Source organism: Coregonus lavaretus (genome assembly GCF_964263955.1).
Source record: "Coregonus lavaretus genome assembly, chromosome: 3".
Taxonomy (NCBI): domain Eukaryota; kingdom Metazoa; phylum Chordata; class Actinopteri; order Salmoniformes; family Salmonidae; genus Coregonus; species Coregonus lavaretus.
Window position 1 is genome coordinate 60,006,559 of NC_139990.1, and position 72,089 is coordinate 60,078,647.

Sequence of the window (72,089 nt, forward strand, 5' to 3'; positions counted from 1 at the left end):
TTGTTCTCACACTGTGCCATCACCAGAAAATCAAGCATTTCCAGATCTTACCGGTAAGTGAGCTTAACCTTGCCTCTGGGCTTCTTCTCTCTTTGACCTCCCCCTCTCTCTCACGTCTACAGGCACACTAGAAAACCAAGTGAAGCAGCTAACAATTTTATGGAGTAAAGTAACTTTAGTTGTTCATTACTTCCTCTTGTTCTCACCTGACTGTTGTCTCTATGGTCCGTCCTGCAGTGTGAAGAGGACGGCCAGATCTTCTTCAGCCTTGACGACGGGTCCACCAAATTCACCGACCTGATCCAGCTGGTGGAGTTCTACCAGCTCAACAGAGGAGTACTGCCTTGTAAACTCAAGCACCCCTGCACCCTCGTAGCCTTATGACCCCTGACCTATGACTTGACCGGACTCTGCCTAAAAACAAACTCAATACTTTTTCTTTAGGAAAGGCTGATGTGATGAACTCATGTTGTTGTTGTTGTGTCATGAGCTGTCGGCGACTGCGGACGGAACGGGACGGAGTGGTTGTTGGGTTAGGATGGACGCTAGTGTACTTCAGTGACCTCTGTGTTCCGGAAGGAAGGAGGAGATAAAGAAGCAAAAAGATGCACCACGTTGTTATTAACTCTTATAAAAAAACAAAAACATTTTCAAGTTTATATTCATAGTCACCAATAAGCTCTGATCCACTGACACAGTTTAGTGACAGTTTATGAGATCAAAGTAGTTTTTATTTTCCTTGTACAATCATCAGGACTTTGTTTAGTCTGGGCCACTTTTTTACATAATGAAAGTATTTTTTTGTTACAAATCATCTATACTACAACCTCTTTTTGAAAAGCTGATTGTTTCCTAGTTTGGCACTTGTGAAACTGGAAACAGGCCTTTCCACACTGACTGAAGAAGAATTCCTCTACTCTCTCATTCTTCTCATTACCAACAATGGCAAATCCCTCCTGTGTTGGAGGGTTGGATGGACAATCTGATATTCGGAAAAAGAACATCACGAGACAGATCACGAGGCCAGCTGTCTCTGTCAAGCTGTAGGAAGGAAAGGCTGGAGCTGGTAATTTAGGATGGAGCTGAAGGATACTCAAGGACTACACAGGATCCATTCATTCCACTCTCATAGGACTTTTCTTAATTTCTTTCTTTCTTTCTTTCTTTCTTTCTTTCTTTCTTTCTTTCTTTCTTTCTTTCTTTCTTTCTTTCTTTCTTTCTTTCTTTCTTTCTTTCTTTCTTTCTTTCTTTCTTTCTTTCTTTCTTTCTTTGGTGACCTCACAGGCTTTTGTATTCATGCCATTTTAGTACAGCATCATCTTACTCCACTTTAGTTTCTTATCAGTAGTCTGGAGCATTTTGATTTCTAACAGTCACACAACAACAACACTACATCCAGTTCAGTGTTAAATCACTCCGTCTCCACCATACAGTGTTCCACATGAACCTCCCCCCAACATATTCACTACTACAGGGATTCATTCACGCCCCATCTCATCCACTCATTTAAGTCCACATAGTAGATAGCTGTTGAGGTCCACGCTGCGAGCCTAGTCCTATACTGTGTGCTATAACCAACCCTTCTATTGTTGGCTACAGTACGTATTCAGTATGGCACCAGGCTACCATGCTGCTCCTCAGGTGATAACAAGCAACATAACGGTTAAGGAAGGCTCTGGTCTTGGGTCTCTCTTGGTGTCAACGCAATAATAAAGCTACAGTGAGGGGAAAAAGTATTTGATCCCCTGCTGATTTTGTACGTTTGCCCACTGACAAAGACATGATCAGTCTATAATTTTAATGGTAGGTTTATTTGAACAGTGAGAGACAGAATAACAACAAAAAAATCCAGAAAAACGCATGTCAACAATGTTATAAATTGATTTGCATTTTAATGAGGGAAATAAGTATTTGACCCCTCTGCAAAACATGACTTAGTACTTGGTGGCAAAACACTTGTTGGCAATCACAGAGGTCAGACGTTTCTTGTAGTTGGCCACCATGTTTACACACATCTCAGGAGGGATTTTGTCCCACTCCTCATTGCAGATCTTCTCCAAGTCATTTAGGTTTCAAGCCTGACGTTTGGCAACTCGAACCTTCAGCTCCCTCCACAGATTTTCTATGGGATTAAGGTCTGGAGACTGGCTAGGCCACTCCAGGACCTTAATGTGCTTCTTCTTGAGCCACTCCTTTGTTGCCTTGGCCGTGTGTTTTGGGTCATTGTCATGCTGGAATACCCATCCACGACCCATTTTCAATGCCCTGACTGAGGGAAGGAGGTTCTCACCCAAGATTTGACGGTACATGGCCCCGTCCATCGTCCCTTTGTTGCGGTGAAGTTGTCCTGTCTCCTTAGCAGAAAAACACCCCCAAAGCATAATGTTTCCACCTCCATGTTTGACGGTGGGGATGGTGTTCTTGGGGTCATAGGCAGCATTCCTCCTCCTCCAAACACAGCGAGTTGAATTGATGCCAAAGAGCTCAATTTTGGTCTCATCTGACCACAACACTTTCACCCAGTTCTCCTCTGAATCATTCTGATGTTCATTGGCAAACTTCAGACGGGCATGTATATGTGCTTTCTTGAGCAGGGGGACCTTGCGGGCGCTGCAGGATTTCAGTCCTTCACGGCGTAGTGTGTTACCAATTGTTTTCTTGGTGACTATGGTCGCAGCTGCCTTGAGATCATTGACAAGATCCTCCCATGTAGTTCTGGGCTGATTCCTCACCGTTCTCATGATCATTGCAACTCCACGAGGTGAGATCTTGCATGGAGCCCCAGGCCGAGAGAGATTGACCGTTCTTTTGTGTTTCTTCCATTTGCGAATAATCGCACCAACTGTTGTCACCTTCTCACCAAGCTGCTTGGCGATGGTCTTGTATCCCATTCCAGCCTTGTGTAGGTCTACAATCTTGTCCCTGACATCCTTGGAGAGCTCTTTGGTCTTGGCCATGGTGGAGAGTTTGGAATCTGATTGATTGATTGCTTCTGTGGACAGGTGTCTTTTATACAGGTAACAAACTGAGATTAGGAGCACTCCCTTTAAGAGTGTGCTCCTAATCTCAGCTCGTTACATGTATAAAAGACACCTGGGAGCCAGAAATCTTTCTGATTGAGAGGGGGTCAAATACTTATTTCCCTCATTAAAATGCAAATCAATTTATACAATTTTTGACATGCGTTTTTCTTGATTTTTTTGTTGTTATTCTGTCTCTCACTGTTCAAATAAACCTACCATTAAAATTATAGACTGATAATTTCTTTGTCAGTGGGCAAACGTACAAAGTCAGCAGGGGATCAAATACTTTATTCCCTCACTGTATATGTAAAACATTGGAAAGCATGCGGCCATCTTGTGGACTGTAATTCGATGTTGTAAGCTCTCTAAAGACATGCTTATAATTATATGACCAGAACTAAAACCTAACTTAGGCCACTGGGGAGGGAGGGTGCCACAGTTTTCTTTTAAACCTAGCTGTTTGCATTCCCTCCATCATAACACAGGGAAATATAACCACTACACCAACCTCTTTTGATTCACTAGAGTGATCTGACTAGCTCAGAGTTGATGTGTACAGTCCAGTGTCAGTCTGTCTGTTGTGCTGTCTGTAGAATGAAACTGGAATCAATCGACTCATCTGCTGCGAGGACCCATCTCCTTAATCCAAGGATGCGTCCCAAATGGCACTATATTCCCTACATAGTGCATTACTTTTGACTAGGGCCCATAAGGCTTTGGTCAAAAGTAGTGCACTATATCGGGAATAGGGTGCCATTTGGGACTCAGCCCGAGTCTTCTCTTTTCCATTATGTGATTGAATGATTGTTTTTAGAACAGACACTGTGAAGCCCTAGTAATGGATGATGCCCTGAAGTGGAAGGGTGTTTACTATCTAGCCTTGTCCAAGGTTGCAGTGAACACAGATTTGTAAAGATGTTTTTACCTGTAATGCAACATTAAGAAAGAGCCATCTTTTTATTTTATTTATGGTGTCTTAAGCTAGATAGATTCAGATACAGAATATTAGCCACACTATCTACAAGTTCTGCACAATGACATTTTTAAATATAAGATGCAATGACTCAATCATTTCAAGTATTGTTTCGCAAATGTATTTATTTATCTGGATGTGAGTGATTACTTGAAATGTAACTCTTTTCTCAGCGCTGTTCGGTACTGTTTTATCATTACCGTGGAATGATTGAACCGCATAATTATTACATATCCTATATTTCACTTCTTGCTTTTTATGTTTGAACACTCAAACTATTTTATCACCAACACTTACTATGAAATAACGTTGAAAGCAAGGGGTGTTCCCTAATGTCATGGTTTTCATTCCAAATTGGTGTCAGTAGAAAAAGTGTGGGGAATAAAAGTCACTAATATTTCAGTCACAATGCGTTTCACATCGATATTCAGTTTAATGCCTTTCTCTCACATATTCTTCTACATTTAGGAAATCTTTTCACGTGAACCCTTCAAGAATATTTCAAACACACAGGTTGAATTAGATTACATATTTTTTACATATTTAAAAATTAGACATCTTCTTAAGTGTGACTTTCATTGATACTGTCGATCGATTTGAATTTCTTATCTGGATATTTAATTCATGCGTTGTCAGTTCAGTTGCTCTGTCCCTTTCATTACAGTTAGTTGTCTTCCATTTTACAGAACTTTCACTCTTTAAACTTTGTGTTAATCAGAACTTTGTTTCTTATGTCAGAAGTGAAGCTATACATTCACAATACTTGAGCCACACTTGCAAAAAACAAATTGGGGTACAGTACATTAAATAGCCAAGCCTTTTCCACAACATAGTGTGCTATGCGTATTATCCAATTAGAAAGCCTTTTAATGGCTTGGATGTGATAGCACCACTAGATGCCCATTTCAGTATCTTTTCCATGGAATTTTGAGAGTAACTTCAGAGCTACACTTTACTGTTTTGTTGGGTGTGACCAGAGCCATATATATATAATATATATGTTAATATAAGGCTCTGGGTGTGGCATCATCATGACATTACGATGAGCAGGTTAGGTGCCAAAGCTGTTTAGTACTCCTTTGCTAAATTAGGTCAAAATGTGGGACAATATATCTTCCCATTGGTCATAATGATTTCAGTAGAAATCAGTTAGGATTGCCTCCTCCGATGGTAATCTTAGCTGTACAATGTTATATGCAACTCATGTAAAAATTGTGTACTGAATCAATGTACCATATTAGCATATGAAACCATGTAGATGCAACACTGTATTTAGGTTACAGATCACTATTATTACCGCATTGGCTTACTCTTAACTACTTAGGAAATGAAGAAACTTGATTTATTTTAGTGGTTTTTATAATTTGGTTTAATGTGCATATCGAGTTTATTTCTTATATGTTTGTCATGTAAAAAGCTCTTCACAAATGTCTGTAATATTGAAATGTTGCTGGCATGGAACTGGACTAGGCTTGGGCATACATCTTTTCATAGTTCCTGCAAGTCATCTTAAGCTACTCAGACCACTGACTTCTCAACACTAACTGTTTAGGCCTGTTAGATACAGATAGGTGTTTTTCATATTCAGAAACACTCATATCAGAGGCGAGTTCTCTCACATAGTGTCTTGCTATGAACTAGTAGAATGTTACGAGTGACATTGAGTCACCTGCAAAGTAGTGAAGTAAATGTACTTTTTTATATTTCAGAGAAATGAATGTAACTGGGTTGCTCAGGGTTGACATGGAGCCTGTTGAAAACTGATCATATCGTCAGACCAGTGAGATTTTGTATGTGCGACGAATACATTGTGTAGTTCTTTTGATCAACTTGGGGTTAATAGTATTTCACCAAACAGTTTTTTCTTTAGTAAGTAGTTTGGCCTTTATGATATTATTTCAGCATACCAGTAGTTTCTCCCAAACAGTAGTACAGCACAGTTGATTTAAGGTGTCCTCTTTTCTCTTGTGTAAGTCTGTTTGTCTCAAGAAGCCTAAAACGCAGCAGGTGCCTCTGATGACCTTTTTCTCTGCACTAAACTAGAGCTGACTTTGGACCGTTCATGGGAACCTTTTCCAGTGATCGATAATGACTCTTGTGCTTTGCATATATTGTCACAATGCAAGATACAGTGACTGTACAAAGGAGTAAAGCAAATATATATATATATATATATAAATATAAACGATTATGTATTTCAGGGAATGCAACAAAAAAAAAGAACGTGTATCTCTTTTTAAGAGAAAGATCCTGTATTCATACTGTGCTTTGCTTCAATCTGTAAATAGATGAATGGCTTATATATCTTAATTGTAACCTTTTCAGGTATTTTTGTACAAATAAGGGACTGATATGTTCTGTGTATTGTAATTAGAATAAAACATTAATACATTGCTATTAATTTAAGCTGTGTTGGTATTGTCTTGGTAGGGAAGTTTTAAGTTTTTCCTCATTACTCAATTACCTTGAGTCCTCATCAAGGTAATTACAAATGCATTTAAATCACTGCATTCTATTTGCAAATCATACTCTTTCTTTTTAATACTATTGCAAATGCTAATTATTCTAGATGGCATTACAATTCCACTGCATCTTACCATGAGTTTAGTTATATATTTTCATCTAGCCATCATAAATGTAATCAATGTTCAACTGTACATGGGGTTGTACTTCACCCTGTTTGCCCATTAGATGGCAGACAACCACTACGAATAGCGAATCAAATACTCTACTTAAATGGGCCATCATCCATTGAAACAATAACAAAGCATCCCTGCACTGTTTCGGTAAAAAGCTGAGGGATGGGGCTGGAGTAACTACTCTCAAATTCATAGACAGAGCTATGGATGCAAGGACTGACCATCCATGATATCAAAATGATGATAGTTTTAATCATGTTTTGAGGCCATGTTTACATTTTCTTTGTTTCCAAACATTGGAGTAAAACAAGCTTATATTTTGGGGTATGATGGGGGTACAGCAGTTAAACTAAGATCATGAGGCATTTATAAGCTATATTCTTCAAGAATCAGTGTGAAGCTACATATCATTAATTTGTAAGTCCAAAAATGGATGTAGAAACTGCAGATTGTCCATTTAAGGGACAGATGTCATGAACTAACACATTTCACATTTTAAGGATTGTTCACATGTCCCAACAATCAATATTCATTCAAAAGCATCACAGATGTTGGCACAAAACTGTTAAGAGCTGAGAGACACAGAATTTGACTTGGACAGTTTACTCGATACAGATCTAATGCTGCGTTAATAACATATTGTAAATTCGTAAATACAAGCATACAACTGTGAAAAATCCACTTGACCGCCCCTCCAACTGGTAATTACTAGTGGGAAACTGTTCTATTATCCCTGAGCGCCGACTTCTCCCATGCTGAACTCTGACGTAACCCACTAAGGAAATGACCTCTATAACAGCATTTTCGGCAGTTGAATGAAACAAAACATTTATAAAAAGCAATCTATTAATATTGTTTGTGAACACTATAATTTGTTTGCGAGCACTAGCTGTACTTTTAGTTTATGGTTGATGCAGCTTTTTTGCCATTAGCCAAACAACGTTTCTCAAGTTTAAGGGACGTGAATGCATCTAACTCGTATTTACAACTTCACAATTGGTAATTACCACCTTGCCCCTTGGTTATGAATGCAGCATAAGAATGGAGCAATCATCCAGGCCCCATAAGAGGATGTAGATAAACCAACAGCCTGGTTATGCAGATGAGAATTGAGATGTACTCTGATTTTCAGATGACAAGAGGTATCAGTTTATCTTGCTTAAGGTCTTTCATCAGATTGACATCTGTCCAGTCTGTATAAACTCAAATGTGTATTTAAGCATTAAGATATCCACAGACCCTAGAGGATGCATAACCATATTTTGGAACTAGTTTAACTTGTTGACAATGGGTTAAGTCTCAAATATTAACCCTGGAGCCAAAAATGTCAACATAGTTCGCACATTTGAGTTTGAGTTTGGTTTACTGATTTAACTCTATCAAATATCAACCAAAATGGTATACCTAAAATTAGTCATAACAGGGTTTATAAGTAGTTTGTAAGCTTTAAATTAGTAGTTTAGAGAGAGTTTATAAGTCTGTAATAAACAGTTATACCACATTGGTTGAAATTATGTTTGCTAGTTAGCTGCTTGTCAAAACCCAAGATTATAAGGCTTTACTGGTAACTGGTAATACTAACAGTAATATCAATAAACAGTAGTAGTTATAACAGTACGGTGCAACAGGTAGCTGTGTGCTAAGCCTCTGTGTCGATCAGGCTGTGTGGAAAGTGAGTAGGATCTCATTAACTCCTTGTGAATCAGCCCTTCCTGCCTGTGCACACTGCCTTGGCCAGGAGCCACACTCCCATTGGCTGGTTGAGGGGGGCCACGGCAGATAAAAGAGCTGTGCGTGTCTCTCCTGCTGTACACCACTCCACCACTCACTGCTGCTGTGTGTGAAGACTGAAGGAGAGGAGGACCCGACCACGCTGTGCCCGACAATGTGAGTACACCCACCGCCAACCGCCTACTACCACCCACCATCTACCCACCCACCGCTCTAATATTGTTAGGGTTGATCAGGACTGCAGGTCTCCACTGGGCTGCAGAATACATGCAGAATACATGTACAGTATGTACAGTATGCAGCCTCTCAGAGAAGGAGTGCTGATCTAGGATCAGGTCCCTCCGGTGTATATATAATCTTAGTCGTTACGATCCAAAGGGCAAAACTGTTCCTAGATCAGCACTCCTTATCTTGATACTCACAGCTCTGGCACGGAGGATTTATAGAAATAACAACACCTGTTGAATGACTATGTTGGGTTGTACACTCTTACATAAAAGCATTCCAAAAGGGTTATTCGGCTGTCCCCATAGGAGAACCATTTGTGGTTCGAAGTAGAACTCTTTTGGGTTCCATGTAGAACCCTCTCTGTAAAGGGTTCTAACTGGAACAAAAAGGGTTCTACCTGGAACCAAAAATAGTTATTCAAAGTGTTCTCCTATGGGGACAGCTGAAGAACCCTTTCAGGTTCTAGATAGCACCTTTTTTCTAAGAGAAGAGGGCAATGTTCGTATGTCTCTGTTGAGTGTTGCATGCATGGGTGGCATTCAGAATGATATGCTTCTGTAGATGTACTGTGGTGTTTCATAACAGACTTGATAGACTATAGTGCAATTGCTTTTGTGTTTTTTTCTCTCTTGCTTCTCTTTTGCTCTTGAAATTCCCTCTGAACTGTGTTATTTGCATCAGAGCATTTGTTCTATTACAGTTAGCTTTATGTATTTCATTTTGTAGACTGTCTTTCCCCATTTTGATAAATCTTCAATGTGTAAGAAAGAAACTTGCTGACATGCCTTAAGTATTTAGCCTGCATGGGTTATTTATCACTAGTTTCAGATTAGGCCACCACGGAAACAGATTATAAACCTCTATTAGAAACGTTGTTTCCGTGGTGCTGCATGGGAAATCCTGCACTAAACTACTTTCTTAATGCTAGTTTAGAGATGCAGATTTTGGAGTCTGGATAGGGCATAATGAACCAGCAAGTGTATCAGCAAGGTGATTAGGTTTATCACCACTAATATAATTTTCTGTCAAGCAATCAAATAGAGCAGTAGACTGAGTGGGTCACACACACACACACACACACACACACACACACACACACACACACCTGCATTAGAGCGGATTACAGGAGATTATGAGTAGCAGTGTTTACTGTGGTCAGTCAGGGGAAGAACACCTCTCTGTACTATATTAGCCCCACTATGTTATCTATCTAATCAATAGATAAGAAATTACATCAACTCACAATATAAGTCTGTAGTATTTGTCATGCTGTTCTTGTGTTCAAACCTAATTGTATTGGTCGCGTACACAGTTTAGCGGTGTTATGGCGGTTGCAGCGAAAGGCTTATGTTCCTAGTTCATATCAATAAATGCAGTAAATGTCAAACAAGCACACAATAATCCAAAATAAAAATAAATTATAAAACATTTAGTGCAGTAGATACAGTACCAGTGAAAAGGTTGGACACACCTACTCATTCATGGGTTTTTCTTTATTTTTACTATTTTCTATATTGTAGAATAATAGTGAAGACATCAAAACTATGAAATAACACATATGGAATCATGTAGTAACCAAAAAAGTGTTAAACAAATCAAAATATATTTTATATTTGAGATTCTTCAAAGTAGCCACCCTTTGCCTTGATGACATCTTTGCACACTATTGGCATTCTCTCAACCAGATTCATGAGGTAGTCACCTGGAATACCTTGTGTGCCTTGTTAAAAGTTAATTTATGGAATTGATTTCCTTCTTAATGCGTTTGAGCCAATCAGTTGTGTTGTGACAAGGTAGGGGTGGTATACAGAAGATAGCCCTATTTGGTAAAAGACCAAGTCCATATTATGGCAAGAACAGCTCAAATAATCAAAGAGAAACGACAGTCCATCATTACTTTAAGACATGAAGGTCAGTCAATTCGGAAAATGTGAAGAACTTCTAACGTTTCTTCAAGTGCAGTCGCAAAAGTACCCGGTGGTAGCCGGCTAGTGACCGTGACTAAGGGGCAAAGTAGGGTACTGGGCAGAGGGCAGGATACTGGGTGGAGGCTGTCTAGTGGTGGCTGTTTAGCAGTCTGATGGCCTGCGGACAGAAGCTGTTTAGCAGTCTGATGGCCTGCGGACAGAAGCTGTTTAGCAGTCTGATGGCCTGGGGATAGAAGCTGTTTATCAGTCTCTTGGTCCCAGCTTTGATGCACCTGTATTGTCTCTGCCTTGTAGATGGAGGACCAGTACAAAAAAGTATGAAAATGTATGTACTCACTACTGTAAGTCGCTCTGGATAAGAGTGTCTGCTAAATGACTAAAATTTAAAGAATGTTTAAAAAAATGCTGGTGTGGTCAACAAGCCGTGTCTCGGGTGGTTGGGGTCCTTGATGATCTTCTTGGGCTTCCTGTGACACCGGGTGCTCTCTTTGCTGTCTCCTGTAGTCCACGATCAGATCCTCTGTTTTGTTGACGTTGAGGGAGAGGTTATTTTCCTGGCACCAGTCTGCCAAGGTACTCACCTCCTCCCTGTTGGCTGTCTTGCCGTTGTTGCTAATCAGGCCTACCACTGTTATGACGTCAGCAAACTTGAGTTGGAGACGTGCGTGGCCGCGCAGTCATGGGTGAACAGGGAGTACAGGAGGGGGCTGAGCGCACACCCCTGTGGGGCCCACGTGTTGAGGATCAGCGTGGCGGAGGTGTTGTAGCCTACCTTCACCACCTGGGGTTGGCCCGTCAGGATATCCAGGACCCAATTTCTACACAAAGGGGTTCAGACCCAGGGCCCTGAGCTTAGTGATGAGCTTGGAGGGCATTATGGTGTTGAAGGCTGAGCTGTAGTCGATGAACAGCATTCTTACATAGGTGTTCCTCTTGTCCAGGTGGGATAGGGCAGTGTGCAGTGCAATGGCGATTGCGTCATCTGTGGATCTGTTGGGGCAGTATACAAATTGTAGTGGGTCTAGGTTGTCAGGTAAGATGGAGGTGATATGGTCCTTAACTAGCCTTTCAAAGCACTTTAATGATTACAGAAGTGAGTGCTACAGGGCGATAGTCATTTAGTTCAGTTACCTTCGCTTTCTTGGGTACAGTAACAATGGTGGACATCTTGAAGCAAGTGGGGACAACAGACTGGGATAGTAAGAGATTGAATATGTCCGTAAACACTTCAGCCAGCTGGTCTGTGCATGCTTTGAGGACATGGCTTGGGATGCCGTATGGGCCGGAAGCCTTGCGAGGGTTAAAATGCTTAAATGTCTTACTCGCTTTAGCCACGGAGATTGGAAGCACACAGTCCTCGTGAGTGGCGGGGGCCCACGTCGGCGGCTCAGTGTTGTTTTCCTCAAAACAGGGCGAAGTTTTTAGTTTGTCTGGAAGCTAGGCGTCGGTGTCCGCAACGTGGCTGGCTTTCCCTTTATAATCCGTTATGCTAAATTGTGTGTGTGTGTGTGTGTGTGTGCACGTGCATGTAATCAGGTTCTTACCAGTGATTTGAGTTGGTGGGGATTAAGTGTATGGGACTGTTACTGAAGGTTGGGACAATAAAGTGGGACATTTGTCTGTTCCAGTTGTAAAATGGACGCTACAGAGTTCCGGAGGAGAGGGAAGGAGATGGTAGACCTGATAGCAGATTACCTGGAAAACATAGAGCAGAGGCCGGTGTACCCCGACGTGGAGCCTGGGTACCTGCGGTCCCTCATCCCTGAGGAGGCCCCTGAGGAGCCTGACACCTACGAAGACGTGGTCAAAGACATTGAGAGGGTCATCATGCCTGGGGTAGGTGGCTTAGATTATTATATTATCATAGATGAGGTGACTATTGATTGAAGGGTGATAACAGCTATAAGATGACGGTGACACTTTACTTGAAGGTGGCATACATACTGTAAGGCATTCATAACTTGCTCTAGGTCAGGTACTCTTATTGGAGATCCGCTATCTCCCAGATTTCGTCAGTGAAAAGTTCATAATTAAATATGATAATATTGATGATACCAATGGGCTGTTTACCCAGTGGCATCCGGCTGCATTGAACAATCACGAGAACATACACAACACTCAATGCACACAGTCACCCAACCGCTAACCCTGTGCTGCTCCCAACCTCTTACATTTTCACTGTACAATGGATAAATTAAGATTTCAAGAGATTATTAAATATATTGAGTAAATGTGTTATAAAGGTTGTTATTAATCATACTGCAATACTCATTAAGGTGTTATGACAGGTTTCATAAAGGTGTTGTCAATCTTATGCATACTTCCTTATGAATAGGTGGTGCATATGGAATGAAATATTTTTCTAGGAAAAAGGAGGGGAGGCATCTGTTGACTGTTGTTTAGTAATCATTCAGAAGATGTATAGTAAGGAGCTTCGTTGTTGAAAGTTTTGTCAAAGACAAAGTGTTCCGTTGTACTTTGTTGTTTGTACTGAGCAATCAGTTAATGAAAGCTCACATTAACTGTATATGACACGTATCAGCCAAATGGTTGTAAAATGCTTTCACATGGCAGAGTTCAAAGACTTTAAATGAATGATTAACTTCACAACAATAATCTCACCACCAGTTTCAATCTATCTGCCCCCTACTCCCAACCCAAACCCTTTCCTTAGCTGTAACATGAAAGCCGTTATTCCATTATCAATCTGACCCTCTAAAACATGTTTTTTTCCTCTACCACCTCTGCTTTTAACAGTGTGGAATAAGCCCAGTTAGTCTAATGAATGACTCACCATGGGGAAAGCATGTAAGGGAGACAGACAGGGACACTGGCAGCCTCTTGCTTGGTGCTCCACACACGCACAAGACTGGAATTCGGCCTGGAGCAGTTTATCGGGTTAACTGCCTTGCTCAAGGGCTAGAGCAGTTTAGGGGTTAAGTACCTTGCTCAAGGGCTCAGTGGCACCATGGCAATACATGGTAGAGGAAGGCCCTAAACATTGCCAAAGACTCCAGCCACCCTAGTCATAAACTGTTCTCTCTACTACCGCACGGCAAGCGGTAGCGGAGTGCCAAGTCTAGGTCCAAAAGGCTTCTTAACAGCTTCTACCCCCAAGCCATAAGACTCCTGAACAGCTAATCAAAAGGCTACCCGGACTATTTGCTATTCTCTGTTTATTATCTACAGTGGGGGACAAAAGTATTTAGTCAGCCACCAATTGTGCAAGTTCTCCCACTTAAAAAGATGAGAGAGGCCTGTACTTTTCATCATAGGTACACATCAACTATGACAGACAAATTGAGAAAAAAAAATCCAGAAAATCACATGGTAGGATTTTTAATGAATTTATTTGCAAATTTTGGTGGAAAATAAGTATTTGGTCACCTACAAACAAGCAAGATTTCTGGCTCTCACAGACCTGTAACTTATTCTTTAAGAGGCTCCTCTGTCCTCCACTCGTTACCTGTATTAATGGCACCGGTTTGAATGGCACCGGTTTGAATCAGTATAAAAGACACCTGTCCACAACCTCAAACAGTCACACTCCAAACTCCACTATGGCCAAGACCAAAGAGCTGTCAAAGGACACCAGAAACTAAATTGTAGACCTGCACCAGTCTGGGAAGACTGAATCTGCAATAGGTAAGCAGCTTGGTTTGAAGAAATCAACTGTGGGAGCAATTATTAGGAAATGGAAGACATACAAGACCACTGATAATCTCCCTCGATCTGGGGCTCCACGCAAGATCTCACCCCGTGGGGTCAAAACGATCACAAGAACGGTGAGCAAAAATCCCAGAACCACACGGGGGGACCTAGTGAATGACCTGCAGAGAGCTGGGACCAAAGTAACAAAGCCTACCATCAGTAACACACTACGCCGCCAGGGACTAAAATCCTGCAGTGCCAGACGTGTCCCCCTGCTTACGCCACTACATGTCCAGGCCCGTCTGAAGTTTGCTAGAGTGCATTTGGATGATCCAGAAGAGGATTGGGAGAATGTCATATGGTCAGATGAAACCAAAATATAACCTTTTGGTAAAAACTCAACTCGTCGTGTTTGGAGGACAAAGAATGCTGAGTTGCATCCAAAGAACACCATACCTACTGTGAAGCATGGGGGTGGAAACATCATGCTTTGTGGCTGTTTTTCTGCAAAGGGACCAGGACGACTGATCCGTGTAAAGGAAAGAATGAATGGGGCCATGTATCGTAAGATTTTGAGTGAAAACCTCCTTCCATCAGCAAGGGCATTGAAGATGAAACGTGGCTGGGTCTTTCAGCATGACAATGATCCCAAACACACCGCCCGGGCAACGAAGGAGTGGCTTCGTAAGAAGCATTTCAAGGTCCTGGAGTGGCCTAGCCAGTCTCCAGATCTCAACCCCATAGAAAATCTTTGGAGGGAGTTGAAAGTCCGTGTTGCCCAGCGACAGCCCCAAAACATCACTGCTCTAGAGGAGATCTGCATGGAGGAATGGGCCAAAATACCAGCAACAGTGTGTGAAAACCTTGTGAAGACTTACAGAAAACGTTTGACCTGTGTCATTGCCAACAAAGGGTATATAACAAAGTATTGAGAAACTTTAGTTATTGACCAAATATTTATTTTCCACCATAATTTGCAAATAAATTCATTAAAAATCCTACAATGTGATTTTCTGGAGAAAAAAAATCTCATTTTGTCTGTCATAGTTGACGTGTACAGGCCTCTCTCATCTTTTTAAGTGGGAGAACATGCACAATTGGTGGCTGACTAAATACTTTTTCCCCCACTGTATATCATAGTCACTTTACCTCTACCCACATGTACATATTACCTCAATTACTTTGGCTAACCTGTGCCCCCGCACATTGGCTCTGTACCGGTACCCAGTGGCGTAAAGTACTTAAGTAAAAATATTTGAAAGTACTACTTAAGTAGTATTTTTTGGGGTATCTTTACTTTACTTTACTATTGACATTTTTGACTACTTTTACTTTTACTTCACTACATTCCTAAAGGAAATTATGTACTTTTTACTCCATACATTTCCCTGAAACCCAAAAGTACTCATTACATTTTGAATGCTTAGCAGGACAGGAAAATATTCTAATTCACACACTTATCAAGAGAACATCCCTGGTCATCCCTACTGCCTCTGATCTGGCAGACTCACTAAACACATACTTCGTTTGTAAATGATGTCTGAGTGTTGGAGTGTGCCCCTGGCTATCCGTAAATAAAATAAAAACAAGAAAATGGTGCCGTCTGGTTTGCTTAATATAAGGAATTTGAAATTATTTATACTTTGACTTTAACTTTTGATACTTAAGTATATTTGAGCAATTACATTTACTTTTGATACTTAAGTATATAAAAAAAAATACTTTTAGACTTTTACTCAAGTAGTATTTTACTGGGTGACTTTCACTTTTACTTGAGTCATTTTCTATTAAGGTATCTTTACTTTTATTCAAGTATGACAATTGGGTACTTTTTCCACCGCTGCCGGTACCCCTCAATAGCCTCGCTACTGTTATTTTACTGCTGCTCTTTAATTATTTGTTATTTTTCTATTTTTCTTCTTTATTTAGTTTTACCCACCTATTTTTTACTTAACACTTATTTTTCTTAAAACTGCATTGTTGGTTAAGGGCTTGTAAGTAAGCATTTCACTGTAAGGTCTACACCTGTTGTATTCAGCGCATGTAACGTCTAGGCTACCTGACACGACTCTTCCTCTGTGTTTAGGTGACCCACTGGCACAGCCCGTACTTCTATGACTCTTCCTCTGTGTTTAGGTGACCCACTGGCACAGCCCGTACTTCTATGACTCTTCCTCTGTGTTTAGGTGACCCACTGGCACAGCCCGTACTTCTATGCCTCTTCCTCTGTGTTTAGGTGACCCACTGGCACAGCCCGTACTTCTATGCCTCTTCCTCTGTGTTTAGGTGACCCACTGGCACAGCCCGTACTTCTATGCCTCTTCCTCTGTGTTTAGGTGACCCACTGGCACAGCCCGTACTTCTATGCCTCTTCCTCTGTGTTTAGGTGACCCACTGGCACAGCCCGTACTTCTATGCCTCTTCCTCTGTGTTTAGGTGACCCACTGGCACAGCCCGTACTTCTATGCCTCTTCCTCTGTGTTTAGGTGACCCACTGGCACAGCCCGTACTTCTATGACTCTTCCTCTGTGTTTAGGTGACCCACTGGCACAGCCCGTACTTCTATGACTCTTCCTCTGTGTTTAGGTGACCCACTGGCACAGCCCGTACTTCTATGCCTACTTCCCCACGGCTAACTCCTTCCCGGCCATGCTGGCAGACATGCTGTCTGGAGCAATTGGTTGCATCGGATTCTCCTGGGTATGTATGACCTTGTCATCTGTTTCTGTCACCCTCTCTCTTTCTTTTGGATGTGATTTTTATATTTTATTTTATATATTTTATTTTACCTTTATTTAACTAGGCAAGTCAGTTAAGAACAAATTCTTATTTACAATGACGGCCTACACCGGTCAAACCCGGACGACGCTGGGCCAATTGTGCGCCGCCCTATAGGACTCCCAATCACGGCCGGTTGTGATACAGCCTGGAATCCAACCAGGGGGTCTGTAGTGACACCTCAAGCACTGAGATGCAGTGCCTTAGACCGCTGCGCCACTCGGGAGCAGTATCACAGTATCACAGTGTTTCTATTGAACAGTATCACTATTTTAAGACATTAAAGGGTTAGTTCAACCAAATTACAAAATGACACATCGGCTTCCTTACCCTGTAAGCAAATTATGGACAAGGTATGACAGAAATCCATGCTTTGGTTTAGATTCCATGGCACTGTTTCCAAATATTAACGTTATAGCATTTGTGGCACAAATCCCATTCAATTCATTGGACCGATATTAGCATTTTTCGCGCATCATGTCCAAATGGTGTGGTAACTCCACGGTACTGTAGGCTGCCAGTCCGGCATGTACAGAGCTGCGTGTTGACCCTGTCTCTAACCCCATGTTACTATAGGCTGCCAGCCCGGCGTGTACAGAGCTGGAGACAGTCATGATGGACTGGCTTGGGAAGATGCTCAAGCTGCCAGAGGACTTCATTGCCGGGACACATGGACAGGGAGGAGGTGTCATCCAGGTATGGTAAAACTACCCACCATTTCTTTGGGGTTAGACAATGCATTGGTTTTATTTACACAGTTGTATTGCTGCATTGCCACAGCATACTTTAAAATACATGTAATTACTCAATTAATGAATTTAAATGAAACATTTAATGGGATATTTGTCATAGTCATATTTCAAGTAAGGATAGCCAAGTCAATATAATTCAAATATTTGTACAAAACACATGGCATTCACAATAGGGTCAATACCATATTTACATTACATTTTAGTCATTTAGCAGACGCTCTTATCCAGAGCGACTTACAGTTAGTGAATACATTTTTTTATTTATTTTTTATACTGGCCCCCCATGGGAATCGAACCCACAACCCTGGCGTTGCAAACGCCATGCTCTATCAACTGAGCTACATCCCTGCCGGCCATTCCCTCCCCTACCCTGGACGACGCTGGGCCAATTGTGCGCCGCCCATGAGTCTCCCGGTCGCGGCCGGCTGCGACAGAGCCTGGATTCGAACCAGGATCTCTAGTGACACAGTTAGCACTGCGATGCAGTGCCTTAGACCACTGCGCCACTGAGGAGTACATATTTACCCACAGTCTGTGCCACTTTGCCTTTGAAAACAATGCAGTTGTTAGGAAAATAGAAGAAGCAATTGACTGCTCCCAATTCTGTCGCTGCCAGCAATTTGTCTGTCATATTATTTTTTGTTCTTTTTCGCCTCACAACACCAGATAAACAGCAGGAAATTGCCTTTTAATATTTCAGGCAAAGATGGGCTAGTGTGTGTTTGTTGGGGGTGTGGGTACTTATTTTGTGTGGTGAAGCGTTCATTTATTGTTGTGGATACAGCAGAGCAGCTGAGGTGAATGTCTCAGCCAGGGATGAGATAGGAGAGGTGGTTGAGAGAGAGAGATCATTTCATGGCCCTTTATTGAAGCCATCGAGGAGCATGGCTCATCCTAGGGGTGTTTTGTTTGTGGCTGTGGTTTTAAGTGCCCTTCACTATGGCAACAAATAGGCCTCCTCTCACTTGTTGCCAGCCTAATGAGAGCTGTGACAAGTTGCAGGCATCTCACATGATGTACCATGTTCAGATGAGCATTTGAGTATGAGATGCATTTAGGAGCAGTTTTATTTTGCATTTACATTTTAGTAATTTAGCAGACGCTCTTATCCAGAGCGACACTACAGTTAGTGAGTGCATACATTTTCATACTGGCCCCCCGTGGGAAACGAACCCACAACCCTGGCATTGCAAGCGCCATGCTCTACCAACTGAGCTACAGGGGACTGTAGCTAATGAGTGAGATTTGCGTTTATGATTGCGATTTAAATGATAATACTGTCAAATCAAATTGTATTCGTTACATGCTTCGTAAACAACGTGTGGACTAAAAGTGGAATGCTTACTTACGGGCCCTTCCCAACAATGCAGAGTGAAAGAAAATAGAGAAATAATTGACAAATAAAGCATGTAATAATAAAAGTAATAACAGATACACAATGAGAAACAATAACTTGGCTATATACTGTACACGGGTATGTCAGTAATGCTGTAGGTGGGTGTAGTGGTGGAATCAAGCGCAGGACACCGAAGTATAGTCCAAAAGACTTTAGTGCAATTTCCAACAAGGAAAAATCGAACAAACTTGCCCGAAGGCGAAACTACGCACGAAGGCGACAAAACAAAAGGCGCACTACACAGTGGAGTAAAGCTCAACCGAGCGAATAAGTAATTATACAAGCACAACACACGACAGAAATAAATCAATCACACACAACACTAGACAAACACAACGAGAAACTTATAGGACACTAATTACACTAAACGAGAACAGGTGTCACAACAAACAGACAAAAGCAAACGAACATAGAAACATGCAACGGTGGCAGCTAGTATTCCGGAGACAACGAACGCCGAAGCCTGCCCGAACAAGGAAGAGAGGCAGCCTCGGCCGAAACCGTGACAGGGTACCAGTAGTGAGTGGATGTGCAGGGGTACAAGGTAATTAAAGTAGATATATACATATAACTAGGAATAAAGTGACAGATAGTAAACAGTAGAAGTAGTGTATGTGATGAGTCAAAGAAGTTAGTGCAGAAAGGGTCAATGCAGATAGTCCGGGTAGCTGTTTTGTTAACTATTTAACTAATTATTTAGCAGTCTTATGGCTTGGGGGTAGAAGCTGTTCAGGGTCCTGTTGGTTCCAGACTTGGTGCATCGGTACCGCTTGCCATGTGGTAGCAGAGACAACAGTCATTAACTTGGGTGGCTGGAGTCTTTGACAATTCTTAGGGCCTTCCTCTGACACCAACTGGTATAGAGGTCTTGGATGGCAGAAAGCTCGGCCCCAGTGATGTACTGGGCCGTACGCACTACCCTCTGTAGCATCTTGCGGTCGGATGCCAAGCAGTTGCCATACCAAGCGGTGATGCAGCCAGTCAAGATGCTCTCAATGGTGTAGCTGTATAACTTTTTGAGGATATGAGGACCTATGACAAATCTTTCAACAACATTATTTGGGTATGAGTTAACAGAATGTGGACAGTTACTTTAATCCTTGTATTTGAAGAGATTAATTGTTTGTTCCATTGGCCATGCTCAGGTAGGGTGTGTGTCAATCAAGCTGCGTTCGGGAGTGCCAATTATCCTGTGGTGTTGGGTAATGCAATGTTGCTAAATCCCTTCGGGGAGAGAAATGTGTATCCTGGCTTTTAATGCTTAAGGCATGGTTCTACAATATTATTTAAAAGTGTATAGGCTAATTATGTAATGTCAAATATATTACCTCAAGATGGTCATGATGATTTGTAGCCTACGTTCATGTAAGCTCTATTTATTAAACATGTTGATTTATGATTGCTATCCTATTTAATACCTGTCATTAATCTACTAGACAGGCAGACAGGGTTAAGGTTGGAATACTGTCTGCTGCCATGCAGGCATGATCGAGGCCTGGTTTAGGCTGTTTGAGAGTGCAGCGTTAAGTTTAGGTATATTGTCTGTTTATCCCCACTTTCTGTTCCTCTCTTCATCGACCTGTTTGTTATTTTTGTTGTACATATTTTGTAGGCCTGCATAGTGTACCGTTTTGCCGGCTTTATTTTGTACTCCCTGTAAATGAACTAAACACGCTCATCCTGAGTTTTACACCGTATCCACTTGTCTGCCGCCTCCTTCCTGAAGCCTCCACGGCCAGAGCGCCACTTCACACCGGTGTAAATATCAGGATGGATTGATTTACGTCATCAAACTTGATATCTCCAATAGTTCAGGAGTCATGCTCAATATTTATAATCTGAACATTTGTTTTGCCGCATACAATTTCCTAAATAATAGTTGTACAATGACTTGCTGCCGTCTGTGACATATCAGTTATTTTCAGTCATTAAGGTGTGGACATTATAGTCAACAGGCAGGCTAGCAGATAGGATCAAAGGAGATTCTAACAGCACAACAAGCTGACTCAATAGGCATTGATGATGCTTAGAGTGGCTGTGCATATGAATAGCCTCAGCAAAGAACAAGAGTTCTTTGAAAACCATCAGGTTTGTATGGAGCAGATTTTACATGTAAAGTACGTTTTTTATCAAACATTTTGCACTGAGTAGCTGATCTAACCAGACTTCCCGAGACAGTTTCTCTGGGCCCTCCCTATGACACCAGAGGAGGTACATGTTGCAAGGCCTACTGGTTTGACTGAAGTCATCGAAAGTCACCCCACTTACTTTCTTCTGTCTTTCTGTAGGGTACGGCCAGTGAGGCGACTCTGGTGGCTCTCCTAGCTGCCCGCTCCAGGGCGGTCAGAATGATCCTGGCCAGTGACCCACAGCGTCCAGAGACTGACATCACCTCCAAATTGGTGGCCTACTCCTCCGACCAGGTCAGGCTTCTACTCTTAGTCCTGCTAATCCTACTCCTACCCTGAACAGGTCAGGCCACAAAACCAGATGAGCACATTAGAGCACTTTAACCCAATGAGTCCCACCGTAATGCCGGTGCGTTTTGGACTTCTAATTTATCTATTGGTTAACAATGTTAACCAATAGATAAAGAGGAAATAATTCCCAAAATAATTACAAGAAAAAACAAACATACTGGCGCCAGTAAATGTTTGTTTTTTCTCTTTATAATTTTGGGTATTAGTTCCTCTTTATCTATTGTTTAAGATAATATACTGTATATCACCTCCCCTTTAATTTCTGGTCATTCATTTCACCTGTCACTGCTGTGCACCTGTGCACCCTGAAGAAGGCCTGTGAGCCGCAACACGTTGGTGCTTCAGCAAACAAAGGAAAGGAGGGGTGCTCAACAACAATGACAAAAATCATGAGAAGGGCTTACCAAGAAAAACTTCCAAAAGGACTAATTCAAAGCAGAAAGGAGTTGGAGCACGCAACAAAAAAAGCAGAGATTTATTTATTTTAGCTCACGTTAATCCATTGTACAGAATGCGAACAGGTGACTGACGTTTCAATGTCAAGCTGACATCTTCCTCAGAGTGACCTGGCCATTGCACTATTTATAGCCTAGAGGCCCATTGAGACACAACAATATAAAACAATTATAATGATAATATGTTTCAAGGTAAATGGTCAATTATAGCATAAAATAATACTAATGATAAGATAAATAATGTCTCGTTAATCAATGCGTCATTAATTTTACCACTACAAATGTAATATACTGTACATGCTCAATTTCACATTATTTATCTTATTATTAGTATTATTTTGTGCTATAATTTGCCATTTACCTTGAAACATATTATCATTATTATTTTCCTACCTTGTGTCTCAATGGGCCACTAGGCTATAAATAGTGCAATGGTCAGGTCACTCTGAGGAAGACGTCAGCTTGACGTCGAAACGTCAGTCACCTGTTCGCATCCTGTTCAATGGATTAACGTGAGCTAAAATAAATACATCTCTGCTTTTTTTGTTGCGTGCTTCAACTCCTTTCTGCCTTGAATTAGTCCTTTTGGACGTTTTTCTTGGTAAGCCCTTCTCATGATATGGGTCTGTTTGTCAGGCAGCACCGTCATGCTAGCTCTGCTCTGTTGACCTGAGCAGGATGAGATTAGGTTATGGATCTGCCCAGAGGACAACACTGCCCTTTATGGGGAAGAGGGTAACAGCCCTTTTCTCTAGAAGTGACGTTACACAGTACAACTGGTCCTTTAACGTCTTACTTGATGGACGGACTACATACATTATTTCATCTTTGGGTGAATGTACAGTACTATATGCTGAGATAGAATGATAATTTAGAATGGTGTAAAATAACCTGATCTGGCTTAGGTCTGGTGGCCGTGATGATGTTGGCTATCTTTAAGTCACCAAAATCATTATCTCTCTTTGGGCTGTGATCAAATCAAATCAAATTGTATTTGTCACATGCGCTGAATACAACAGGTGTAGACCTTACCATGAAATGCTTACTTACAAGCCCTTAAACAACAATGCAGTTCAAGAAATAGAGTTAAGAAAATATTTGCTAAATAAAATAAAGTAAAAAATAAAATAACAATAACGAGGCTATTTACAGGGGGTATCGGTACCGAGTCAACGTGCAGGGGTACAGATTAGTCGAGGTAATTTGTATATGTAGGTAGGGGTAAAGTGACTATGCATAGATAATAAACAGCGAGTAGCAGCAGTGTAAAAACAAAGGGGGGGGGGGGGTTGTCAATGGAAATAGTCTGGGTGGCCATTTGATTAATTGTTCAGCAGTCTTATGGCTTGGGGGTAGAAGCTTTTAAGGAGCCTTTTGTACCTAGACTAGGCGCTCCGGTACTGCTTGCTGTGCGGTAGCAGAGAGAACAGTCTATGACTTGGGTGACTTGAGAGAAAATGTTGGGCCTTACTCTGACACCGCCTAGTATATAGGTCCTCGATGGCAGGAAGCTTGGCCCCAGTGATGAACTGGGCTGTACGCACTACCCTCTGTAGCGCCTTACGGTCAGATGCCAAGCAGTTGCCATACCAGGTGGTGATGCAACCGGTCAGGATGCTCTCGATGGTGCAGCTGTAGAACTTTTTGAGGATCTGGGGACCCATGCCAAATCTTTTCATTCTCCTGAGGGGAAAAATGTGTTGTCGTGCCCTCACTTTTTTGGTATGTTTGAACCATGATAGTTTGTTGGTGATGTGGACACCAAGGAACTTGAAACTCTCGACCCGCTCCACTACAGCCCCATTGATGTGAATGGTGGCATGTTCGGCCCTCCTTTTCCTGTAGTCCACGATCATCTCCTTTGTCTTGCTCACGTTGAGGGAGAGGTTGTTGTCCTGGCATGATGTTGTTGGCTATCTTGGGAGCTCTACTCTCTTGAAGTGACCTACATGTATATAATCTACTCTCTTTGGGTTGGGACATAGTTGGCTATCTTGAAGTCACCTGTGTTAACTCTACTCTACTCTCTTTGAACAGGCTCATTGCTCGGTGGAACGAGCAGGAATGATTGCCGGAGTGAGGATGAAGAAGATTCCAACGGAGCAGTCAGACAAGTATGCTGTCCAGGGAGAGACCCTCCGGAGAATGATACAGGAAGACAAGGCTGCAGGACTCATCCCCTTCTACGTAAGAACAGAACACACTCATCCCCTTCTATGTAAGAACAGAAAACTCATTCCCTTCTATGGAAGAACTTTACACTCATCCCCTTCTATGGAAGAACAGAACACTCATTCCCTTCTATGGAAGAACAGAACTCATTCCCTTCTATGGAAGAACAGAACACTAATTCCCTTCTATGGAAGAACAGAACACTCATCCCCTTCTATGGAAGAACAGAACACTCATCCATTTACATGGACAAGCTTCGAGGCAGCAGATTGGCAGTTAGAATAGACACATTCATTCTCCCCTCATTATAAAGAATATGCCACAGTCAATAGTCAATCAGAAATAACCAATAGTCCAATACAGTCCACAAACACACGCTTATGAATATAATGTAAAGTACTGTATGTTTCCAGAAAGAACGTAGAGTGGCAACAATTGAACGGTGAATTACATCTTTCCCCCATCTTCCTCTCCCTGTCCAATGCTGTTTGTGTGTACCAAATAAAATAAAATAAAATTGTCACATAATTACTTACAAGCCCTTAACCAACAATGCAGTTTTAAGAAAGAATACCACAAAAAAAATCACAAAAAAATACAATATAAAATAATACCATGCCCTGAGGCCTCAAAAGCAGCTAATGTTATTTGTAACAAACCAAATGAAACTGGATCTTGTTAACCCATTATAAAAGCCAGGAGATCAGTATCTGTAAATGATTACTATACTGTCCTAGTCTGTCTCCCAACATACAAAGATATCCTAATCACAGTGTTTATCTGAATGGACAAATCTCTTTCTACGGCTGTCTTTAGAGGAGGAAATTACCGGCATGAGAACTAAATGAGTATTATGGTGTTATATTTTCAGTTATCCAAGAGCCCTTTGTTAGACCATGATAATACACCTCACTCATTGTTATCATAATGATGATACTTTATGAGTTGTTGATTTTTGTTCTTTCATTTAGTTCTGTGCTACTCTTGGGACCACTCCCTCATGTGCATTTGATCACATCACTGAACTTGGGCCCATATGTAAGTACGATTCTCAAATCATTATTAACATATTCCTAAAGGCTGTCTATTAGCACTGACACATGGTTGTAGACTGCTAACGCCATAGGAATCTACTGCACAGCCATGTCTCAGGACCAGCTCTATATGTTTCTATACTACTGTTTCTATGTATTTGTATTTTTGTCTCAGGTAATGCAGAGAAAGTCTGGATGCACATTGATGCTGCATATGCTGGGAGTTCCTTTATCTGTCCTGAATTCAGACCCCTGTTGAACGGCATTGAGGTTAGTAAACCACACACACACACAGTCTTGTACAACTAACCACACACACACACAGACACACGTTTGTCTTTGCTTAACTTCCAGTTAAATTGCAGGTGAACATACTTGTTTACACAAGTAGCTAAGTGCAATATATTTATTTCATCATAGGATTTACACCCATTATGATTTGTGTTTGATAATAACTTAATTTCACTGTCAAGAGGGAAGTGTGCTAGAATGAGTAATATGCCAAAAAATCAGTAGGAAATTAGAAAAGCATCAGTTGGCCTTTTGAATAGCATGCGTCTCTCCAACCGAGCGGAGCCGAGTGGAGCGCCACACTGAGAGCACAGATAAGGCTAAAGTAATTTCCTCAGGCATCATCAGACCTTTAGATAAAACCCTGCTGCTCTCCTCGTCAAAGAAATATCACTGTTTATTAGCGACACAAGTTCAAATAATGTTGGAGAGAGGGGGTGGGGGTGGGGGGCAGGGATGTAGTAGAGGAGCCGGTCACACACACACACACACACACACACACACACACACACACACACACACACACACACACACATGCCTGAATGACAGGCAGTCAGGCACACCGGCTCCCTCTGCAGCTGAGGCTGGTTGCTAGGATATCAGTGATAGGCAGGCTCCTGCATCTGTCAGCATGGTAACAACTGGGCACGAGCCCCTCTGATTGATATTGTCTCCTATTGCTGCCTGCTTTTATTGGATCTGTGAAGGCAGATGGGAAGGATATTAGAAAAGCAGTGATAGAGAGCAAATAGATGAGACTGGAGATCTCTCTCTTTGAGGAACCAAGATGGTGACAATAGAGTTATTGTGCAGGATGCTCTATTTAGCATTTCAAATTAAGGTTGCCTAGGTGTTAGATATGCTGCATACGCCATATATTTGGAGCCATTCTATTGAAATATTGTTATCTGTTGTGGTAGTAGGCCAGCTGCAGTCAACGCAAACCTAGTGATGGCAGGAAGGGGCTTTGACAAGTCAAATATATTCTAAGACCACTGTTTTCCTACAATTAAATGAAGGGAAAAATGGTTTGTGTATTAACAGGGTGACCTGTACATTTGGGTCAATATCAGCTGATTGAAAGGCTTGAACTCTTTTATCTCTTTCAGTTTGCAGACTCTTTCAATTTCAACCCACACAAATGGCTGTTAGTCAACTTTGACTGCTCTACAATGTGGTAAGTTATCAAGTGATTGACAGTCGGCCTTTGTATAAACATTGTTTTATTATTGAACAAGTTGTTTTATCTGACCAGGGGGACAGTCTGTAAGAATCCCTGCTGGTCATTTAAATAAAAACGTAAAACTACCTTAAGTAAAATCTAAATTTTTATCATATATATTTTTTTACATTGTTTTTGTATGACCCTTTAGTTTATTTTCTGTTCTATGGGGGAGAGGGGAGCGACTTCACCATGGTTTTTAATTTAGCAAAAAAGTACAAACATTTTAAAAATCTAAACTGCCTTATGAGCTCAGCACAACACTGTGCAACTGTATACATGTCTATAACCTAAAAGCTAAGGTTGTACTATTCTCCCCATCCTTAGTTACACTGTTGCTTAATGTGGCTATTGACTACACCACTCTACAATAGGCCGTCATAACAAAGTCACTTCCAGAGGCGCTATCTGTACACCTAAAGCATTCCTTAAACAGAGTGGGTGGGAATAGACATCCCATCTGCCCTCTCGCTCATCACCCCACAAACAACTCCAACATTTATTGTTGATAGAACGCTCAATGCCCTCTTCCATCCCCGGTGGGTTGCCATGACAAAGTCAGTTAACAAAGGAAATGACTTATGTAAAGAGAGACTTATGTAGTCTGCTCAGAAATAGCTGTCTGCTTCTTTTTTATGACGCTATAGTGTATTTTAGTAACTGGAACAAAGTTACAATTACTTGTAGCTGTCACGCCCTGGCTCTGGGGACTCTTATATGTTGAGCCAGGGTGTGTAGGTTTCTATGTTATAGTTTTCTATGTTGTGTTCTAGATCGTTTAGTTTCTATGTTGGCCAGGGTGGTTCCCAATCAGAGACAGCTGTAGCTTGTTGTCTCTGATTGGGGACCATACTTAGGCAGCCTGTTGGCACATGTTTATTGTGGGATCTTGTTCCGAAAGGTTTGTGTTGTAACCTAGGACTTCACGTATCGTTTGGTTTATTGTTTTGGTTCGTGTGTGTACAAAATAAAGAATGTACGCTTATCACGCTGCGCCTTGGTCCGCTTCATCAGTCAGCGATCGTGACAGAAGCATCTCAGTTTATGAATGGTAGTATGGTATTCAAAAAGAAAGGAGGACCAAGCCACTCTTCATCAAATTAATTCAAATGCCTTTATTTGTATGTCATGTTCAATGGAAACAACGTTTAAAAGCTCTGACGAGTTTCGGCTGCATGGCCTTTTTTTTCTGGTAGTATGGTATTATTGGTTTATAACAATTTGTAACAATACGTCAGGTGAATGTGTTACTGAGAAACCCTGGTATCACTTATGATCTTACTTCCTTATTTCATGCTCAACTGATTGTGAAAACAGAATTCTTTCAACTCATTCTCAGAGACTAAATCTAGAGCACAAGTTGTGCCAAGTCATTGTTTACAAAAACATTATTTCTGCTGCCTGCTGCAATGTCATCCCTGTAGGGTGTCCCCTTAGACCATTGTCACTTTATAATACAATACAACTTTATTGTTCAATATGAAGTTAACAAAAAGAGAATATACTTCAATAAAATAGAGATTATTCTTTTGTAAGACTTAATGTAACACTGAACAACTACTGTATGTGGGGGAGCCCGTTTTCTGTGCTTTTCTTTAAAAAGCCTTGCCCTTTAGCCTACCCTTCTGTATTCTGTGGGAGCTCTCCGAGGGTAACAGTGTTTAAGTGTTTCAATGTCTGTCCATAGGGTGAGGAAAAGATCTGATCTCATTGGGGCCTTCAAGATGGATCCTCTATACCTGAAACATGATCATCAAGAGTCAGGTAGATATGTTTACATTGACAATAGTCTATATTGACATAACTTTTTTGTGTTATTCCCAATCTATTAGGTTTAAATGTGGTAAATCTAGCAATAGTCTCATCAGTCTATGTACAGTATAGTGGTTTAATTTGATGAAGTGCAGATGATTCCTGGAGTCCCTGTAATGTTATGTGATGTGAATGGTGTTAATGTGAGAGCCCAGTACGTCACATTAAGGATCTGAGGGTCTGTCGGGTTACTCACCTCACAATCCTGCTGGCTTTAAGCTTGATAATAAACCCAAGGTGGATAAACTAATACTCACCACCAAAGCCCCATGTTTTATGTGGTTAGGAAGTTTGTGCGTGTGTGTGTGTACGCGTGGAAACGTGTGTGCGTACGCTTGTGTGTGTATGCAAACATGGGTGTGTGCGTGTGTGCATGTGTTCATGTAGTTGTACCGTTTGTGTGTACTTGTGTTAGAGAGCTAATACAATAAGGCGTCCAAACGCTCACCTAATAACACGCCTTACACAATATGTGTCACTCTAAAACAATCCAATTCAATTACCGATGTCCCTCACGTCCTCCCAACAAAACATTTGCACTGTAATAGTCCAGTAATGGTCCTGTTGCATCGCTGCCTGCCAGTGTTAGCCAGCGACTGAGTGTCACTCATCTTAGATGCAAATGTAGTCTGTGTTCCGATTGGAACCCTATTCCTTGAATAGTGCACTACTTTGACCAGGGCCCATAGGACTCGGGTCAAAAGTAGTGCACTATGTAGGGAATAGGATGCCATTTGGAATGCAACTGTACACAACACAAGTGTCTGCCTCTGCCAGGCTGCAGCTGTGCCTGAAGCCTCCTTAATTGGACTGACAGAAAGACAAAAGACTCGCCGACCTCTCCTCACAGAGGGAAGCTGCTCAATCTGAACAGCTCCAGCTCAATGAAATTACAGGTTATTACCACTGCAACAGGGCTTTTCTACTTTTTGTGGAGGCAATGAGAGAGAGAGAGAGAGAGAGAGAGAGAGAGAGAGAGAGAGAGAGAGAGAGAGAGAGAGAGAGAGAGAGAGAGAGAGAGAGAGAGAGAGAGAGAGAGAGAGAGAGAGAGAGAGAGAGAGAGAGAGAGAGAGAGAGAGAGAGAGAGAGAGAGAGAGAGAGAGAGAGAGAGAGAGAGAGAGAGAGAGAGAGAGAGAGAGAGAGAGAGAGAGAGAGAGAGAGAGGTGTAATGATTTGGTATAAAGGTCAGCGATGGTAACAACATTCCATAAAATGCTAATATTTATGGTATAGACACACAATACAAGTGATGGACTACATTGAATTAAAATGTTGGCTGTGAATTGCTAATAGTATAATTACTCATCTGTTTATTTACAGGGCTGGTCACAGATTACAGGGTAAGCTGAATGGTTATCTATTATCATTATATTCTGTCTATGTGTAAGAGTGGCACTGGATGTCATATCAGATGAATTCACTCTGTTTGCTCCACTAACCCTAACCCACTCATCCCCCTCTGCCTCACCCTATCTCCCCCACTACCTCACCCTTTGCCTCACAGCACTGGCAGATTCCACTGGGCCGAAGGTTCCGCTCTCTCAAGATGTGGTTTGTGTTCCGGATGTATGGGCTCAAAGGCCTTCAGGACTACATCCGTAAGGTAACAGCAAAGCACAGAAACAGCTTTGGTTCCCTTCCCTTCCTCTGTCTCTGTCTGTCAATCAAATCAGCCTGGTCTGTGTCTGTCTAGCTCTACCAGTAGATGAAGCACAAGCAGCAGCAACACATAAGGCCTCCAGCCATACACTGAGCCATACTGCATTAATCTACTGTCTATATTAGATAGAAAAACTCCAGTAAAGCAGAGACATGTTTGTAATCAATTATATGTAGGCTACAGTTGTCTTTTTACAAAACAGTGCTATTCAACAAGTTGACCATTGATTACTGTAGCTCAGATGACAAAAAAACGGAAATGTCTCTGTATGGGGATTTTCCTATCATCTTGGTACAACAGCATACAGTTTCTGAATAGACATACGAATAGTAAGTTAATTATAGTGGACACACACGGACCATTAAACCTCATAGTGGTGGTGACCTACTGGCTGGGAATGAGGAAGTGGAGTGGTCAGCTAATAATCATAGTTAGGACCAGAGTTTTGGCCTCATTAATGAGTGAGTTGGCATTGGAGTTATTACTAATAGTCCTGTCCTGGCTGTTCTCACTCAGCCTTTGGTTACAAATACTGTACATCATCATGTACTACTGTGTAATTGTGATTAGATGCAATGATACACGTTTCGATTCATAGTTTCAGCATTTGCTGAAAAAAAAAAGGTTTATTACAACAGCACCAACAGCCAGCTAGCTACCTGCTGTAAGGACAACAACCTCCAGGAAAAATGATTCAGTCAAATTAAGTTACTGGGGTGCCACCTAGTGTCCATATCAAGAAGTTCACCTTAACTCATTTCCATCAGCAGCACCTCAGACTTGAGCGGAAGGCTGTCTGAGTATGAATGAATGAATGACTGTCTCTCTGCTTTCACAGCATGTGGAGTTGGCCAAAGAGTTTGAGAGCCTGGTTCGCGCTGACCATCGCTTTGAGATCAGCGCAGACGTCGTCTTGGGGCTGGTCTGCTTTAGACTAAAGGTAAGACAATTCAGCCAACTTTGAATGTTAGTTCAACACATGATCATCGAATGTTCAACAGACCGTCGTAAACTATCGTTGGACTTGGGAAGACTAAAACTATTTATCTTTAGGTCTATGGTATATCTTTTTAGTTGACGTTTTTGCACCTATGCTTATTATGCATTGTTCACACTGCCGGCATCCATTTCTTTTAGTAAAAAAAAAAAAGTATTCGACTATTGTACATCCCAAATGGCACACTATTCCCTATATAGTGCACTACTTTTGACCAGAACCCTAAAGGCTATATAGGTAACAGGGTGGTATTTGGGACAAAATCTATCAGACCTTTCCTCCTAAAAGGGCTCCAACGAGGTGAACGAGACCTTGCTGAAGAGGATCAACAACAGCAGGAAGATCCACCTGGTGCCGTGCCAGCTGTCTGGCCAGTTTGTGCTGCGTTTCGCCATCTGCGCCCGCACCACCGAGTCACGCCACGTCCGCGAGGCCTGGCGACTCATCACACAGCTGGCCAAAGAGGTGATGCAGGAGCTGCCTCATTGACCATCCACACTGACTAGACAGGCTGGGTTGGACCAGGAGCTGTATGTATCAAGCAGTATTTCAGAGTAACAGTTCAGGTCTAGGATCAGGTCCCCCCCTGTCCATTCATTATAATCTAAAAGGCAAAATTGATCCTAGAAACTGATCTTAGATCAGCACTCCTACTCTGAGGCGCTTGATGAATATGGGCCCTAACCCGACCTGTCCATGGCCGGTATTCAAAAAGCGTCTCAGAGTAGGAGTGTACATGTTATCTTATTCCTTATGAAGTAAAAGGCTAAAATTATCCTAGTTCAGCACTCCTACTCTGAGATGCTGTATGAATACAGGCCTGGATCTCACTCAGTGGAGGCTGCTGAGGGGAGGACGGCTTATAATAATGGCTGAAATGTGTTTGATGTATTTGATACCATTCCACCGATTCCGCTCCAGTCATTACCACGAGCCCATCCTCCTCAATTAAGGTGCCACCAACCTCCTGTGATCTCACTGTGTTTACATCATCAGCATACTGTAACTGCAGCCCTTTCTATCTGCTGTCTCGTCCCATGTGTGTTTTGTGTGGCTGTATGTGAATCAGTGAATTTGTGTGGATGAGTGTGAATAAATTAAAGGTGCGTATGTGGGTAAAGCAAATCATATCCAGATGTTAAGGTTTTGTTTGATAGGTTACTGTAGTGTAGGGTTTACTGACAATACACAAGCATGTGTTCTATGTAAAACCAGACTGACTCTGTTCTGCTGTGGAGCCCAAGAGTTCTGCTCTGACTCCACACCTGTGTGCTAAATGAGAGAGGACAGGCCAGGCTAGAGACGGGCAGCATCCCCCTCAGGGCTCTGTGTATGCCCCGCCTGCTCCTCCAACCCCTCTCCCCCTCACCCACCCTGCCCTGTCCCCTCTCAACCTTAATACTACTGTTCATCCGAATCACTTTAGAGAAGGCCAGCGTGCTAAAAATACAGGCAAGGACTTAGTATGAGTGGGCCTTTATCCTGCCTGAGGTTTATCCAGGCTCTGATCACTCAGCTGTGTTTACCTGCTCTAGTGGAGTGATTAGTAGAGGTATTCAATTCAGTCCAACATTATTTATCCCCTTAACAGCAATTAAGAAAGGCACATATTGATTAAAACATTGGGGTAGTCTAGGTCCCTAAAACAAGATCGCACATTATACATGTTCACAATTCAAAAATGTTTACAATAGGGCTGAATTTAAGAGTCAGAAAACATTGTATGGTTTGGCACCATTATACAGTATGTAGAGATATAAAAAGTTAGTGTCCTACTTGCTGTTTGTCTGAAGTATTGCCTTCCAAGGTTTGAGCTGTTAACTGTTTTCATGAAGCCAAAAAAATAAGTACAAAAATGAACAGCAGGTTGAGAAAATGCCAAAGAGAGAAACAGGTGTCTTATACCAGAGAAACAGGTAGCTTATACCAGAGAAACAGGTATTGTATACCAGAGAAACAGGTATCTTATACCAGAGAAACAGGTATCGTACACCAGAGAAACCGGTATCTTATACCAGAGAAACAGGTAGCTTATACCAGAGTTGGGGCCATTCCCATTTCAATTCAGTCAATTCTGAAAGTAAACTAAAATTCAAATTCCATAATGTTCTCATAGAGAAGCATTGAGAAATAAACGTTTTGTTCCATAATGGACTGAATTGAAAAGGAATTGACCCCAACCCTGGTTCATACCCAGCTTTGTCCTGAACATCATAATAACCCATGAGACACATGATGAGACAAATAAGAGCTCTTATAGGAGCAACCATTAAACCACTTACAGTAGGCCTTTGCACTGAAGTACATGAATAAAATATTCAGACAAGACAACAGCTAATGTCTCAGTTGATTTGAAGAGACACAAATACAATATGTCCCTAGCTTTAATTAAGTTACTGGGCATAGCCTAAGAGGAATTGACTTGAGAGGAGTCTCACCTTAAGAAGGTAATATGAATGTGTTTCAAATGTGATGTTATTGTTGGGTGGTTGGATAAACAAACCAGTTTAATTTGATTAGACCTTTAAGCTGTGAATCCCAGCATGTAATAGAGTCCCTCGAAATAAATTAACTAAGTAATCTTAAGAGATAAAATATCCCTGTCCCTGGTTTGATTCGCAAGTCAAGTGTGCCTTTTGAATGAAGGATGGAGGTGTTTGTGTGTGTGTGTGTGTAGAATATGTGTAGGGGTCTCTATTTGTCTCTTTTATATCTGTGTTTACTTGATATAACCAGCACTTGGCTGACTTCTTCAGTCTCAGTAAACTTGATCAGCTTGTACATGGCAATAAGGTGGTAGTGCAATCCTATGTTTTTTGAAGGAGGAAAAACTTAAGTGTAGCTGTAGTCTTTTATATGCTTTGAGTGGCTTTGTGGCTTCCTACTACCTATCTGCCTCGTGACATCATTGTACGTTCCTCTTTACACAACAAAATAAATGTGTTGCAATGTGTGTTTGAGTATCTCATACTTTTACATTGGATTGGAAAGGTCTATTGGTACCCACAACTGATTATTTATGATTAGCCTATTTAAAACTCAATCAGCAATTTCAAATTAATTTTCTTTAGGAGTTTTGGTGCGACGCCCTTGTAAACCGTTAGATGGCAGCATTGTCAAAATCCAGGTAGGGTTGGGGCAGTAAAACCACAGATAGAACAATGAGACAGATATTTCACCGGATGTATAAATGTGAAGCAACAGCTTGGCGTTTCCACTCACTACCAAATATGATAGTGAGGGGAAGCCCACTGGCCGGCAGTGGGAGAAGATGGAACGAGATGGATTTTGGCCAACATTCTTCACATTTTCTCATCGATTAATCGCGCCAATAGGATCTCACTAGCTCGTGCTTGGCTCTGCCCACCTCCTTGCTTGTTCTGCCCAATATGACTCATTTGTTCCCATTGGAAACGACAGGCTTTGATTGATTGATTGAATTTATTTAACAATTTTAAAATACACACATAAGAGCGCTCCAGCTGGTGACACCTCCACATACAATTTCAGAAAATCATGAAGGATAACACAATAAAGCTTAAAAGCTCATTTCCATTGTGGTCCTTTTGAAGAGGGAAGGGGGAAGGGGGAATGCAGCAGGGTTAGGCGGCAACAGACAATGACAGACAAAATCGTTGTTCGTTTCATAACATGAGATAATTAGTACAATTCCCTTTCCTAATAAACAACTATGGACAGGTACATCTTCCTTGTCTCACATACCCTTAATATATAAAACAATCAATCCCTAATATATACAAGACAATCACAATATGATAAACACTAGGCACCAAAAGGCAGACCATATTCTATCCCAGGCTTTTCCTTCTCAGCCATGTACTACAATCTTACCACTCACTTTTGAGACACTTTTAGCCATTTTTTCAGTGAGAACTTGAAACTACCTATGGAGGTTATGCGTTTCAAATTCTTCGGAAGACTATTCCAAAGAATGGCAGCTGAGTATAAAAAAGTTTATTTCCCCATACCACATTTAAATCTAAAAGGAACAACGTCAGTTTCACTCCTAGTGGAATAGTTATGGTTATCCCGTACCAAGTTAAAGTAGTTGCATAGGTACCTGGGGACCATACCGTGGACAATCTTATGTACAAGACACAATTTAAACTGAGAGACTCTCTCCTCCACTTTGAGCCATCTAAGGCTTTCAAAGTGGGAGTAGTCAAGATGCGTAAGGGCTGGAAGTTTAAGAATAATCCTGACTAATTTGTTATTATCTTGGGGGCACTATTGTACCAGGAAGAGCATGCATAGGCCTCCTGTAGTTCAGTTGGTAGAGCATGGCGCTTGCAACGCCAGGGTTGTGGGATCGATTCCCACGGGGGGGCAGTATGAAAAATGTATGCACTCACTAACTGTATGTCGCTCTGGATAAGAGTGTCTGCTAAATGACTAAAATGTAAATAGTCTAAGTGGCACTGAACAAGTGCCCCTGCCAATGCCCCCATTGCATTCTTGATTTAGTTATAACAAATATTTAGTAAAACCTTCAGATAAAAACCGTCACATACCCAGTCTACATCCTAAATGCCACCCTATTCCCTGTATAGTATTGCACTAAATAGGGAATGGGGTGTAATTTGGGACGGACACCCATGTTCCAAGCAGGCCCACCAGGGGAGCCCAACAACCAGATCTGGTCTGTATTGAAAGTTCAAGTTTTAAGTTTCAACGTTTTTTCTCCACGTACATAGGATACAACCGGTGTAAAATTCAATTCTTACTTCAGAGCTCTTTCCCAACCCTGCAGTGATAATAAAATATGAATAATAATAGAAAATAAAAAAAATACATAAAAAAAAAACACAAAAAGTATGATATAAGTGGAAGAAACATGAGAATGCAAGTATATACAGGTCAGTGCCAGCACCTTATTCAATGTGCAGGGGTACTGGAGTGGTTGATGTAGGTTTATACATAAAAAGTGACTGGTAGTAGGATATACATGTAAACAGGGCTGAAAAATGACTGGTAGCAGGAATAGATAAATACTTATGGTAATATACTATAATAATATGCCATTTAGCAGACGCTTTTATCCAAAGCAATTTACAGTCATGTGTGCATACATTTTTACTTATGGTAATATGTACAAATGGTAATATAAACAGGAGTAGTATTGACCTGTAGCAGGATAAATACTAATGGTAATGGCAATCAATAATCAATGAACAGCAGTATAATGCTGGTAATAAATCTAATCAATAATAATATTAGGAACAGCGTAGGTGTGAGGGGGTGTAAGTGTGTGTCGTCAGTTATGAGTGAGGGTGTATGTGAGTGTGTGTGTGTGCGTGTGAGGAGTGACAGTGAAGGTGTGTGTTTGAGTGGGTAGAGACCTGTGGATGGGCATAGAGTCAGTGTGGATAGTCTGTGGGAGAGGGAGAGCAGTAATTGTTAGCCATTTAACAGGCTTATGGCCAGGGGATAGAAGCTGTTTAGGAGTCTGTTGGTCTGAGCCTTGATGCACCGTTACCGCCTGCCGGACGGGAGCATGGAGAACAGTCCATGTCTCAGGAGGCTGGAGTCTTTTGCAATTTTTCGGGCCTTTCTCAGACACTGCCTGGCATATATGTCCTGGATGGCTGGGAGCTCGCCCCCACTGATGCTCTGGGATGGCCGCACCACCCTCTGTAGGGCCTTTCGGTCGAGGGCGGTGCAGTTTCCATACCAGACGGTGATACAACCAGTCAGGAAGCTCTTTCCTGTAGTCCATGATCAGCTCCTTGGTCTTAATGACGTTGAGAGAGAGTTTGTTGTGCTGGCACCACACTGCCAGGTCTATGACCTCCTCCCTTAGTGAAACAGAAAGCCCATGTGTGTGTGCAGGAAGTTAAACTACAAGTGATTGATGCAGATGTAAGCTACACACAGCCTTCCAGCATCCACAAAGTTGTATTAAAAACTATTCCCAATCCCAAATTTTCCTGTAATCCAGCGCGGCCATTTCCCTATTAGACATTGTTAATTGGGAGTAGACTAGATAGATAATGTGTTTTGACACTGTCACAGACCCGAATGGGAAATCACTGCAAGTCATAAGAAGCAAATCTAATTTACAGTCATAGCTATATCCGAGAACTAGCGTATCCTGTTTCAGAGCTTGCGTGTAATGCTTGTGTTGAACTGTGCTTTGATTGGTGTAGTACCACATTGAAATGAAATTAGCACAAAGTGCCCCAGTAATTTAATGCTAATGAAGGTTAGTATTTCACAACTTTACATGCAAAGCCTATTACCTATTGTATTGTGTAACATCCTTTAAGGAGAAGCTGCTTCAGTAATATAGTAGAAGTAAGGCTGAAATATATAATGCATTATGATGCTGTTATAAAAATAATAATGATCTTGCATAAATAATTATGATAACATGTAATAAAACAGGCTTCTCCCCAGGTTTTTAAATGCATCATCTACACATGGGGGACATTAGCAACATACTTTCAGACGACTGATTGTATATAACAGGAGAAAACGGTTAAAATGGGGGTAGATGTCTAGTGGATATCAGATCTAGGTTCAAATAGTATTTGAAATCTTTAAAATACTTAAACTGTGCTCGACTGATCTTTCCTGGCGTAATGGAATCATTAAAATCATTGGAATAGTCCTGAATTCGCAAACATCTCCTATCTGGCACTCTAGGCAGGCTCAAGCAAACTATCAAAGTATGTGAAATATTTCAAATATTATTTGAACCCATGTCTGGTGGATATCATGGTTGGAATGTCGGCCTACTCCAAACAAACGGTCTTTTCTGAGTAATTCCACATTTCTGAGTAGTTGGGTATTTCATGGAATATACAGTGTCCTTTTCTTGTGATACATTGAACTGCTGGCTATCCAATGCTCCTCTAATAACACTGTCTTTGTATTGGGAGACACAAGTACACACAACAGAAATGTATCTAACAGTAGCATTTGCCTTACATCATTACATAATTTTCAGGAGTTAGTAGGATACAATGTTAAGATAATGTTGGTAAGGTAACCTAACTTAGATAGATTTGAATTCAGGAATTCTGTCCCATAGCCTGTTATTGTATAGTGTTCCACTGTTTCAATATCTCATAATGTCATTATGAGAAAATTGCATTTTCAGAAAGACTAATTTGACACCTTAAACGTTGTTCTATACTGAATTAACTCAGTTTGTAGAGGCCATTTTAATGGCATTTGCCTCATAATTGATTGATTGTTGATTCATAGTGCTGCTGGCCGCAGAGAGACCATATATGATCTGTCTCCTCTCTAATGATCCTCTTTGATTAGCTTGTCCTTCTGTTGGACTTGGACGTCATTTTCTTTTGTGGCTGCTGACAGTCACCCAACCGAGGATCAAAAGAGCTTTCTGTTCTAATTGATCTGGCCACAAGCAAGACCACATATTATTCCCGCCAGTGTCATCTCCGAGTGGGGAGTTTAGTGCACTCTGAGAACATTGGGTTCAATGTCATTAATTTTTGGGTCTATTCCTCTGGGGATTTCAGATGTCGTAATGCAGTCGTTAATGTAGCAAGGTTGATGCTGATGAACAGAGACAGAAGTGATACAGAATGTTAATGCAAAGGGAAACGGAAAGACCTGTTATGAAAACAATGCATGGAGCTTTTTTAAATTGCAATGCGATAAAAACAGTTCTGTTCCAAAACGTCAATCACAGATGTTCTCAATAGATATTGTTGCAATATACTTTGCATTTCTGTGTGCCACGTTTTTATACTCGCATTGCATGCATTGTTTACTGCAGGCATTCCGTAGGTAGAGCTTGTATTCAAATTCTAAGACAGCCGCGTAACTCCTCTTGAACTAAGACAACACTTAAGATTGGGTTTACATTTTGAATAACTATGATAAAACAATTGCAAAAAATGTCTTTACTGTCACAGTGAAAGATACACACACACACACCATCAATTTGCATCCCTAACTGAATTAAAGTTCACAATCTAAAAGACTGATGATCGCAGGAGCTGTTGTTTGTGTGCAGAGCTATGAAGACAGAGAGCTTCAGTCAGTGTAGGAGATAGTGGAGCCTTGCTAGCTTTCTTGCATCTTCCTCCTAAATCTAATTGTAAGGGGCTGCCTTTCCGCTTTCCTAAGACAAGCGGGTGTCAGATCACACTCCCAGTAGCTAAAAATACCCCCCTGCGTGATGAATCACAAATCAAATTCAGTTGGATCATTGCCCCTTGCTTTGTATTGTATTCAGCCTTGGACCACACACGAGTCTAGTGGATTTCAATGCAGGCAGCAGTAGTCTAGTTAGCTGTCTTTGTGTGGTACTTTCGACACTGCATGCTGTTACTGTAGGCTGTCAAAGGAAGCCTGTCCAGCCTGCTCTTCTGAGTGCTGGCCGTCAAAGGAAGCATGTCCAGCTTGCCCTTCTGAGTGCTGTTTGAGGTTTATTTGTCCATTGATCTGGACAGCAGACTACAGCAGCATATGCAGTCTCCCTAATGACAGTTCCCTTCTCATGTGGTCTGTGCATTTCCCAGAAGATAAGCCCACACATCATAACGCAGCAAAGCTTCTCGGTTTTCCACAGAGTGCTTCAAAATACACTATTAAAGGTTCATATTCAACTGTTTCCGTGTGTGGGTGTTTGTGTGTGTGTGTGTGTGTGTGTGTGTGTGTGTGTGTGTGTGTGTGTGTGTGTGTGTGTGTGTGTGTGTGTAGGGTGTGTGTGTGTTTGTGTGATGGTGTGTGTGTGTGTGCATGTGTGTGTGAAGCATGCCAAACATATTTGAGTGTCAGATTAGTTAACTGTAGCTTCTGACAGCCCCATGTTGAGGCATGTTCATGTCACCCATAAAATTATCATTCACCTTGGTTAGAATGGTTACTGTAAAGAGACCGCCCGGCTGGAATGGTGTTAAGGTGCCAAAATACTGTAGACAGTTGCAATTAGTTTTAGTTTATTTTCAAGTAAAATGGGAAGACTTTTTACAGTGCCAGAGCCCCAAAAATAAGAATAAAGTAGAAAACATTTATAAACTTGAAATACCTCGTCCAACATCAAACAACTAAGGAAGAAACTCAATCCTTGCACAGGCATGTTAGCATTAGCATGACTGGGAGGCAGTCCAGACTGCTCTCATTCCTGTGTTTTTTGTGTGGTAATTTGGTGGCACCACATTTTAATGTTAATGTTTGTGGTAATGGTACATTTTGCGGTAGCTGTATACCACTGGAATCCAGGTTTATATGGTAATCATGTGGTCCTAGCTGTACCATAGGTTTTTTGACTGGGACTATATGGTCCTATGGTACATTTTGGTTAACTACTTGTCCAGTGGTAACTGAAACAATAAAAATGAGTTTAAACCAATAAAACCTATTGACATACTGTCATTAAAATCAGATGGAAAAACAACATGGCTGTAAAGTATTAATTACAACAACAACAAAGGATTTAACTCTTTACATTATTATATTCAAATGTGTTTTCCCCTGCCGAGCAGTATATAGATCAGGGTTCATACACATTTTGACAGATGGAATGTCATGACCTCTCCATTACTTTTTAACCACATTTCGATGACCAATAATTGGTGGCGTCTCTATGTATATATGAAAAAGTAAGCATAAATATGGTATTAAAGGGACATTTCAAACTTGTTCAACTTCATATTCATCATATCCAGCACCACCCCAATATCAACATATGTGAAAATGGCACGTTTCTATGTTTTGTAGTAAGTACGTTTCCATTGACATCATCAACCAATTAGTAGGCAATTAGTAGGCTACTAACTACTCTCAATTTGTCAAAATCACACGATGCACATCGATGATGTCATTGGAAAGATATCTTCCTCTATCATTTGAACTACAAAACATAGAAATGCACCATTTTCACATATGTTGATGTTCTAGTGGTGCTGGAGGTGATGAATATGAAGTTGAACAATTATTAAGTTTCCCTTTAACAATGGGAGGCTGCTCTCTGAATTCATCTATCATATCTTGCCATTGTGCCGTTGAGCAAGGCACTTAACCCCCCACAAAGTAGAATAAATGCACTGTTAGTTAGGCTACAGTATAAAACATGTGGTCAACCCTCCATCATGAGAGCTACTGGGTGTACAGGCTTTTGGTCCAGCCTTGAAACACACAGAGTCTGTTTATCAAGGTCCTGTTGAGCAGATTATTTTTTTAATGTTGTGTGTTAGAGGGGGCTGGAACAAAAGCCTGCACACCCTATAGCGCTCCTGGAGGATGTTTGGCCACCCTTGATATAAAACATTGCAACATTACAACCAATACAACAATAGATAATTGAGTAGTAACAAGTAGGCTATTATTACTAAAGCATAATTTCAGGTGAACTAAATAAGTATATACCAGCGTTGGCCAACATTGCTCCACTGATCTCTGATCTACTGGGTGAGCAGACTTCTATTCCAGCCAAGCAATAGCACACTTGATTATCAACCCATTAGGTTCCATAAGTTGAATCAGGTGTGTTAGTGCTGGGCTGGAACAGAAGCCTGAAACACCCAGCAGACCTCCAGGAGCAGGGTTGGCCTGCCCTAGTTGTAATAGGGTTATACATTGTGTAACTTTTAACTGTATACAGCATTTGCTAACATAGGTACACATACAGTGGCTTGCGAAGGTATTCACCCCCCTTGGCATTTTTCCTATTTTGTTGCTGTCACGATCGTTGACTGATGAAGCGGACCAAGGCGCAGCGTGATAAACGTACATACTTTATTCAGTACTTAACACGAACAAAACAACAAACGAAACGTGAAGTCCTAGGTTAACACAAAACCTTAACGGAACAAGATCCCACAACCTAACATGCCACAAGGCTGCCTAAGTATGGTCCCCAATCAGAGACAACAAGCTACAGCTGTCTCTGATTGGGAACCACCCTGGCCAACATAGAAACTAAACGATCTAGAACAATTAAGAGTCCCCAGAGCCAGGGCATGACAGTACCCCACCCCAAAGGCGCGGACTGCGACCGCGCCACACCAACACAACAGGGTAGGGGCCGGGTGGGCATTCCGCCTCGGAGGCGGATCCGGCTCCGGGCGTGACCACCACTCTCTCTCTACCCCCCCGTTGCGCCCCTGGTCTGGTCCCGCTGGCCGGAGCTGGACTGGACACCGGTGGAGCGGATTGCTCTGGCTCCGGAGTGGAGCAGCTGACCGGCACCGGTGGAACAGGCACGGACCGTGCCGGACTGACGACGCGCACCACTGGCTTGGTGCGGGGAGCAGGAACGGGCCGGACCGGGCTGACGACGCGCACCACTGGCTTGGTGCGGGGAGCAGGAACAGGCCGGACCGGGCTGGCGACGCACACCACTGGCTTGGTGCGAGGGACAGGAACAGGCCGGACTGGGCTGGCGACGCGCACCACAGGCTTGGTGCAAGGGACAGGAACAGGCCGGACCGGGCTGGTGACGCGCACCACTGGCTTGGTGCGAGGGACAGGAACAGGCCGGACCGGGCTGGCGACGCGCACCACTGGCTTGGTGCGAGGGACAGGAGCAGGCCGGACCGGGCTGGCGACGCGCACCACTGGCTTGGTGCGAGGGACAGGAGCAGGCCGGACCGGGCTGGCGACGCGCACCACAGGCTTGGTGACAGGGACAGGAACAGGCCGGACCGGGCTGGCGACGCGCACCACTGGCTTGGTGCGAGGGCCAGGAGCAGGCCGGACCGGGCTGGCGACGCGCACCACTGGCTTGGTGCGGGGAGCAGGAACAGGCCGGGCTGGACTGGGAACACGCATCATTGGCTTGGTGCGGGGAGCCGGAACGGGCCGGGCCGGACTGTGGAGGCGGACTGGAGGTCTGGAGCGGAGAGCTGACACAACCCGTCCTGGCTGAATGCCTATTTCCACACAATCTGTGTGAGGCATCAGCACAGGATGTACAGGGCTGTGCACTCATACTGGCGCTACAGCACGTGGCACTGGCGCAGGATATCCGGGACCGAGGAGGGGTACTGGAGGCCACGAGTGTTGAGCCGGCACACTCCGTCTTGGCTGCATGCCCACCTTAGCACGACACGTGCGTGGTGCTAGCACAGGATGTACAGGACTGTGCCGGAACACTCGCGGCACAGTACGTGGCTCCGCCAACCACCCTTTTAGCCCCGGGCTTCCTCCTCGGCTGGTACCCTCTGTGTTGCCGCTGCTCCTCTCTGTAGCGCGCCTCCACAGTCTCCTCTTCTGTCTGGGCATACACCTTTGCCCATGGCCCTCTGCCCGCGAATATCTCCTCCCATGACCACCATTCGCCCACCTGAGCCATCGCCCTCTTCTCCTCCTGGGCACGCTGCTTGGTCCTCTGGTGGTGGGATCTTCTGTCACGATCGTTGACTGATGAAGCGGACCAAGGTGCAGCGTGATAAACGTACATACTTTATTCAGTACTTAACACGAACAAAACAACAAACGAAACGTGAAGTCCTAGGTTAACACAAAACCTTAATGGAACAAGATCCCACAACCTAACATGCCACAAGGCTGCCTAAGTATGGTCCCCAATCAGAGACAACGAGCTACAACTGTCTCTGATTGGGAACCACCCTGGCCAACATAGAAACTAAACGATCTAGAACAAAAACCAATGAAAACTAAACATAGAAAATCCACACCCTGGCTCAACAATTAAGAGTCCCCAGAGCCAGGGCGTGACAGTTGCCTTACAACCTGGAATTCAAATGGATTTTTTTGTGGGTTTGTATCATTTGATTGACACAACATGCCCTACCACTTTGAAGATGCAAAATATATATTTTTTGTGAAACAAACAAGAATTAAGAAAAAAAAACAGAAAACTTGAGCGTGCATAACTATTCACCCCCCCCCCCCCTCCCCCCAAAGTCAATACTTTGTAGAGCCACCTTTTGCAGCAACTACAGCTTCAAGTCTCTTGGGGTATGTCTCTAGCATCTAGCCACTGGGATTTTTGCCCATTCTTCAAGGCAAAACTGCTCCAGCTCCTTCAAGTTGGATGGGTACCGCTGGTGTACAGCAATCTTTAAGTCATACCACAGAGTCTCAATTGGATGGAGGTCTGGGCTTTGACTAGGCCATTCCAAGACATTTAAATGTTTCCCCTTAAACCACTCAAGTGTTGCTTTAGCAGTATACTTAGGGTCATTGTCCTGCTGGAAGGTGAATCGCCGTCCCAGTCTCAAATCTCTGGAAGACTGAAACAGGTTTCCCTCAAGAATTTCCCTGTATTTAGCGCCATCCATCATTCCTTCAATTCTGACCAGTTTCCCAGTCCCTGCCGATGAAAAACATGATGGTGTTCTCTGGGTGATGAGAGGTGTTGGGTTTGCGCCAGACATAGCGTTTTCCTTGATGGCCAAAAAGTAACATTTTAGTCTCATCTGACCAGAGTACCTTCTTCCATATGTTTGGGGAGTCTCCCACATGCCTTTTGGTGAACACCAAACATGTTTGCTTATTTTTTTCTTCAAGCAATGGCTTTTTTCTGGCCACTCTTCCGTAAAGCCCAGCTCTGTGGAGTGTACGGCTTAAAGTGGTCCTATGGACGGATACTCCAATCTCCGCTGTGGAGCTTTGCAGCTCCTTCAGGGTTATCTTTGGTGTCTTTGTTGCCTCTCTGATTAATGCCCTCCTTGCCTGGTCCGTGAGTTTTGGTGGGCAGCCCTCTCTTGGCAGGTTTGTTGTGGTGCCATATTCTTTCAATTTTTTAATAATGGATTTAATGGTGCTCTGTGGGATGTTCAAAGTTTCAGATATTTTTTTATAACCCAACCCTGATCTGTACTTCTCCACAACTTTGTCCCTGACCTGTTTGGAGAGCTCCTTAGTCTTCATGGTGTTGCTTGCTTGGTGGTGCCCCTTGCTTAGTGGTGTTGCTATTATCTCTCTGTCCTAATACTTTCCCTTACAAGGGACTGGAACTGGATGTCCTCCCACAAAATTACCTGCCCTATCCAGTAGCCAACTCTCTCCCTTCTCTGACAGCTGGAGCTGCAGTCCTTTCACCCTCTTCCATGGCATCTACAAATGCATTTGGAGCTTGTGGTTTCCCTTACAATGATAAATACGTCAAGATAGCTAGCTAATAGGAAGTTAGCTAGCTGATGATATTTGATTCACTCAGCTCCACAGCAGTGGCGGTCGGTGCCGTTTAAGACACATTTTTTTTTAATGAGCATTGTCTTAGTTCTATTACAGCATATTGGATGACTGACATTCATATTCCATTCATCCAGCTCAATGTAACATCGATAGGTTTAGGCTACTACATGATACTCACATTTTCCCTATACTCATCATGAGGTTGCTACATCCTAGCCTATGAATGAAAGTTTACAACATAGGTGCACAGGTCGAGAGAAATTTGAGTAATCAAGATGACAGACACATTCAATACCGCCTTGCACACTCTGTTTGTGCCGGGTGTTTGAGTAGGCTAAACTAGCTAGCTGCATTTGCTAGCTAAGTAAGTAAAAGTGAAAAAGAAAAAATGAAATATAGCTGTCTCTCTCTCTCTCTCTTGCTTCTCCTTCATTTTTGAAGAAATTAATTTGTTCAAAACTGTTCAACTATTGTCTTTCTCTCTCTTTGAGTCAACTACTCAACATATTTTATGCTCTGCAGTGCTAGCTAGCTGTAGCTTATGCTTTCAGTACTAGATTCATTCACTGATCCTTTGATTGGGTGCAAGAGCTCTGATAGGTTGGAGGACGTCCTCCGAAAGTTGTCATCATTACTGTGTAAGTCTATGGAAAGGGGTGAGAGCCATGAGCCTCCTAGGTTTTGTATTGAAGTCAATGTACCCAGAGGAGGATGGAAACTATCTTAGGAGGATGGTCCTCCCCTTCCTCCTCTGATGAGCCTCCACTGCTACACAGTAAAGTTAGCTTGCTAGCTAGCAGCTCATATACAGTGGCCTACTGTAGGTAGCTACTAGTTAGCTAGTTAACTAGCTAGCTAATAATAAATAATGTAACATTTCCAGAAGTATTTACTTACATGAATAGATTCTCCCACTGCTTCCTTTTTTTAGGAGCCACAGAAAAACGTATAATCAACAATTTTCCCGGCTTTTCGAAGCTCTGAATAAAAGAGGGCATGGGTGAGGGGTGAGAAGGAGAAGTGAGGTTTGACTAGAGCACGGGTGATGAATGCCCGCAGCACACCAGCCTGCATCCCACTGCTGGCTTGCCTCTGAAGCTAAGTAGGGTTGGTCCTGGTCAGTCCCTGGATGGGAGACCAGATGCTGCTTGAAGTGGTGTTGGAGGGCCAGTAGGAGGCACTCTTCTGAAAAAATGCCCCAGGGCAGCGATTGGGGGTATTGCCCTGTGTAGGGTGCTGTCTTTCAGAGGGGACATTAAACGGGTGTCCTGACTCTCTGTGGTCACTAAAGATCCCATGGCACTTATTGCGAGAGTAGGGGTGTTCACCCTGTTGTCCTAGCTAAATTCCCAATCTGACCATCATGGCCACCTAATCATCCCCAGCGTCCAATAGGCTCATTCATCTCCCCTCCTGTAACTGTTCCCCAGGTTGTTTCTGTAAATGAGAATGTGTTCTCCGTCAACTTACCTGGTAAAATAAGGGTTAAATAATAAAATGACCAATGCAGGGGTGAGGGAGAGGAGGGGTAACATTTGACTAGTGCAGGGTTGATACTTGACTAGTTGAGGAGGAGGAATGACAAAGTTCCTAACATGTAATCCGTACTGGTGGGAAAGTTTGGACATATCCTGGTCAGCCTGTCACCTATTTCACAATGGGAATTTCACAAATACTTCACATTTACTACAGAGTTGCAACTTAAAGCTGGAATCCGTACAGGGGGAAACAGCGCCACTGTCTGGCCCAGCACCTTTGATATTGTTTTTGTTTTGTTGATAAAACGGAGGAGAGGTACAAAAAAAAAAGTTGCAGTACATATTCTGCTGTTCAATCGCGTGTGCAATGATGTCCAAGGGGGAAAAAAAGTAACTTCTTTGTTGTTGTAATATCGCAAACAGATGTAGCAGTTTCGCAACTACGGATTTCAGTTTTAAAGGGGCAATCTACCGCTACGATTGCTACATAGATTTTTGGACTCTTAAATTCATGTTATATACCCATAGATTCTTGAAGGCCTCATGAGGTTGGTTCAACTGTCTTATCCATCAGAACCCAAAATATAAGCTTGTTTTACCCCTTTGTTTTTAAATAACCCAATAGTAAACAAACACTGCATAGCCTCAAAACATGGTTAAGGACTTTATTAAATCCGGATGTGGAAGATTCTTGTTGTAGTGTCATTTAAATATAAAGGTAATTTCCAATTGAGTTGACATATGCAGCTTTTACTGTGAATGCATTCTCCATGAATGAGGGAACATTGCCTTTGACATTTCAATCGCGCTATACTGCGGATCTTCCGCCGTCCGGATTGGATCTAGGCATAAAACTATCATTTTTATGTCATGGATGGTCAGTCCTTCCATCCATAGCTATGAATTTGAGAGTGGTAACTAATGTCCAGCCCCATCCCTCAGCTATTTAACAAATCAGTGGCGGGGTGGCCGCTTTGTTATTGCTTTAACTGCAGATTGCCACACATTATTTCCGCCAGTGTCATCTATGAGATTGAGTGGGGAGTTTAGTACACTCTGAGAACATTGGGTTCTGAACACAATGTCATGAAATGTAGGGTCTACTCCTCTGCTGATTTCAGATGTCTTAATGCAGTCGTTAATGTAGTGAGGTTGATGCTGATGAACTGAGACATAAGTGAAACAGAATCGTTTTCTTATCTTAGCAGAGTGTGATGAATCTGTTTCCTTTACTTTCTCTATCAGGATATTACAACATTGGTTCTACACTACACTCCTTGAAGTAAAGGTGCCTGGAACAACCTTTTGGGGTTAAAAAAATTGCCACACGGGTGGAACCTTTCCAGGTCAAAAAGGTTCCACGAGGAACCCCTCTGAAAAGGGTCTTTGAGGAACCCGTGTAAAGGTTAAAACTGAAACCTTTCTGTGATGGGAACGATTCCATTGTTAGCCTTTTTAATAACATATTGTAGAGATGGCAGCCTATCAGAAGATTTGAGGCGTGGGTTATTGGAGTCGTGGCTTTCAGATAGTTATTTTTGGCCACCCGTTAGAGTAAATGTCATTACTCTTCATCATGTTAAGTTTGTACACTGCAAATTTCTATTTTCCTGGAATATTTATGCATATTATATATTCTAATATAATATTAAGATTGTTGATTACATAGTAATAAAGTGGTAACTATTCCATCTATGGAATTTGCTTAGGATCTTGAGGAACTCAATGAAGCTACAAAACTGTCAGTATTCAACCTTAACGTGATGACAATACAACAGAACAGATTAACAGGAATGATATTTACTCTAATAGGTTGCCCAAAAAAATCTATCTGAAAGCCAATTCTAAGAGTGTACTGTACTGTATGTCAAATAGGTTGGGTTATTTCACTTATCTCAACTGTGTCGGACAGTAAAACTAGACTTGCTACAGTGCACTGATATTGGGTCAAATCCTAACTAATGCTCCATGCATTGTTGTCTTCTCAGGGCTTTCTGTAGACCTTTGCATTAAGTCCTCTGCCGTGTATTTAAACAATCAATTAATCAATCAAACACTTACCCCACACCCAACTGCAGTCAGTGTATGAGAGTGATCTACTGTAAATGTTTAACTCAGGTCGTTATTGCAAATGAGAATGTGTTCTCAGTGACTTACCTAGTTAAATAAGGGCTGTTGTGTGAGAGATTATCTCTATTGTATATTTCTCCTAATACAAATTCAACAAACATCCCACCGCTTTTTTGATATTGGTCTTCTCAGATGGGAGGGGCTTTTGTTGGGTGTTGCTGCCTGTGCGTGAGGCCCCTCCCTCTTGGAGTACAAGTCTCCTGTCCTGGTAGGCTGTTCAATGAGGAATGAGGAGCTGTGTTCTTCAGAACACTTACTTATGCCCTGCTGCTTCCAACTGACGAAGGAAGGTCCACACTCACTCTGAGGTAAGCTAACAGATCTTTTCATTAATTCAGAAAAAGACCAGGGGGGATGCATTGTTATCAGCAGGGTAAGATACTGTGTGATTCTACTCATTCTGACCTTTCATATTTAAGCCTATCATTTTTCTATCCGTCTTTTTGTGTATTGCAGTTCATTTGAGTAATTCAGTGAAAGTAATGTAATAATGATACATTAATAATAACAATACGCTTTATTGCAATTTTGTATTGTCCTTTGAAGGAATACACCTTCAAACCATACTATGTCAAGCTAAGTAAATGTTGAACTTTAAGACATTAACAAAATAGACATGCATGTTTAACTAGGTAAAGAGGTGCAGAAGGTTTTGTCTTATTCCCAGCACCACAGCAAGAGACACTGTCTTGGTGTGCATGTTCTCAAGGAACTCTTTAACCGTAGCAAGTCATGTGAATAAAAACCTAGCTGGGATTGTGCCTTGCTTTGGGGCGGAAACTGCTCAGTAGAGACTGAGAGTAGTGAGGTGCTTGGGGCACAGTGCCAATGGATTGGGGTAGGTCAACATATCACCCTCAGACACTAAAGGCAACATGATACAGTACATAGAAGGCAGCAGTATAATGCATTCTCACTGTTCCTAATGAAGGATTATTGGATAGTTAACCTACTGAATCGATATGAATTCTGCTTCAGTATACACATTTCTCCATGTACGAATGCGCAGGACAGGTAATACTGTGGTTTGTATTATCTCCATGTAAGAAGATAAGGTGAATGAAACAACGTGTTCTGTATCTGAATTCATTCAAATCAGTGATTATGTAAGCTCTTTGTGGTCCTCTGTAGCTCAGCTGGTAGAGCACGGCGCTTGTAACGCCAAGGTAGTGGGTTCGATCCCCGGGACCACCCATACACAAAAAAAATAAAAAAAATTATGCTCGCATGACTGTAAGTCGCTTTGGATAAAAGCGTCTGCTAAATGGCATATTATTATTATATTATTTTCAAAGCAGGATTTTGTGTATACGTCATTCATATGAAGTATTGACAGTGTATTACCTTTTATTTACTCAGACATCAAAACTATCATCACAAACAGAAGGTGACAGATCAGACTGGGGGCTGTATTCAATCTGTACTGCTGAAGTGTTACAGATTGTGCGATAAATGTAAAGGTATTTTCCGATTCAGCCGACATACATGCAGCGTTTACCATGAATGCAGTCTCCGCTAACGTGTGAACATATCCTTTAAATTTCAATCATGCTGTAATGCTGAACTTCTGCGATACGGATTGAATAGAGCCCTGGGTCTCTACAGCCTGTTTAGGAATCAGGCCAATCTACAGTGAATGGGTGCAGTTAGCATAGATCGCATTATAAAGTCCAGGGTGGTGTGTATTCTTATCTCTATGTAAGAAGATCAAGTAACTAAAACAAGAATATGTGTTCTGTATCTTAATTCATTCAAATCAGTGATTATGTAAGCTCTTTCAAAGCAGGTAGGCCTATTTGCTTTGTGAGCTCAATTTTGTGTATACTCCATATGGTCTTTGAGGAAGTAAAATAATATATTTGTTGTTGGCTACTTTGTAGTCATCCTTGACATGAGGATGAAGTTACACCAGTGGTTACCAAGATGGTCTGAATTAAAAGGTCAGAGGTTAGGAATATAACCTTGAATAAAACTTAGACTTTCAGCAGGCAAAAACGTGGAGTTGAATGTTTTTTTTTATTTGGTCAATATTACCACTGCACTACATCACATATCAGATAACTATGCAATTAGAAACGGTCTACAGCAGGGGTATTCAACTCTTACCCTACGAGTTCCAGAGCCTGCTGCTTTTTTGTTCTGCCTGATCATTAATTGCAAACACCTGGTGTCCCAGATCTAAATCAGTCCCTGATTATAAGGGAACAATGACTAAATACAGTGGAACTGGTTTCGAGATCCAGAGTTGGGTTTGAGGGGCCTACAGTATCCTTGTAAGAAAGAACAACAGCCTTGTTGTTACTTTAACATTATAAAACATCCCTGACAAGGTGGGAAAATCATCGGATTACCTCTGAGTCTGTGAAAGGCTTCAGTCCTGGAAATAGCTCCCACAGAGTCTTTCATCTCACAAATGACAACTGTGACCAGTGTGTTTGTTCAGAGAGATAAACAGAAACAGTCACTTTATGGCTAAACTAGACCACTGACAGTCCTGTAACTGATGACACAACGTGTACGTCCCAAATGGCATCCTACTCCCTGTATAGTGCACTCATTTTGATCAGGGCGTATAGGGCTCTTGTCAAAAGTAGTGCACTATATAGGGAATAGGATGCCATTTGGGACGCAAACAACAGGTGATGACACTGACACACCGAAGAAAGAGATACTAGTGATATAATTGCTGTATTTATCGACAGTGGTAAACGTGTAATTACTGTGTCATAACGGTTTATAACCACACGTTCTCAAAAAAACAAAAATAATTTTTAAAAAACAGACAGTGTATTCAGTTTATTAACCAGCTAATGATTAGAATCGGGTGTGCTAGATTATAGGGTTGGTGCAGAAACCTACAGGATGGTAGCGCTCCAGGAACAGGGTTCAGCAGCCCTGCTTATTGCATTAGGGTTTGTTCAGTCTGTGTAAGACCTGGACAACACAATAAATGTCAAATGTCAAAGGCTAAAACATGCTGTCCTCTGCCCTACAGGAAATGGCATGCAAGTTTGGGACATACCTAGCTTTCTTCTTTCTCCTGGCTAGTCTGGCTGTCATCATTACTATATCTGTGATCCAGGGTCATAAGCGGATCTTTGAGTCACGTCTGAAGGTAAAAACAACAACCACATTCCTGATCCTTCTCTGCTCAAAGAGCTGTATTTACAGTGTAAAGCGTCTGCTAAATGACTAAAATGTAAATGTATTACCTTGTATTTACCCAGACATCAAGACAATCATCACAAACAGAAGGTGACAGATCAGCCTGGGTCTCTACAGCCTGTTTAGGAGTCAGGCCAAACTACAGTGAATGGGGGCAGTTAGCTTAGATGGCATTATAAACACCAGGGTAGTTTGTATTCAAGGCAGGTTGGTGTTGGGGAAACATTTGATGCGTGTGGGACACACTCAAAAGGAAGGATGAAGGGACACTTGACTAGTTGACTTGATACAGCTTTGGGTAACAGGGTTAATACATTATTTCCTATTAATCAAATGATAAACGTTTAATAACTCTGTGAAATGAAAACCAATCACCTTTAGTCAGCACACCGGGTCTATATAAGAGAAGGGAAAACTCACTTCAACACTGCAGGAACTGAGACTCTGAGGTTGGTTCAAATGGTCTTTGTTTTCTTTCCCAACATTTTTGCTGTGCTTTATATAATCTTTCCTGACGCAATGAAATGGTACTAATGGAAGTGTCTGCAAAAGTGCAAACCCTGCCCATCTGGCACTCCAGGGCAGGTTCAACCAAACTCTCAAAGATATAAAATACTTGGCCTGTTTTAATCCAGGTCTGGGTCTGGAATGTGTATTATTGCTGCCAATGGTGACAGCTAGTCTTACTGGGGTTTGACACATAAAGAAAAATACCTTTACAATTTACATACATTTAAAAACATTAACATGTAGTGTGCGTGTGTGTTTGCATCTATCAGTACATGTCATTACATACACACAAAAAATACACACAATCAGTCCTTTTGGACAAACTTGAACCAGACTCTAGTTCCAGAGGGCAGAGCAAAACATTTCTATGTATTTGTCTTTATGCCTGAGTGAGGGTTTCCTGTTCTTACAGAGTAGCTGCATTTTGTTATGTACAGTGAGGGAAAAAAGTATTTGATCCACTGTGGATTTTGTACGTTTGCCCACTGGTAGGTTTATTTGAACAGTGAGAGACAGAATAACAACAACAAAATCCAGAAAAACGCATGTCAAAAATGTTATAAATTGATTTGCATTTTTATGAGGGAAATAAGTATTTGACCCCCTCTCAATCAGAAAGATGTCTTGCTCCCAGGTGTCTTTTATACAGGTAACGAGCTGAGATTAGGAGCACACTCTTAAAGGGAGTGCTCCTAATCTCAGTTTGTTACCTGTATAAAAGACACCTGTCCACAGAAGCAATCAATCAACCAGATTCCAAACTCTCCACCATGGCCAAGACCAAAGAGCTCTCCAAGGATGTCAGGGACAAGATTGTAGACCTACACAAGGCTGGACTGGCTACAAGACCATTGCCAAGCAGCTTGGTGAGAAGGTGACAACAGTTGGTGTGATTATTCGCAAATGGAAGAAACACAAAAGAACTGTCAATTTCCCTCGGCCTGGGGCTCCATGCAAGAACTCACCTCGTGGAGTTGCAATGATCATGAGAACGGTGAGGAATCAGCCCAGAACTACACGGGAGGATCTTGTCAATGATCTCAAGGCAGCTGGGACCATAGTCACCTAGAAAACAATTGTTAACACACTACGCCGTGAAGGACTGAAATCCTGCAGTGCCCGCAAGGTCCCCCTGCTCAAGAAAACACATATACAGGCACGTCTGAAGTTTGCCAATGAACATTGAATGATTCAGAGGAGAACTGGGTGAAAGTGTTGTGGTCAGATGAGACCAAAATCGAGCTCTTTGGCATCAACTCAACTCGCTGTGTTTGGAGGAGGAGGAATGCTGCCTATGGCCCCAAGAACACCATCCCCACCGTCAAACATGGAGGTGGAAACATTATGCTTTGGGGGTGTTTTTCTGCTAAGGGGACAGGACAACTTCACCGCATCAAAGGGACGATGGACGGGGCCATGTACCGTCAAATCTTGGGTGAGAACCTCCTTCCCTCAGTCAGGGCATTGAAAATGGGTCGTGGATGGGTATTCCAGCATGACAATGACCCAATACACACGGCCAAGGCAACAAAAGAGTGGCTCAAGAAGAAGCACATTAAGGTCCTGGAGTGGCCTAGCCAGTCTCCAGACCTTAATCCCATAGAAAATCTGTGGAGGGAGCTGAAGGTTTGAGTTGCCAAACGTCAGCCTCAAAACCTTAATGACTTGGAGAAGATCTGCAAAGAGGAGTGGGACAAAATCCCTCCTGAGATGTGTGCAAACCTGTTGGCCAACTACAAGAACCGTCTGACCTCTGTGATTGCCAACAAGGGTTTTGCCACCAAGTACTAAGTCATGTTTTGCAGAGGGGTCATATACTTATTTCCCTCATTAAAATGCAAATCAATTTATAACATTTTTGACATGCATTTTTCTGGATTTTGTTGTTGTTATTCTGTCTTTCACTGTTCAAATAAACCTACCATTAAAATTATAGACTGATCATGTCTTTGTCAGTGGGCAAACATACACAATCAGCAGGGGATCAAATACTTTTTTCCCTCACTGTATTCATGTTCTGTCCCTGTTGTCAGCTTTATGGAAGTAATAATCATACCATAATGGAGTGCAATCATTATGCTTCTAGCCAATCAGGAGTGGAGTGCAATAATTGTGTAATAATTGTGAGGTATTTGATGGACTGTACTTTAGGAGATAGTGATTGTTTATCATAACATATATTATTGCCTTTCATTATACAACTATTATGCGTGTACCACTGCATAATTTATTGATCTAATAGTCCTCCTACTCTTGGACAACAGACAAGAGTATGTTTTCTCTCCTTAGGTTCAGATCCATTATAGCTGTATCAGTTGACTTTTCTGTATACAGTATACAGGTGTACGATCTTAATTTGACCAGTTTCGTCGCAGGAGTAAAATAATCCTGCAGCAGGAGGATTTGATTATTCCCCCCCCCCCCCCCAAAAAAAGTGATCATTTCTAACGGGAATTTGGTTTTGATAGGCTAGAGTAGGCTATAATTTAGGTGTAGCCTACGGTTGCATTCGGATACACTTGTATGTCGTAGTAGAGTTCAATATCTTTCTTGTGTTATTAAGCTATATAAAACAAAGGTTGTGTATGGCTGCATTTCAGATACATTTTTGTACATTTGAATGTCGCAGCAGTAGGACCTGCAGCAGTAGGACCTGCAGCAGTAGGACCTACAGTAGTAGGACATTTATTGGTGCTTTAGCGTTTGAGCGAGAGAGAAAGAGAACCATGGGTTTTCAGTGAATTAATGTAAATCACAAGGCTCATTTGAATTTCCTGCGGCACAGGAAATTTCTAAGCGACAACAAAGTGATCAAATTAAGATAAAACATCTGTATATGAACTAGCATCTTGGATATGTGGTGTGATTTTCCTGCTCTCCTCTGTTTGCAGTATGGCATAGTAATCGACTCAGGCTCCTCCCGCTCTACTGTGTATCTGTATCAATGGCCAGCCGAGAAGCAAAATAACACTGGGGTGGTGAGCCAGACACTCAGATGCATGGTCACTGGTGAGTCTGCATGTTTTATTTTATTTTTAAACCCTCTTCGGAGGACAAAAGTAACTTTATTTTCACAGCTATTTTGTGATACATGTGGATACATAGTTCTGAGACATATCCGGTGTACATGATAGTGTTTTCGGTCCTAACTATTATAGAGCTTGAGCTTTTAATCCCACCCCTCTGCTACTCTCAGCCCATCCCACCTATCTCCGTAGACCATCCTCTCTTGATTTCCATGTGACATATATTTTTCAACTGCGCTGTGATGTCTTACATTAATTCTGAACCTTTCCAATCACATAGTATCCACAAATTGTAAGTTAAAGATGAATATTTTATATTGCTGATATATTGAATATTGCTTTCCAAATCGTCCAATGGTTCAATTTGTAGGGTTAATTTTAGATGAAGGCTGTGATTTTTCAGCCACTCCTGAACCTGTGACCACAACAAGCTACATGGGGGCAATTCCAGAATCTAATCTAATGATTCTGTCTCTTTGCAGCAAAATCTGCAGAGCTGAGATGGTTGTATGCCCCATATATTATCTCCCGAGTGGCGCAGTGGTCTAAGGCTGTGCCACTAGAGATCCTGGTTCGTATCCAGGCTCTGTCGTGCCGGCCGCGACCGGGAGACCCATGGGGCGGCGCACAATTGGCCCAGCGTCGTCCAGGTTAGGGGAGGGAATGGCCGGCAGGGATGTAGCTCAGTTGGTAGAGCATGGCATTTGCAACGCCAGGGTTGTGGGTTCGATTCCCACGGGGGGTATAAAAAATAATGTATTCACTAACTGTAAGTCGCTCTGGATAAGAGCGTCTGCTAAATGACTAAAATGTAAATATACTGTATATACTGTAACATTCTGTTGATGGCAAGAACGTTCTGAAGCCTCGCCCATTTTCTGAACAATTGCATTATGGGCCCTAAAAGTATGGAAATAGTGTTCACTGCTTGTATACTTCGTATTTTGGCGAATTTAGTACGATATCCGGGAAGTTTTGGCATACTAACTATATCCATACTATGACCAATAAGCATACCACATACTCAATTTACGTCACAAATAGTATGGTTAGTGTTGTGAACACAGCTATAGTGTTTTGAAAATCACTGATTTTAAAATGGTTTAACTTTTGAATGATGTCATCGGGTAGAACTTTTTAACTTTAAAAAATGTCAACAAAACTTAGAAATGTACCGTTTTCACAAATGTTGACACTGCTATTGTGCTGGAGATAATGAAAATGAGGTTGAAAGTGGTGGAGTTGCCCTTTATGCATCTGGTGTAAAAGCACTATAAATATAATCCAGTTTTGTTTAGTGATGCAGTCTAGCTATCTAGCGCATAATTTCCTTGTGACTTTGAGAATAGGTATTGTATGACTCTGAGCTCAGTCTGATTTGATTCCCCAGGCCCTGGTATCTCGGATATGTTAGTTGACGATGCACAGGACAAACAGTCCTGGGTGTCGATCAAAGAATGTATGAACAACATCACAAAAATCGTCCCCGCAGACCAACACAATTCAACCATCCTCTACCTTGGGGCAACTGCTGGGATGAGGCTGCTACAGTGAGTTGTGGTTTTGTCTTCCTCCTGTGTGAGCGTACCTCACCAATCATCCAGGTATGGACCTATCTCTGTTGTTGCACTTCTGGGAATGGATCCATGGTAGATACAAAAGTAGTCATGTGTGCATGCACACACGTGCACACACATACTGATCCCACACACAGAATACTAATAGGTTTAATACCATTTTTAATTAAACTACTGTAGGCCTATTATTGATCTCTAAATTCCCTACTGGACTGTGAATAATATATAACCTCAACATGTATCTCTCTTTTGTTTACAAGTTCACAGAATGAATCAAAATCCAATGAGATCTTAAGGAACCTGCAGAACTACCTCCAATCTCTGCCGTTTAACTTCCAAAATGCCTCCATCATGTCAGGACACGATGAGGGGCTGTATGGCTGGATCACCGTCAACTACCTGATGGGAAACTTCCTGGAGGTACGGTACATTACAATTTTACATTAACTTCAAAACTTTTACAATTACTTTAGAAATACCTAAATAAGTCTTAGGCATATGCATATGTACTGATGTGTGGGTAACTGTCAGTAATGTGTGTAACTGTCAGTAGGACCTTTTTATGGTTCTATTGTTCTTATGTTAAATGTGTGTAGTCCTTGAGCTGTTCTTGTCTATTGATGTTCTGTATTACGTCATGATTTATGTTTTGTGTGGAACACAGGAAGAGTAACTGCTGCTTCAGCAACAGCTAATGGGGATAAAAAATAAATAAAGAATAACGTTGCCTTGATGACAGCTTTGCACACTCTTGGCATTCTCTCAACCGGCTTCACCTGGAATGCTTTTCCAACAGTCTTGAAGGAGTTCCCACATATGCTGAGCACTTGTTGGCTGCTTTTCCTTCACTCTGCGGTCCGACTCATCCCAAACCATCTCAATTTGGTTGAGGTCGGGGGATTGTGGAGGCCAGGCCATCTGAAGCAGCACTCCATCACTCTCCTTCTTGGTAAAATAGTCCTTGCACAGCCTGGAGGTGTGTTGGGTCATTGTCCTGTTGAAAAACAAATGATAGTCCCACTAAGCCCAAACCAGATGGGATGGCGTGTCATAGGGTGCTGAAGGTGGGTGTGGTGTATGAATCAGGCGCAGGACGCAGAGGCTCAGTCCAAAGGCTTTAGTGCAATATTCACACAAAACAAAAGCACAATAAGCCTGAAGGCGAATACAAGGCGCACACAGGCGACAAAATAAACGGCGCACAAAACATGTGCAAAGTAACCACTCCAAAACACTGGAGGGAAATAGTAGCTCCAACACGTAACAGAAGCGCAATCACACACAAACACAGACACACACAACGAGAACTAAATAGAACACTAACGAGGACTAACTAGACACAGGTGTACAACATAAAGACCAAACCAAACGAACATGAAACATAGATCGGTGGCAGCTAGTACTCCGGGGACGACGACCGCCGAAGCCTGCCCGAACCAGGAGGAGGAGCAGCCTCGGCCGAAACCGTGACAGTACCCCCCCCTTGACGCGCGGCTCCAGCCGTGCGCCGACCCTGGCCTCGGGGACGACCAGGAGGACGCGGAGCAGGGCGCGCGGGATGGTCCCGGTGGAACTCCGACAGGAGAGATGGGTCTAGGATGTCCCTCCGCGGCACCCAGCACCGCTCCTCCGGGCCGTACCCCTCCCACTCCACGAGATACTGGAGACCCCCCATCCGGCGTCTGGAGTCCAAGATGGACCGAACGGTGTACGCCGGAGCCCCCTCGATGTCCAATGGGGGCGGAGGAGTCTCTCCTATCTCATTGTCCTGGAGTGGACCAGCTACCACCGGCCTGAGAAGAGACACATGGAACGAGGGGTTAATATTCTTATATTCAACAGGTAGATGTAACTTATAACACACCTCGTTCAATCTTCTCAGGACTTTAAAGGGCCCCACAAACCGCCGACCCAGCTTCCGGCAGGGCAGGCGGAGGGGTAGGTTTCTGGTAGAGAGCCAGACTCGATCTCCGGGTGCGTACACCGGCCCCTCACTGCGGTGGAGATCGGCGCTCGCCTTGTGACGACGGACGGCCCGCTGCAGGTGGACGTGGGCAGCGTTCCACGTCTCTTCCGAGCGCCTCATCCAATCATCCACCGCAGGGGCCTCGATCTGGCTCTGCTGCCACGGTGCCAGAACCGGCTGGTAACCTAATACATATTGGAAAGGGGTTAGGTTGGTAGAGGAGTGGCGGAGAGAATTCTGGGCCATCTCGGCCCAGGGAATGTAACGCGCCCACTCCTCAGGCCGGTCCTGGCAATACGACCTCAGAAACCTACCCACATCCTGGTTGACACGTTCTACCTGCCCGTTACTCTCCGGGTGGTACCCCGAGGTAAGGCTAACCGAGACCCCCAAACGCTCCATAAACGCTCTCCACACCCGGGAGGTAAACTGGGGGCCTCGATCAGACACTATATCCTCGGGGACCCCGTAATGCCGGAAGACGTGGGTAAATAGGGCCTCAGCAGTCTGTAGGGCAGTAGGAAGACCCGACATAGGGAGAAGACGACAGGCCTTAGAGAACCGGTCCACAACGACCAGGATGGTGGTATTCCCCTGAGAGAGGGGAAGGTCTGTTACAAAATCCACCGAGAGGTGGGACCATGGTCGTTGTGGAACGGGTAGGGGCTGTAACTTACCCCTGGGCAGATGTCGGGGCGCCTTACACTGGGCGCACACCGAGCAGGAGGAGACATAAACCCTCACATCCCTAGCCAAAGTGGGCCACCAGTATTTAGTGCTAAGGCAATGCACTGTCCGGCCGATACCCGGATGTCCAGAGGAGGGTGACGTGTGAGCCCAGTAAATGAGTCGATCCCGAATCTCGAGCGGAACGTACTTCCGACCCTCAGGACACTGTGGAGGGCTGGGGTCGGTACGCAACGCTCGCTCGATTTCGGCATCGACCTCCCACACCACCGGTGCCACAAGGAAAGACTCCTGTAGTATGGGAGTGGGCTCAACGGACCTCTCCTCCGTGTCATACCGCCGGGACAGCGCATCTGCCTTACCATTCTGGGACCCAGGGATGTACGTGATTTTAAATACGAACCTGGTGAGAAACATACTCCATCGAGCCTGGCGAGGGTTCAGTCTCCTCGCTGCCCGGATGTACTCCAGGTTCCGATGGTCAGTCAAAATGAGGAAAGGGTGTTGAGCCCCCTCAAGCCAATGCCTCCACACCTTAAGGGCTTGAACTACAGCTAACAGCTCCCTGTCCCCAACGTCATAGTTACGCTCCGCCGGGCTGAGCTTCTTAGAGTAAAAAGCACAGGGGCGGAGTTTAGGTGGCGTGCCGGACCGTTGAGAGAGAACGGCCCCTATACCAGCCTCAGACGCGTCTACCTCAACCTGAAAGGGTAATGCGGGATCCGGATGCGCCAGCACCGGAGCCGACGTAAACAGGTCCTTCAGTCTCCTAAAGGCCCTGTCCGCATCGGCTGACCACTGCAGTCGCACCGGACCCCCCTTCAGAAGGGATGTGATGGGAGCTGCCACCTGTCCAAAACCCCGGATAAACCTCCGGTAGTAATTCGCAAAGCCCAAAAACTGCTGCACCTCTTTTACAGTAGTTGGGGTTTGCCAATTACGCACAGCGGACACATGATCCACCTCCATTCTCACCACTGACGCGGACAACCGATAACCCAAAAAGGAGACCGACTCCTGGAAAAACAGACATTTCTCTGCCTTGACATATAGGTCGTGTTCCAACAGCCTCCTCAATACACGACGCACCAGGGTTATATGCTCGGCTCGGGTAGACGAGTACACCAGAATGTCATCAATGTACACGACCACCCCTTGTCCCTGCATATCCCGGAAAATCTCATCTACGAAGGATTGGAAGACTGATGGAGCATTCATCAACCCATATGGCATGACGAGATATTCGAAATGACCTGACGTGGTACTAAACGCTGTCTTCCATTCGTCACCCCCCCTAATGCGCACCAAGTTATACGCGCTCCTGAGATCCAGTTTTGTGAAAAACCGCGCTCCATGCAATGACTCCGTCATGGTCGCAATCAGAGGGAGTGGATAACTGTATTTCACAGTAATCTGATTGAGACCACGGTAATCAATGCACGGGCGCAACCCTCCATCTTTCTTTTTCACAAAAAAGAAGCTCGAGGAGGCGGGAGAAGTGGAGGGCCGAATGTATCCCTGTCTCAAAGATTCGGCTATGTAAGTCTCCATAGCTTTTCTCTCCTCTTGAGACAAAGGATACACATGGCTCCGTGGGAGCGCTGCTCCTGCCTGGAGATCAATCGCACAATCCCCCTGTCTATGAGGAGGCAACTGCGTCGCCCTAGTTTTGCTAAACACGAGAGCTAAATCCCCATATTCAGGCGGAATGTGCAGTGCGGGCACTTGGTTTGGACTCTCCACCAAAGTCGCCCCCACGGAAACACCCAGACATCGCCCCTCGCACTGAGCAGACCACCCATCGAGAGCCCTCTGTTGCCACGAAATAGCAGGGTTGTGGGTGCTTAACCAGGGAATCCCCAGCACCACTGGGTACGCAGGAGAGTCGATCAGATACAGCTGTATAGTCTCCTCATGACCCCCCTGCGCACACATCCGAAGTGGCGCTGTGATCTCCCTGATCAACCCCGACCCCAACGGGCGGCTATCTAAGGCATGAACGGGAAAAGGTTTGTCAACAGGTAGGAGAGGGATCCCTAACTCAAAACAAAACTTCCGATCAACAAAATTCCCAGCTGCGCCTGAATCTACGAGCGCCTTATGCTGGGAATGAGGTGCAACCTGTGGAAAACAAACAGGTATACAAAAGTGCGCAACAGAAAGCTCTGGGTAAGTGGGACGTCTACTCACCTGGGAGGCCCCCCCAGTGCGTGGCCTGTTGTCCTCTCCCCCGGAGAACCCTCCCCAGCACCTGGCCGCAGTGTGCCCTCCACGACCGCACTTGGTGCAGGAGACAGGCCCCCTCGGGCTCCTCCTACTCCGTTCTCTAGCGCCGGCACCCCCGAGCTCCATAGGGCTCGGCTCGGAGGCGCTGGAGGGCGGAATGGACGGACTCCCCTCGGGACGTCCACGGGTGGCCAGCAGGGTGTCCAGACGGATGGACATATCGACCAACTGGTCGAAGGTAAGATGGGTATCCCTGCAGGCCAACTCACGTTGAACGTCCTCTCGTAGGTTACATCGAAAATGGTCGATGAGAGCCCGCTCATTCCACCCTGCATCCGCCGCTAGAGTCCGGTACTCTAGAGCGAACGCCTGCGCGCTCCTCCTCCCCTGTCTCAAATGGACTAGACGCTCCCCCGCCGCTTTGCCCTCAGGTGGATGGTCGAACACGGCCTTGAAGCGGCGGGAGAACTCTGCGTAGGTAATGGTGTTGGCGTCCATTCTCCTCCACTCGGCGTTAGCCCACTCCAACGCCTTACCCGTGAGACAGGAGATGAGGGCGGAAACGCTCTCGTGTCCCGAGGGCACCGGGTGTACAGTGGCCAGGTAGAGCTCCACCTGCAGGAGGAACCCCTGACACCCGGCAGCTGTTCCGTCATACGCCCTCGGGAGCGAGAGCCGAATCCCCCTGGGTTCCGAACCTAGGACTGGTGGACCGACCGATGGGGTGGGCAGGGTAGGTGGAGGTGTGGGTACCCGGCTGGCCTCCCATCGGTGCAAGGTGTAGATTACCTCCTGTAGAGCGGTCTCCAGTTGTCTAATCTGGCCATCTTGCCCACGGATATGCTCCTCGAGCGACACAGGCGTCTCTGCCGATCCTGCTGATTCCATTATGGTGTGTGATTCTGTCATAGGGTGCTGAAGGTGGGTGTGGTGTATGAATCAGGCGCAGGACGCAGAGGCTCAGTCCAAAGGCTTTAGTGCAATATTCACACAAAACAAAAGCACAATAAGCCTGAAGGCGAATACAAGGCGCACACAGGCGACAAAATAAACGGCGCACAAAACATGTGCAAAGTAACCACTCCAAAACACTGGAGGGAAATAGTAGCTCCAACACGTAACAGAAGCGCAATCACACACAAACACAGACACACACAACGAGAACTAAATAGAACACTAACGAGGACTAACTAGACACAGGTGTACAACATAAAGACCAAACCAAACGAACATGAAACATAGATCGGTGGCAGCTAGTACTCCGGGGACGACGACCGCCGAAGCCTGCCCGAACCAGGAGGAGGAGCAGCCTCGGCCGAAACCGTGACATGGCGTATCACTGCAGAATGCTGTGGTAGCCATGCTGGTTAAGTGTGCCTTGAATTCTAAATAAATCACAGACAGTGTCACCAGCAAAGCACCCCCACACCATAACACGTCCTCCTCCATGCTTTACGGTGGGAAATACACATGCAGAGATCATCTGTTCACCCACATTTCTTTGCAGCAGTTCGACCATGAAGGCCTGATTCACACAGTCTCTTCTGAACAGTTGATGTTGAGATGTGTCTGTTACTTGAACTCTGTGAAGCATTTAGTTGGGCTGCAATTTCTGAGGCTGGTAACTCTAATGAACTTATTCTCTGCAGCCGAGGTAACTCTGGGTCTTCCATTCCTGTGGCGGTCCTCTTGAGAGCCAGTTTCATCATAGCGCTTGATGGTTTTTGCGACTGCACTTGAAGAAACTTTCAAAGTTCTTGAAATGTTCTGTATTGACTTACCTTCATGTCTTAAAGGAATGATGCATTGTCCTTTCTTTTTGCTTATTTGAGCTGTTCTTGCCATAATATGGACTTGGTCTTTTACCAAATAGGGCTATCTTCTGTATATCCCCCCTACCTTGTCACAACACAACTGATTGGCTCAAACGCATTAAGAAGGAAAGAAATTCCACAAATAAAATTTTAAGAAGGCACACCTGTTAATTGAAATGCATTCCAGGTGACTGCCTCATGAAGCTGGTTGAGAGAATGCCAATAGTGTGCAAAGCTGTCATCAAGGCAAAGGGTGGCTATTTGAAGAATCTCAAATATAAAATAGATTTTGATTGTTTAACACTTTTTTGGCGCAGCTGTCTTTTTTTTTTGGTCCCTAAATGGAACTGGTATATATTAATTTTTTTATCAAAAAATAATTTTAGCAATTTTGGTCTTCAATGCAGGGCCGACAGACAAGTTCCTTAGCTTCTACAATGCTTAAAATAAGATTGTTTTGCGGCTCTATATTGAACCTTTTTGAGGGCCATGTATGAAGCAAGCGATAGAACCCTTCAATATGGCACCATTTCTTCTAGCAGTGTAGGGTTTTTTTAGCAGAATGCATTTATCACAATACAGTGCAGTTCTTATCATTGTGTTACATAAAGATCATAATTGATTCGAAAACAATCTATCCTCTGTTTTGTAGAGAAACATATGGAACATGTGGGTCCGGCCTGCCGGAGGGAAGATGGTGGGCTCCATGGATCTAGGAGGGGCGTCCACCCAGATAGCCTTCACCCTCCCAGATCCCAATGCCCGGGGAAAAGACATCGTACAGGTCTCCCTCTATGGCTACGAATACAACATCTACACTCACAGCTTCCTGTGTTATGGGAAGAACGAGGCAGAGAAGAGAGTCCTCGCTGCTTTAGTGAAGGTACTGTATAATGGAAATCTGGGTTTACTTAAAATAGTATTTGTTTTTTACCAAATACCTGATTGGTCATGCCTGGAGTACTAGATGGGCTGGGTTTGGAGTTATGGGACTATTCCAGCTGTAAATTAGTTGAAAGAAAATAAATACTATTTGAACCCAGAATCTGTTATGTCATCGCTCACATTCGTTCCTGGCAGCTTTGTCAACATGATGATGATGATGCTTTTATACTTAGCTAAGTGTCTTTTTTTGTGTAATTAATGCAATCCATCTGTCTAAGTCCACAACATCCATTAATCTAATTACCACATCCTAAGAAATCTGAGGACACCTCATTACCTTGACACTTTACTGTCTCTTGGAGATGAGGCAAAGTGCATCATGGTATTAACCATATTGATCTGTCCATTTCTATATGGTTTGTTTTGCAAGCTTGGTCGAAAAGTGTCTGTTTTACTAGGATGGTAGATAATGCATTCACAACTGAAGACAACTATTTTGATTAGACAACAGTGATAATAACGGTCCCACTTTACTTATAGTTGTTCTTATACCTGTGTAGCCTAGTAACGCTGTAACTACTACAGTAGAAAAGAGGTTCAAGCTCAGCTATTGATCCTTCGGATTCCTTCTTCATGAATGTTAAAGGGACATACTGTAAATACTTTAACTGTACTCTTTTTGTCTCACTGATCAGAACTCTGAGAACGCTACACATGTGACCAACCCCTGCTTCAATCTTGGTTACAACATGTCTGTGTCGGCTGAGTCCATCTTTGGGACTGAGTGCATAGATACACCTGCCGACTACGACCCCAAGCTGATGATCACACTGAAGGGGTCATCAGACAACGTAGCTTGTAGGGACGTGGTGCAATCCATATTTGACCTGACCTCCTGCACGAACTGTTCCTTTAACGGAGTCTACCAACCATCCGTGGGACCCGGGGACTTTCTGGTACGCACACGCGCACGCACACGTGCACGCACACACACACACACACACACACAGAGACTGACTGTATATATAGGGCATATTTTGCAGTTATCCAATAAATACTGTGTTTGTCTGACCTGGGGACTTTCTGGTACACACACATAGACAGATAGACTGTATATATTGGTCATATTTTGCAGTTATCCAATAAATATTGTGTCTGTCTGAGCACCTAACCCATGTTCCCTCCCTCAGGCCTATGCTGGGTTCTTCTACACTGCTCAGGCTGTCGGGCTGAAAGGCATTTCACAACTGGACCAGTGGAACACCTCTACCTGGGAATTCTGCTCCTGGGACTGGCCCACCGTGAGTCCATGTTGTTGTTGTAGTTGTTGTAGTGGTTGTTGTTGTTGGTGGTGGTGGTAGTGGTCATTCTGCTCCATGGACTGGCCCACTGGGAGTTCTTTTACACTGACAGCTACTGATGTAGGATCTTAATTTGAGCCAGTTTTCTACAGCAGAAAATAATCCTGCAGCACCAGGAAATTTGAATTATTATGTGGATTATAATTAATGGTATTTTTTGTAGGGGTTTATACATTTCTTGTTAGGACAAATCAGGTCTGGAATTTCAAAGTGGAAATGACAAACTTTAGAAGCCTTTTAAAAACTCAAATACACTACAAAAGAGTGATTAAATTAAGATCCTCTGTATAGCAATTTTCACATTTATAGCTGTGACAGAGAAGAGCTTGACATTAGCTAAAATAGAGGTAAGCATAGATGTAAAATACGAGTAAATAGATGTTCTATTTAATGATGTGGGGTAAGCTTACTCAACCTGAGAAAGAGTGGCCATGCATTCCATGACTATTGGGATCTGTAGGTATATAAAAAAGAGGACAACAGGTCAACTGTACTGAACCATCTGAGGTTCATTTATGAGGACCATTCCTGGGTGGTGTTTTAAATGGAACTACACACAGACAACAGAGGCATCTTTTGTAAGACAGGGGTGCTTTCCAACAATTATCTAGGCTATTGCAATGTATTATTAGAAATGTATCATTAGAAGAAATTATTAGAAAATTGCCTCAACACATGGAAAATGTAATGGATAGACAAATGGAATGTTTGTTTTTTGTCTTCTTTTTTTAGCTCAAGCTAAAAAAGGGCTGGATAACTGAAAAATACAGAAAGTCCTACTGCTATTCAGCACATTACGTCCAGACGTTACTTGTAAATGGCTACAAGTTCAATAAAGACACTTGGAAACACATTGACTTCCAAAAACAGGTAAGTGTGGCAGAATACAGCCAGGTACCTTAGAGGATCCAAACACGTGCTTCCAAATGAAAGTGCAAAAATTGTAGTTTGTAGTTACGATCAAATGTTTTTATGGTCTTATACTGTACTGCAAAAAGATAAACATTCAAGTGGAAAGTGACTCATTCCATTGGAAACCAATATAAATGGTGGATATACTATCATTAACAGAGGCCAAGATCGTGACAAGGAAGAGGCTAGAATCGTTTCCTATGCCCCAAGAAAATGGAACTTGTGATGGAAGTCCAGACTGGAACTTCCAGCTGAAGTCTTTCAGTCTGTTAGACTCAATGAAGTGTAACATGAAGTCATTCTTTCAAAATCAAAGCATAACACAGACTGGTTACAGTAGCTTGTTTGACATGATGAAAAATTGGGGATTTGTCCCCCAAGATGACGATTCTCTGTTTTTCATTCTTACAAACAAGCGAGCTATTGTCTCTCTGTGCTTTGTGTTTTGGGTGACAGGAGAAATTGATGCCCTTTGTCCAATCATCAGAGGGGGTTGAAAGACATGACTTCTTCAGCGGAAGGAAAGAAAGAGTTTAGAGTCATTTTCCCCCTGGGGGGCATAGTTTGCCTCAATTATTTATAAACGGCAAACGTTCTTCCAACTTGTAATGTTCATTATGCATTGTTGTCTTTCAGCCTTTTCCAATAGACTATATATATTTTTTAATTCTCTCTGATGATTCCCATTGATGTTAAAAAAGCAGGCAGGTCACCCATGACACAAGTCAGTATTCGACTTCCATCCATGTATCTCACTGAACACTAGGGGCAACAGTGAGCGCTGTTACCTTCAAGTAGGTTTCGTTTTGCTAGGGTGTTGTGGACAGGGATGGCGGATGGGCATAAGCATCTATAACTTCAAAATATGACGTTTGAGAAACATAGATGAACGTCTAATTCTGATGTGAGACTGAGAGCTTGTAGCAAAAAATATGTGATAGAGGATGCCAGAATTGGGAAAAGGGTCAGGATTTCTGAACTCCAAATCGACCACTAGCCCCTACTTACCTGCCACTCATGTAGATCAGAGAGGATTGGATAGGTGGAAGCAGTAAGGAGATATTTCCACCTAGCCAATCAGAAGGTAATATGAAGCTATTGACATAATGCTTATATTTATCCATCCAATCCTATCAGATCTAATGTAGTGCCTAGGATGTAGGGGCTAGGTGACAATTTGGAATTGAGCAATAATCTGTTTTAAGTCTGTTCGTCCCATAAATCTTGTTCATCCCATAGGCTGGGGTGTAGGAGACAGGGGTCTAAAGGTGTGGCAGTGAAGCATTTGAGATTTTGCAAAGATGGGTTTAAGCTTCCTCAACTAAATAAACAGAGACAATGCATTCCATGACTATTGGGATCTGTAGGTATGTAAATAAGGAGAACAGGTCAGTTGTGTTGAACCATCTGGAGTTAATTTATGAAGACCTCTGTCATCACCCTGTCTTGTATGTCCCCTAGGGTGTAAACAGTGGTATCCAAATTTAAAACGTTTTTAAAATTAAGAGTACATACTCTTTTAAAAAGTTATGTAATCAACGGCCAATATGAACTTTTAAAATTGGGGCTATGACAGTTTATTTCAAATCAGTCTGACAGTTCTTCAATCTGAAGGAAGTATAGTTTGAAGTGACTGAATTGCATCAGAAAGGTATTGGGAGGTTCAGAAGATCAGTAGGCAATAATGTTGTATGATGTTCGGTGTAGAAAAGAACACATCATTGATTTTTTTTCCCCCCAGTCTGATTTATTGCCTGGTCTTGTCCACTCTGTTCTAATTAGGCTTATGGACAATGTAGAGGGAACCAGACACATACGTGTTCCTGAGAGTCTCATCTTTCAGTGATGAGGTCATAATATTTTGTAGCTTAAATGGTTCAAAAGATAGAGCCACATGTGTAGGCAGAAAAAAGAAACCATTCTGTTTATTACAACCGCATCTAGCGGCTAGCGACACCGGTTTAGTTCCACTCGCGACGCCATTTTCAAATCAGGCGATCCCTAGTTTGGGAAACACTTGTCTGTTTTAAGTGAGTCTGTCTGTCTTCAAACTGTCTTGTCAATTCTCTACTGTGTGGCGCGCCCCCTAGGGGTCGGCAGGGGGCCGCGGGGATAAAATGACCCGAGTGAAAAAGTTTGGGAACACCTGCTCTACAGTGTAGGGGCTAGTGGTCAGTAGTCTGTTTTAAGTGAGTCTCTGTCTGTCTCTCTTTACGCTGTCTCTCTGTCCCCTCCAGGTACATAACACGAGTGTAGGCTGGAGTCTGGGATACATGCTACATACATCCAACATGATCCCTGCTGAGGCCAAGCTGGTGCGTCTCCCCATTGCCAACTCTTTGTTCGGTGGCCTCCTCTTCCTTTTCACCGCCCTCACCATCGTCAGTGTCATGTTCCTGATCATCAAGGCTGTGCGCGCCTGCTACTGACCCCCACTAGAGGGCAGTGTGTTGAAATTACAGTTACGCCTAGGGTTACAAAATTCCAGTAACTTTCCCCAAATGTGGTTTTCCAGAAATCTCAGTTGGAATATTCCTGGAATCAGGAGGGAATGAGCAGGGAATCTGGGAATCCTCCAACCGGGATTTCTAGAAAATCTTGGAATCCTGGGAAAGTTACAACAATTTTGCAACCCTAGTTACACCTGATGGAGGAAAGTGCTTCTGGCCTCCAAATGGTCCCACCCAGACACAGTTACAGCAGGCAACAATAGAACACAGACAGGTGCAGTTAAAGAGATTGAACAGGATCTTAAAGCCCACATGCAGTCTTATTCATTTTATTTTTAAATCATCACTATTTGTCTAATAAATCACTATGTGTGTTTATTTAATGAAAATAACTCCAAATATATTTGTTATTATTTATTTCCCTGAGCCTCCTTTTGCCATTGAAATGCTCAGTCTGATCGTGTGGGCGTGTTGATAAATATATTTACATACACAGCCCTGATTGGCAGATAGGATCTTCTAGACTCTAGTGCCTACCCCGCTTACTCCTTCAAAGTAGGAGGATACATATGCAAATAAAAGTTGACTGGTCATTGGTCAAAATAAACAGATCAGATTGTGATGTCATGCTGTGGGCCAAAACTCCATCCCACCTGAACAGTGTTGTTTTGACCTCATAGAGTAGAAATATCATTTAAAAAAACTGGAAAATCACGTTTTGACTGCACTGCCCCTTTAAGCACTTGCAAATGCATAACATATTGTACAAATTGGAATTCGTAAGATATCATATGCATTGCAGGGGAATAATAAAAAAAACATTTTGCAATAGGTATCATATCATACGAAATGGATAACATTGTACACAATTGTGCACAATTCTCTGGGTATTTTGGGGTACTTTCAAAACTAATGGCTGAAATGATACAGAACATAATAATGCATGTTAAGCTGTTTAAAGGATCTCCATTCCATGTGTTTGTTTGAGTGTTTTCAGTGAGAAGATACACTTGAGGGTCAGTAATGCATTATAAGATCTTGTTCTGTGCTTTAGGCTCATCCCAAACAGACGAGTGAGACAATTCTAAGAGATTCAGTGACTTAAAGTATGATACAAGGGAAGCATTAACTGCTTAATGAACTGTTGAGCAAAAATGATCGCAGTTTGCAGTAAGTCATCAGCTATACAGTACTGTAGATCAGGTGGTTGAATGAAGGTTGAAGGTAGACACCTGAAATGACTCTAGCTACAATCTCTTAATTACATATTTTGCTGGATGGCATGGCATTATCGGTTATGTGGTCATCTACCTCTGAGATCTTGCATGTTTCTCGTCTGATGTACTACATCAGCAAATACTTGTAATTCAGTCATTTTTTGTTGGTTGAAAGTTCCATATTACCAATAAACTGAACATTACCCATGATGTTATCATCTCCGGACTCCAGCTAGTTATATCTGTTTCCTGCCTCTTCTTTACCTTACCTAGCCTACTTCCCCCTGTAGTCTTTATGTATGTTTTCCGATTCTTCTCTCAAAGCGTGCACTTGTACACTCCCCTTCAGGAGAAGGGTGGAGAATTGGGATGCAATTTCCTTTTTTCTCCGTTTTTGACCGCAAGTCAATGTGTCCTAGGTCAACAGCTACCAGAAGGGGGCAGTCCTTGACCATAAAGATTTACCTAGTGAGCCAAGAATTGACATTCGTTGTCCATTGTCTTTTAATTCGTTCATTATTGAAAAGCACATCATCTTCAGATAAATCAAACAGTGTGTTCTTCATCTCTGAAGAGGATAGAACCCTATGGGACAGTTTCCCAGACACAGATCAAGCCTAGTGCTAGACTAAACATCACTTTCAATGGAGATTAGGTCTATCCATTGAGCATGTTTTTTAGTCCAAGACTAGGCCTAATATTTGTCCAACAAAATAGCCCTATGTGTTATTAGTGTGAAGGTTATAGACCTAATTGGTAAGGGGTCTCTGTTAAATCTGTCCCCTGTGACTTCTTTGCCAGGGGATGGATAGTGAGCCTAATACTTTAAAATTCAAGCACATTTCAAAGTGGATAAAAAGCAAAATTAATTCGTTTTTCTTGGTCTGGTTCTTATCATTTAATGCTCGCATCCATCAAGGCTATGGGCGTGTCTGTTATTCAAATTAGGCTTCATGACATTTAAAAACGAGCTCTGCAATTTCAAGACGCCTGTCTCCAATATATGGACAGCTAGACCACGCAAGCGCTGCGCAGACAGGCCGACTGCTCTCAAATTACATCGCATTCCTAGTCTACCAAATACCCATCCAGTCCCAGAAAGAGGACTTTTACTGTGAGATACACTTTCCAAAACGCACGGGTCCCTCGGGAGTGACGGCTGCTTGTGATATGCCTATGCTCCACTTTGCTGTAAAGCAAAACTGTAGGTTGGGCTTTCTTCTGGAGAAGTAAGTAGGCTACCACAAAAGTTAGAAGCCACTGAAACGTACTGTAGCCTACTTAAGGATTGTAATTTGCGAGATTTATTGTTACCTTTATTGCTGACAAGGTACCCTACAATAATGACAACCGCAAT

General features: G+C 42.9%; 3 protein-coding genes across 4 annotated transcripts in view; all 3 read left to right on the plus strand.

The window, feature by feature from the left end:
- Positions 1 to 2,159, plus strand: part of LOC311116508 (growth factor receptor-bound protein 10-like) — an 85,026-nt gene extending 82,867 nt beyond the window's left edge. For both annotated transcript variants that reach the window (XM_084157423.1, XM_084157422.1), the window contains exons 17-18: positions 1 to 53; positions 238 to 2,159. The exon at positions 1 to 53 is cut by the window's left edge and continues 41 nt beyond it. In XM_084157423.1, coding sequence (XP_084013549.1) covers positions 1 to 53; positions 238 to 384 — 200 coding nt within the window. In that variant the 3' untranslated portion in view covers positions 385 to 2,159. The remainder of the gene's footprint in view (positions 54 to 237) is intronic.
- Positions 2,160 to 8,472: 6,313 nt separating this feature from the next.
- LOC311120226 (aromatic-L-amino-acid decarboxylase-like) lies at positions 8,473 to 34,127 on the plus strand. Its single transcript, XM_084157827.1, has 14 exons — positions 8,473 to 8,522; positions 12,151 to 12,358; positions 16,760 to 16,873; positions 17,528 to 17,647; positions 21,388 to 21,522; positions 24,072 to 24,221; positions 25,178 to 25,244; positions 25,416 to 25,510; positions 26,641 to 26,708; positions 28,441 to 28,517; positions 29,886 to 29,905; positions 30,070 to 30,168; positions 31,064 to 31,165; positions 31,511 to 34,127. Exons 2-14 carry the CDS (start codon positions 12,158 to 12,160, stop codon positions 31,709 to 31,711), a joined length of 1,449 nt encoding a protein of 482 aa, XP_084013953.1. The 5' UTR covers positions 8,473 to 8,522; positions 12,151 to 12,157; the 3' UTR covers positions 31,712 to 34,127.
- A 15,028-nt stretch (positions 34,128 to 49,155) lies between these two features.
- On the plus strand, positions 49,156 to 70,950 carry LOC311113367 (ectonucleoside triphosphate diphosphohydrolase 3-like). The gene is made up of 10 exons (XM_084156578.1): positions 49,156 to 49,244; positions 51,932 to 52,051; positions 55,503 to 55,620; positions 57,028 to 57,187; positions 57,475 to 57,634; positions 64,560 to 64,790; positions 65,488 to 65,748; positions 65,983 to 66,093; positions 66,886 to 67,023; positions 69,303 to 70,950. Exons 2-10 carry the CDS (start codon positions 51,935 to 51,937, stop codon positions 69,492 to 69,494), a joined length of 1,488 nt encoding a protein of 495 aa, XP_084012704.1. The 5' UTR covers positions 49,156 to 49,244; positions 51,932 to 51,934; the 3' UTR covers positions 69,495 to 70,950.
- The last annotated feature ends 1,139 nt before the right edge of the window (positions 70,951 to 72,089 follow it).

Excerpts from the sequence above, each read along its gene's own strand:
- LOC311120226 (XM_084157827.1), top strand. The coding sequence starts at position 12,158 with ATGGACGCTACAGAGTTCCGGAGGAGAGGGAAGGAGATGGTAGACCTG. Across the intron at positions 29,906-30,069 it reads GGCTGGTCACAGATTACAGG|CACTGGCAGATTCCACTGGG; the intron begins GTAAGCTGAATG and ends TTTGCCTCACAG. Across the intron at positions 30,169-31,063 it reads TTCAGGACTACATCCGTAAG|CATGTGGAGTTGGCCAAAGA; the intron begins GTAACAGCAAAG and ends CTGCTTTCACAG.
- LOC311113367 (XM_084156578.1), top strand. The coding sequence starts at position 51,935 with ATGGCATGCAAGTTTGGGACATACCTAGCTTTCTTCTTTCTCCTGGCT. Across the intron at positions 57,188-57,474 it reads GCTGGGATGAGGCTGCTACA|TTCACAGAATGAATCAAAAT; the intron begins GTGAGTTGTGGT and ends TTTGTTTACAAG. Across the intron at positions 65,749-65,982 it reads TGGGACCCGGGGACTTTCTG|GCCTATGCTGGGTTCTTCTA; the intron begins GTACGCACACGC and ends TCCCTCCCTCAG.